The 59,062-nt window shown below is 39.6% G+C and overlaps 1 long non-coding RNA gene across 7 annotated transcripts; it reads left to right on the top strand.

Moving 5' to 3' along the window:
- The first annotated feature begins 6,575 nt into the window (after window positions 1-6,575).
- LOC109563805 (uncharacterized) lies at window positions 6,576-58,686 on the top strand. Of its 7 annotated transcripts, XR_011568433.1 has the most exons (12): window positions 6,576-8,527; window positions 10,957-11,041; window positions 16,450-16,561; window positions 17,223-17,274; window positions 40,131-40,384; window positions 40,896-40,995; window positions 43,371-44,134; window positions 47,873-48,100; window positions 48,222-48,354; window positions 51,675-51,746; window positions 51,951-55,767; window positions 55,848-58,686. It is a non-coding gene; the product is annotated as an uncharacterized lncRNA (long non-coding RNA). The 7 variants fall into 7 exon arrangements; XR_011568432.1 differs by lacking the exons at window positions 6,576-8,527; window positions 10,957-11,041; window positions 16,450-16,561; window positions 17,223-17,274 and adding exons at window positions 36,303-39,030; window positions 42,633-42,704; XR_011568430.1 differs by lacking the exons at window positions 6,576-8,527; window positions 10,957-11,041; window positions 16,450-16,561; window positions 17,223-17,274 and adding an exon at window positions 36,303-39,030 and having other exon boundaries at window positions 55,848-56,332; window positions 56,527-58,686.
- The last annotated feature ends 376 nt before the right edge of the window (window positions 58,687-59,062 follow it).

Here is a 59,062-nt window from a genome sequence, read left to right on the forward strand (position 1 = left end):
CTATTTTCTCAATTTTTCTCATTTCCGTATGGCATGGATGAAAGCTTCCAAATTCCACTAGTCAGATCAGATCAGTTGCTCAGCCGTGTCCGACTGTTTGCTACCGCATGAATTGCAGCACGCCAGGCCTCCCTGTCCATCACCAACTCCCGGAGTTCACTCAGACTCACGTCCATCGAGTCAGTGATGCCATCCAGCCATCTCATCCTCTGTCGTCCCCTTCTCCTCTTGCCCCCAATCCCTCCCAGCATCAGAGTCTTTTCCAATGAGTCAACTCTTCGCATGAGGTGGCCAAAGTACTGGAGTTTCAGCTTTAGCACCATTCCTTCCAAAGAAATCCCAGGGCTGATCTCCTTCAGAATGGACTAGTTGGATCTCCTTGCAGTCCAAGGGACTCTCAAGAGTCTTCTCCAGCACCACAGTTCAAAAGCATCAATTCTTCGGCACTCAGCCTTCTTCACAGTCCAACTCTCACATCCATATATGACCACAGGAAAAACCATAGCCTTGACTAGACGAACCTTTGTTGGCAAAGTAATGTCTCTGCTTTAGAATACGCTGTCTAGATTGGTCATAACTTTCCTTCCAAGGAGTAAGTGTCTTTTAATTTCATGGCTGCAGTCACCATCTGCAGTGATTTTGGAGCCCAGAAAAATAGTCTGACACTGTTTCCACTGTTTCCCCATCTATTTCCCGTGAAGTGATGGGACAAGATGCCATGATCTTTGTTTTCTGAATGTTGAGCTTTAAGCCAACTTTTTCACTCTCCTCTTTCACTTTCATCAAGAGGCTTTTTAGTTCCTCTTCACTTTCTGCCATAAGGGTGGTGTCATCTGCATATCTGAGGTTATTGATATTTCTCCCGGCAATCTTGATTCCAGCTTGTGTTTCTTCCAGTCCAACGTTTCTCATGATGTACTCTGCATAGAAGTTAAATAAACAGGGTGACAATATACAGCCTTGACATACTCCTTTTCCTATTTGGAACCAGTCTATTGTTCCATGTCCAGTTCTAACTGTTGCTTCCTGACCTGCATACAAATTTCTCAAGAGGCAGATCAGGTGGTCTGGTATTCCCGTGTCTTTTAGAATTTTCCACAGTTTATTGGGATCCACACAGTCAAAGGCTTTGACATAGTCAATAAAGCAGAAATAGATGTTTTTCTGGAACTCTCTTGCTTTTTCCATGATCCAGCGGATATTGGCAATTTGATCTCTGGTTCCTCTGCCTTTTCTAAAACCAGCTTGAACATCAGGAAGTTCACGGTTCACATATTGCTGAAGCCTGGCTTGGAGAATTTTGAGCATTACTTTACTAGCGTGTGAGATCAGTGCAATTGTGTGATAGTTTGATCATTCTTTGGCATTGCCTTTCTTTGGGATTGGAATGAAAACTGACCTTTTCCAGTCCTGTGGCCACTGCTGAGTTTTCCAAATGTGCTGGCATATTGAGTGAAGCACTTTCACAGCATCATCTTTCAGGATTTGGAATAGCTCAACTGGAATTCTATCACCTCCACTAGCTTTGTTCGTAGTGATGCTTTCTAAGGCCCACTTGACTTCACATTCCAGGATGTCTGGCTCTAGGTCAGTGATCACACCATCGTGATTATCTGGGTCGTGAAGATCTTTTTTGTACAGTTCTTCTGTGTATTCGTGCCACCTCTTCTTAATATCTTCTGCTTCTGTTAGGTCCATACCATTTCTGTCCTTTATTGAGCCCATCTTTGCATGAAATGTTCCTTTGGTATCTCTGATTTTCTTGAAAAGATCTCTAGTCTGTCCCATTCTGTTGTTTTCCTCTATTTCTTTGCATTGACTGCTGAAGAAGGCTTTCTTATCTCTTCTTGCTATTCTTTGGAACTCTGCATTCAGATGTTTGTATCTTTCCTTTTCTCCTTTTGCTTTTTGCTTCTCTTCGTTTCACAGCTATTTGTAAGGCCTCCCCAGACAGCCATTTTGCTTTTTTGTATTTCTTTTCTATGGGGATGGTCTTGATCCCTGTCTCCTGTACAATGTCAAACCTCAGTCCATAGTTCATCAGGCACTCTATCTATCAGATCTAGGCCCTTAAATCTATTTCTCACTTCCACTGTATAATCAAGGGATTTGATTTAGGTCATACCTGAATGGTCTAGTGGTTTTCCCTACATTCTTCAATTTAAGTCTGAATTTGGCAATAAGCAGTTCATGGTCTGAGCCACAGTCAGCTCCTGGTCTTGTTTTTGCTGACTGTATAGAGCTTCTCCATCTTTGGCTGCAAAGAATATAATCAATCTGATTTCAGTGTTAACCATCTGGTGATGTCCATGTATAAAGTCTTCTCTTGTGTTGTTGGAGGTAGTTAATAACTAATGCTACTAGCTTTCTGTCAATAGGAGATGCTTTGAAGTTCTTAGAGTGGAGTAATTTGCCTTCATCTTCTGATTGATGTGGCTTCAGTAAAATTACTACTGAAGCTTCTCTGATACCGGGATTCATAATGTTTCTTATTGTATTGTGATATAAATGACATGGATTTTCAAGGTTTTATGAGAAAACTTCAATTTGTATGCTATCACAAGTAATAATTTTTGATTGTTTAAGATCCTTTTTTCTTCACAATCTTGTGCAAGTTACTAACTTCTCTGTGTCTTAATTGCTTCTTAACTTAAAATGAGGAAAATAATAGTAGTCCTCACCTCATTAAGGCTGTTGAGGATTGAGTTGATACAGTTAATGCTGTTAACTACTACTGTTGTTATGTCAGGTAAACAGAGATAGATGGGACCAGAACTGTGAGGGAAGTCTTAAATCTTCAAGTGTTATTTAAACATCAAAAATTGCTTCTGAGCCTTGTGTTTGAGTTTGATGCCTACTAGTACCAAAATACTAGGCCATGGTGGATAGGGAAACAATCTTTTGAGAACTAGTTTCAGCAAGGAATCTGTTAACATTTGGTAAATTTAGGGGGATCTTAGTGTCCCTGCAGTTAATTCACTGAACAGTAATCTGTCAAGCAAAATGGTTGTGAATGGATTATGGAAAAAATTAAACTATTAAATTGTTGTTGTCTGTTTACATGAGTAGCAATATTAATGTGAAGTAATAATCCTCAGAAGGGTTACAATATAAAGAAGCCACTCAACAGTTGCTGCATTTTCTCCAACTTGCCACAAGATGGCAGATGTTCCATTGTTTAAATTTTTTTTTCTATTTTTTTGTGCATTTTCTCCTGTTGTCGCTTGATGGTCCATTGAACACGCTGAGTAACACTCATTGACAAGTTCTTTTGAATGCAGTGTTAAGACTCCATACCATTTGAATTAAGCTACAGTGTAGTTTACTGATTGGAATTTTTCTTTAGGTAGAACAATTAGAATACTAATTCCTGAGTTTTACATCCATAAAACAGTAGAGTGTATCTGGTAGTAAATGTTATTTGTGACTTTTCTAGTCAAAAGTAGAATGGAAATGAATATTAGAGCCAGAGTAGTTTTCTATTTTGGTTGGGAATGGAATCATTTAAGATACACAATAGAAGAGAAGGAATGAAATTTGATTCTAAAAAATGTAGTTCAGTATATAGTGAAGTTCATATGCAGGGATACTGGACTGCATATGAAATAGTTCCACAGCATTTGTTACTAAACGAAGTACCTAACCTCTTTGATCTTTGAAATTATGAAACTTTGAAGTATTATGATTAGGATATTAGTTAATCCTGGTGGAATAAATTATAAAGGAGAACTGAACTTGGTTAAGTTGTTATTTGCTCTTTACTTAAGAATGTTTACTCCAAATGTTGATAAAATATGTACATGTACATTTATTTCTAAAATAACATGAATAGTAAAATTCTGGATTGGTAAATTTTTTTTCCAGGACCACCTTGTAACCAATGGTATGTGTTTGAGAGTAAGTTCAACAAAGTAATGATTGAAATCTAAGACTAATCTCTCAAGTTATGAATTTTGGTTCTATTGGTAAATCAGAAGCTTCTGGCTTCTCTTCTGTATTCTTTAACTTAGTTATCTTTTTTGTTTCTTCAGAAATCAACATTTCAAGGGTGACCTTCCTATACAGTAATTGCCTGATATGCAGGAAAAGTTTTTCAGTAAACAAATACCAACAAAAGGTCACTGCATTCTGGCAACTAGTAAACTGAATGTTTGACTTAAGAGACAAGTGTTTCTCCTTTTGCCTTTTTTAATTGCATTTTTGCTGTGTCTCAGGTGAGAAACACTTCAAAAATCTCCTTATTCTGTAGTCTAGCTGGAAAGTTCAAACATGGGTCACCTTTGATTGAATTCTAGGTGGGACTGAGCTATTAAGGGCACCCTAGTGTGCTCCTTTGCTAGATAACAGCCTTCCAGGTACAAGAAAGGAAGACCTACATCTCATCAGCCTTTCAGAAGTGGTCTGAAATGGGCTGAATTCTAATTTCTGAAGGATCCACCTGATGTGGACATACTCTATCTTCCAGTAAAAGATTTTTCTCTACAATCTGAAGTTCAAACTGTTACTAGCTATCCTCTTCCCCGTTAATCAATGGCAAATCTCTTTTTGGTGAATTGTAAGAAGTATATTATTTTTAGACATATTTAGTTGTATAATGTTCACATGTACTAGGCTTAGGTGCAATTTCTGTGCTGTTCCTTTTAGATGGTGAGTACGTTTTGGAAATCTCAAATTAATCTCAAATTTGGAAATCTGAGATACCTTGAAGTAAATGGTAAAGCATTGGGGTTTCTTAATGACTCAATGCCATCGTATTTCTAGAGTTAGAAAACATTGTAAGTTCATTTTATCTCAGATCTATTTCTAAATATGATGGGCAATAAATCTGAACTTCCAGGTATGCACCACAGATCCTAAAAGTTATTTCATGGTGAACAGCCTCATCTCTAGCCTTTTTTGTGCTTCTTACTTGGCCTGTTCAAAGCACCAGCACCACTTAGAGCAGCAGCAGGTAAAGAGCAGTGCTCTAGAAATCACAAATGTGGAGTAGACCCCAGCTTTACATTATTTATTGAAATATTATTTACTTTATTGTTTTGGCCTCGTCATTTAAATTGCTATGCCTCGCTTTACTAATCTATGAAACTGGTCAGGTAACAGTTGACAAATACTTTGCTTTTCCATCATGTCTCTTCTTTTACTTGGGGTAGACATTACAAATTGATCTTTCTTTTCTGGCCTTAAAATCCTTCTCAACCCAGATAGCCATTACAGTTAATCAGAGATGGCATTAAATATGAAATGCTTTTGCCATCTCTGGCTGAAAGATCTTTCAAGTCCAAAATTAATAGTATGTCTTTTTGTTTTTTGTTTTTTTTTTTGAATGTGTAGGGAAATATTCTGGTTTTGTAGAGCCAGCACCACACCTGTGTTCACAGGGCAGCGCTGTCACTTAAAAGTTTAAGGATTCCCTGCTTTCCTAAAAAAGTTTCTCAAAGCCTGGTAATTATAGATATTATGTAAAAACAGCTGTGTTTGCTGCTGTCTGGTCTCATTCCAGTAGCGAATCAATGCGGATGATTTGTCAGTCTTCCCAATCTTTAGTAGCACTGAGGTGGGTTTGTGGTGCTGTTGCTGTTCCTTTGTGGGTTTTTTTGTTTGTTTTTTATTTTTTAATTTTTTTTTATTTTTTTTAACAATAATCAGTCCTAGCAATCATGTACACATACGAATACACAGTCTCACATCCCATAGCTATATATTCCTAAAATACAAACTTTTTAAACTTCAAAATAGAACAGAAGTCCTGATTAAAATTAGACATGATGTCTTTTTTATCAATGAGAAATCAAATATTAATATGTTTTCTTTTTATCTTTTTTTTTTTCTTTTTAACCCTCCTCCCTCCTCCCTCCCCATACCATCCCTCTGGGTCGTCCCAGTGCACCAGCCCCAAGCATCCAGCATCGTGCATTGAACCTGGACTGGCATCTCGTTTCATACATGACATTTCACATGTTTCAATGCCATTCTCCCAAATCTTCCCACCCTCTCCCTCTCCCACAGAGTCCATAAGCCTGTTCTATACATCAGTGTCTCTTTTGCTGTCTCGTATACAGGGTTATCGTTACCATCTTTCTAAATTCCATATATATGCGTTACTATACTGTATTGGTGTTTTTCCTTCTGGCTTACTTCACTCTGTATAATAGGCTCCAGTTTCATCCACCTCATTAGAACTGATTCAAATGTATTCTTTTTAATGGCTGAGTAATACTCCATTGTATATATGTACCACAGCTTTTTTATCCATTCATCTGCTGATGTACATCTAGGTTGCTTCCATGTCCTGGCTATTATAAACAGTGCTGCGATGAACACTGGGGTACACGTGTCTCTTTCCCTTCTGGTTTCCTCAGTGTGTATGCCCAGCAGTGGGATTGCTGGATCATAAGGCAGTTCTATTTCCAGTTTTTTAAGGAATCTCCACACTGTTCTCCATAGTGGCTGTACTAGTTTGCATTCCCACCAACAGTGTAAGAGGGTTCCCTTTTCTCCACACCCTCTCCAGCATTTATTATTTGTAGACTTTTGGATCGCAGCCATTCTGACTGGTGTGAAATGGTATCTCATAGTGGTTTTGATTTGCATTTCTCTGATAATGAGTGATGTTGAGCATCTTTTCATGTGTTTGTTAGCCATCTGTATCTTTTTGTTTTTTTAAATAATAGGTATGCAGTATATTTATTGGTTGTTGAATATAATATACTTACTATCAATTCTTTTTTAACAGCAGCCTTTCCCTCATACCTAAACATTTACCCATAGAGGTTAATTTTTAAATTTTTATATCAATTCATTATTCCAAAAATTGCTATTGGAAAAATATAAAAGTCGAAAAAACGGCTTCCCTGGTGGCTCAGTGGTAGAGAATCCGCCTGCCAATGCAGGAGACATGGGTTTGATCCCTGACCTGGGAAGATCCCATGTGCTTCGGAGCACAAGCCTGTGCACCACAACTATTGAGCCTATGATCTAGAGCCCAGGAGGTGCAACTGCTGAGCCCATGTGCCACAGTTACTGAAACCTGTGCACCCTAGAACCTGAGCTCCATAACAAAAGAAGCCACCTCAATGAGAAGCCCAAGCTCCACAGCTAGAGAGCAGCTCCCACTTGCCTCAACTAGAGAAAAGCCTGCGCAGCAATGAAGACCCAGCACAAACTAATTTTTTTTTTAAGTCACATACAATTTATGCCCCTCTCAAAAAAGTTACAGAGACCAAAGATTGCCTGTGCCAGAGTCTAATCATGAGAGAAAACCACAATGTGATTTGAACATGACAAGTTTTATATGCTATGCTATGCTATGCTAAGTCACTTCAGTCGTGTCCAACTGTGTGTGACCCCGTAGACGGCAGCCTACCAGGCACCCTGTCCCTGGGATTCTCCAGGCAAGAACACTGGAGTGGATTGCCATTTCCTTCTCCAATGCATGAAAGTGAAAAGTGAAAGTGAAGTCGCTCAGTCGTGTCCTACTCTTAGAGACCCCATGGACTGCAGCCTACCAGGCTCCTCTGTCCATGGGATTTTCCAGGCAAGAGTACTGGAGTGGGGTGCCATTGCCTTCTCCGAAGTTTTATATAATCATTAATTATAACAAAATTAGACTAATGAAGGATTCTCCACTGAAAACTAGGGAGACTTAAAAAAAAAGGTAAAAAAGAACAGATATAAGGAGAGGCCATTGGCCCTGAGAGTATCCCAAGATGAGCCCACCACCTGACCCAAGACTGAGACCCAGATTCTGGAGAGGACACATCTATGGCTCTCTGGCTGGCAGAGAAGTCACTGGGGATTGCATGGATGGAACTTGCTGGGAATCCACCCTCCAACAGTTGCTAGAAATTCTCCTAAGGTGGTAGGGAGATGCTGCTGCCCATTGTGTGATGGGTCCACGTGCCAGAGAACTGATTGGTGATGCAGGAGCCAGGTGCCAGAGAAGCCATTCACGCTGCAAGAACCTGCGGAGAAGAGCACACTGGAACCAGAGAAGCTCCTCCTCCAGCGCCTTTTATTGACACTTGGTATTGTGCCAGCTGGCAAAGTAGAAGTATTTAAAAATCAACTCTAGCATTGTGGTGCAGCCAATAAAGGATCTATTTGGAACTGAGAGGAAATAAACTCATAACTGGCCTGATCTTCTTCCCAAAGGACCCTGGCAAGAGCTATTCTTTGTAATGGAGTGGTAACAAAACTTGTTTTAGAACACTTGCTGAAGCCAGGTAACATTGGAGTAGCTGTAACTACTTAATGCTTAGTAAAGCTGTATAAGGTAGTATAAAGATCACTACTTACTGTTTTTTTGGCCTTGGACAAGTTTCCCAAGCTCTGAGCCTCAGTTTTCTCATTTATAAAATGGAAATAATATTAATTTCGGATAGATATAAAGGTTAAAGAGGAGATTGTCTCTGGTCCTTCTTAAAACCACTAATATATTTTTTTTGTTTCTCAGATTCTCAATCATGTCCCACTCTGCAAGCCCATGGACTGTAGCCTGCCTGGCTCCCCTGTCCTTGGGATTCAGCAAGTAAGAATACTGGAGTGGGGTGCCATTTCCTCCTCCAAGGGATCTTCCTGACTTAGGGATTGAACCCGCATCTCTTATATCTCCTGCGTTGGCAGGCAGATTCTTTATCACTAGCACCACCTGGAAAGCCCAATAAAATATAAAAAGGAGCAAAAACTAAGTCCAAAAGGAGAATGGAAGTGGATACCACAGCAAAAAGAGAAAAATGATCATTTTGAAAAGTTACAGAAAGTGGTGACTGGAACCAACTCCTACAAGGATGAAAGTCAGGAAGCAGTGAACTCCAGAAAGGCTTAGAATGGGAAGCATCACTGAAAGCTGCAGTGCTGAATGAGAATGAAAACGGGAAAACTGTGATGTCTTCAAGAGGATCAGCTTGATCTCCCTAGCCTGAGAAGCCCAACAGGCACCCCTGTCCTCCACCCCAACAGAAGAGGTTTGCCCTCTACAAAAGCTGGACCAGATTGGCTCTGGGCTCAGAAACAGAAGACCTGAGGTGACACCCTGAAAAAATGAAAGCCTTAATGCTAAACTGTGAGACCCGCTGTGTCTCAGTATAGATCTCCTCATGCTTATAATTCTTGGAGAGCATTGAGCTTATTAGATTTGTTTGTAGATTCATGTATTTCAGCAAATTTGAAAAGGCCAACAAAACTGACAGTTTTAACTCAGCTGACTAAGAGAAAGAGAATGCATAAATAATTAAAATCAGCAATGTAAGTGCAGACATTGCTAGCAAACTTACAGAAAAAAAAGAGGATTATAAGAGAATACTATGAAGAATCATATGCCAACAATTTAGTAAACTAGAAGGTAGGGATAAATTCCTAGAAATACACAAATTATCAAATCTGACTTAGAAAATCTCAATAGATATAGCAAATAAAGGGGATTGAATCAGTTCAACAACAACAACAACCCAACCTCCCTACAAAGAAAAGTCTAGGACCAGATGACTTCACTGGCGAATCCCACCAAACATTTAAAGAAGAATTAATGCCAATACCTCTCAAACTCTTCCAAAAAGTAGAAGAGGAAGGAGCACAGTATCTCATCCTTGAACCCAGTCTTTCTCTGATACCAAAGCCAGATGAAAATATAAGAAAAAACTACAAACAAATATATATATATATATATATATATAAGTGTGTGTGTGTGTTAGTTATATATATATTATATAATTATATATTAGTATTGTGTGTGTGTATATATATATATATATAGTGAAATGTTATAGGAATGCAGTACTAATACAATGTGGATGAACCCTGAAAACATTACAGTGAGTGAAAGAAGCCTGATACACAGGATCACAGATCATATGATTCCATTTATATGAAATATCAAGAATAGGTAAATTGTTAGATAATGCAAACTAGTGGTTACTAGGGTAGAGGGGGAATTTGGAAATAAGTGCTTAATGGGTATGAGATTTCCTTTGGAGGTGATGAAAATGTTCTAGAACTGGATAGAAGTGATGGTGGCACAACATTGCAAATGCACTAAATGCCACTAAATTGTTTGCTTTAAAATGCTCAATTCTATGTTATGTGAATTTTGCCTCAAAAAAAAAAAAAAATCTACATTTCTGTTAGACTCTCTTCTGAATATTTCTTATAGCGTTCACAGTACTGGCCCTAAATCTAATCTAATCTACCTTCTAGTCTCATGAAAGAGGCAGCATTAGATAAGCCAACAAGTAGACAATTATGTGGTTATGATTGTGGTCAGTGCTATATACAACAGAAAAAGGTGTGGCATAAGAAGAATATGAAGAAATTGAGTTAGATTGAGAAGTGAGGGATAGAGGCTGTCAGGAACGTCTATCTAAGAAAGTAACTTTTCAATTGAGAGCTAAAGAATGATTAAGAGGGTCTTACCTGGTGGTGAAGAATCTGCCTCCGAAGGCAGGGGAAGCAGGCTCAATCCCTAATCAGGGAACTAAGATGCCACATGCTGCAGGGCAATTAAGCCCTTGTACCACAACTAGAGAAGCCTGCATGCTGCAAAGAAGACCCAGAGCAGCCCCCACCCCCCAAAAAAGGAAGGAAGAAACAGCTTTGTAAATCAAATATACTTCAGTATAAAATGAAAATTAAATTGAATTTAAAAATAAAGAATGAATAGAAAGTGTCCTAGTGAGGAGTTAGGTATTACAGACTCCAGACAGAGAAGGCAGCATGCCTAGTGTCCTGCAGCAGAGAAGAGCTCGTACATGTGAGAAATGCAAAGAGTGGCCCAGCTCGGGCCCAGTGAGTGCCCTGAGTGACCTCAGTCAGTCCCTTGAGGGGCACAAGAGTTGCTCAGCGCTGTGTGGACACCCTTCAGTCTGCTCAGACTCTGACAATCCACTTCAAGTCTCCTGGAGGTGTGGGTAATTTCCTTGACTCTGCCCTGTCTAGTAAATTTTTCAAATCAATTTTTTTCAGAAAGAGAAGGTAAAGAAAAGAAAGAAGGGGAGCAAAAGATCAAAATTGGAGTCTTGTCTCTGCCACTATTAGTACTTAATTTAAGGTAAGTTATTTACTGTTGTTATTCCATAATTAATCAGTTCATTGGCTAATTAATTATCTTGTAGGGAGAAAAAGATGTCCTGTGGTCAGTAAATTAGAGAAATGTGTTGATTGGCTGAACACTTTCTGATCTTTGAATATATTCCTCTTTCCGTTTCCTATATTCAATCCGTTGGCCTTTGTTTCTTCCTTCATAATAACTTTCACTTGTGTCTATTTAAAAATCATATGTTAACATTATATACTAGGCATCTTAAAAACTATAATTTAGTCCTCACAAGAATTATATATGTTATTTCACATTCATTTTCTAAGCAGAGAAACTGAGATTTAGCGAGGTTGGATATTTTGCTTGGGGTCACAGAGCTCATACATGATTGAGCTCTGATTCAAAGCCAGTCCTTTTTAACTCTGAAGGCTGTGGTTTTCCCAGGAGCACAGGCTATTTTCTTTCCATTCTATTGCCGTAACTTCCTCATTTTCCCTATGAACAACAGCAACGGCCTCCTGGTTTGCCTTACTTCCCTCCATCCTCTCTGCTTCAATCCACACTGTCCCACACTCTACCCTGCCGCCAGGTTAATGTCTCTTAAACACATATACCCCCAAAATCAAGGTCCCAAAAAACTTCTGATTGAATCTGGCAGAGGAGAGAGCTGAGGTTCCACTGGATTCATAGAACTTTAGCTGAAGGGAAAATTTTTCTGCACCCATTAAGGTTTTCAGAGGAAAGAAAGATGATAAATTATTAGAAGAAAATGAGACAGTTAAAACCTTCCAGAGTACTTGAGGTCAGGTGGGATAGCCCTCAGGTCAGGTGGGATCTGGAGAGGCACAGGACGTGCTGAAGGGACGAGCCAGTGGTCTGCGTATCGGCCTGCTCTCTCCTCTGTACCCCACCCGACCAAGGGGAGGTGGGTCCCTCTCCATCACACAGGAGACCTGGTCTGGGAAACCTACCAACAATCCAGGATGGAAACTGCAAAAGGAAACTGATGTTTTGATTAAGCAAATATTTGAAATTATTTCATTCCAAAGAAAAATATCCCAATTAAAGTGCCAAGCATTGAGTATTCACAAACAGAAAACAGATGCAACATGTGTTCAGTTTGAAATCGACTTGGGAATAACTCTCCTGAAACTGAATGTGGACATATTTACACAATATAATTCATAACAGAGCTCTGGAAGGGTTTCTAAGAGGAGACAAAGGAGTACTATACACACATTTAGCTATCCCTGGAGTATGAGCATGTACCAAATGTAATAAATATATGTCCGCTATTTAGTTCTGCAATTTCCACATGTTTTTTAAGTGACTGCATTACTGATTACATAAGACACTAAAATCTTTTTAGAAATACGTATAATGGTAATGTTTTTAGAACCAAATTATAAGAATAATTAACAATTGGGAAATGTATTTTTTTCTACTTCTCAAGTTCATTGCTATCCTAAGAAAAAACTTCTTCCTGATTTGGAAAATGAACTTGGAGCCAAGATTTACTTTCTCTTAGGAAGGAAACTTCCATAAAGATTTTTCATCTTTTGATCCTCTTAGGAAAATGAGGTTTATCACTCTTTAGAAAACAAAATTCTTGATGTTTTCTTGCATTCCTTTTACACAAACATAGAAGTGTTTTTGAAGTGCAAAAACAGAATCATAGTTTTTTTAAATAGCTAACTTTTAGCCAACCTTCCATCCAAGTGAATCAAAAAGTTTTAAATCCATAAAATACTCCCACATGTTTCTAACTAGAAAGATGATGGTGGATACCAAATTGTAAACTTTTAGTCAATATTGTCTCAGTATTTTTGCATGTATTTTTTTGTTTTGTTATTTTTGCTTGTTTCAACAAACGACAGTTCTCACATTTTGAATGTGTGGTTTTAGCAACAGTTCTCACATTCAAAATAAATTTATATAGACTCTATTCAACAAATGTATATTGAGTATTCCCAAAGTATGAAAAATTATACTGTGCTGTTAGCTTTCCATCTGGATTAGACTTTTATATTGGTTCATATATGTGTTAATTTTATTGACTAATTCTTAATTTTTTAATTAAAAAAATTTAATGTGATATATTTTGCATTCAGTGAAATTTTAAATTATCAGTCCTATTAAAAAGGTAGAAGAAGATTAAAAGAAGATTAAATGTAAGTAAAATTAGAAATATATAGCATATAGTAAGCATATGGTGTCAGGGCTTCCATAATGGTTCAGACGGTAAAGAACTAGCCTGCAATGCGGGAGACCTGGGTTCGATCACTGGGTTGGGAAGATCCCCTGGAAGAGGTCAGGGCAACCCACTCTAGTATTCTTCCCTGGAGAATCCCCATGGACAGAGGAGCCTGGCGGGCTACAGTCCATGGGGTAGCAAAGAGTCGGACACGACTGAGCGACTAAGCGCATATGGTGTAAGACTTGCAGTATAAGCTTGTGTGGACATCTAAGATAGTATGTTATTGGCCCTCGTCGCTCCTCCCCCACTTGCTCTTCTCCATGTCCACACTTTGCTGGATCTCGTTTCCATTCTCTCCCACAGCAGGCATGCCTCTAACTGACTGACTTAGATTGAGTTCATTCTCTACCCTGGGCTTAGTCATTCGAATTGCTTTGGTTAATAGAAGGAAGCAGTCAGTACTTTGCTAGCTCCAAGACTAGGCCTCAAAAGATTTTTCCACTTTATCTCTTGTGCTCCTCCCATCCCTGGGTGCGACATGCCGGGGGCTAGCAACAGGTCCCAGAAGTAGGAATGTAGACATGGAGGGTGAGTTGCCCCAGGCAACTTGTCAAACACAGCCCAGAGCAGAGCTCCCAGTTCACTTGGACCCGGAGCCCAGCTCATATCTGCTATGTTACTTTTTAGGACTGTCACAACAAAGTACCACGGGCCAGGCTGTGTAAACAACGTAAATGTATTTTCCCAGAGTTCTAGGGGCTGGAAGTCTGCAATCAGGGCCTGGTAGGGTTGGTTTCTTCTGGTCTCTCTCCTGGTCTTTCAGATGAGTCTTCAAGATGACATAGTGTTCTCTCTCTATGTATGTCTATGTCCAAATTCTTCTTGTTAGAACACCAATGGAATTGGAATAGGGCCTGCCATAATGACCTAATTTTAACTTGATTAATTCTTTAAAGGCACTGTCTCCAAATACAGTCACATTCTGAGGTACTAGGGATTAGGATTTCAAACTATGAAGTTTTGGAGGACATGATTCAACCCATAATGTTGGCCAAACTTAATCTAGATCAAGCAGCCCAACAGACTCAGGAGCTATAATAATAAATTAGCATTTTAAGGCACTAAATTTTTAAGTAGTTTATAATAAAACTAACTAACCAATACAAATGATATAAAAAGGTATTTACATAGTTACAGGTGATGAGATTTTGAGTAATTTAAAAATATTTTCTTTAAGAGCGACACTACATATTCTTTTAAACTAGTGTTTTTGACTATAAAGTAATACTTTTCCATCATTTTAAAAACAGAAGATATAGTAATATATAAAATATCAAAACAAATATCCAGGGACTTCCATGGGACTTCCGTGGAGGTCCAGTGGTCAAGACTCTATGCTGCCAATGGAGGAGGCACAGGTTGGACCCTGGTTGGGGAACTGAGATCCTACATGCTATGCAGATCAGCCAAATATATATACATATCTGCCAACCTGAGAGGAAATTATCTTCCTATTTACAAACATACATTCATACATATTTTTCCACTAACAGTCATACATATTTTTACCAAAACAGGTATTCTATCATACATACTTTAAACTGCTTTTTTTTAATAAAAATTTTTTCCAAGGAGAGCATTGTTAGTAAGTATAGAGCTCTCTCGTAATTTTAATGACCACATAGTATGCCATTTTATCAATTTCCATAATTTATTTGCTAACTTCTTGTTGGCTATTATATAAATTGTACTTGGAGAAGGAAACAACAACCCACTCCAGTATTCTTGCCTAGAGAATCCCATGGACAGAGGAGCCTGGCAGGCTATAGTCCATGGGGCTGCAAGAGTCGGGCACAACTTGGTGACTAAACCACCACAGAAATTGTACTCATTTTTCATGATTTTTATTTTTCCACTAAACAGAAAAAAATGTAACATATCCTTCTAAAATCTCTGGGACCTGGGATTGAAAACACAAGATACATGTAGAGACTATTCTTGCTAACTGTAGCTTATTGTAAGATTTAGTTTCTCCCAGTCTTACATAGATTTCTGCCAGTTTTACCTTGGTGTAAAGGTAAGTGGATTGAAATGAAAATTATGATAACAAAAAGAGAGAGGATATATGAAGACACATAACGGGCTCACTTTGCTGTGCAGCAGAAAGTAGCACAACATTGTAAAGCAGCCATGCCCCTGCTGCTGCTGCTCACTCACTCAGTCATGTTCAACTCTCTGTGATCCAATGGACTGCAGCCTGCCAGGCTTCTCTGTCCATGGGCTTTCCCAGGCAAGAATACTAGAGTGGGTTGCCATTTCCTCCTCCAACTATACTCCAATAAAAATTAACTTTAAAAAAGAATGATGGTTTCTTTTAAGCAGAGCTGATGGTTTCATTTTATGAAGCATGAATCCAATCAGAATCTCCTCAGTTATCTAGAAAGTGTGTGATGCTGGCCTATGCACTCCAGAAGTGAAGCAGACACAAATGTGGCTTCAACTATCTTCCTCCCGAGCAGGGGGAACAGACAGGGAGGTGTACAGTTGACCCTGAGGAATCGCCACCTTAAGTCCACAAGGTTGCATACGGAATGAGGAAGTAAGTTAGGAAGTAAGTTCAATGTAAATTTGGGAAAGAAGTATGTTTTCTAATGTTTCAATTGATAAACTATACTTCTTCTTAAGAACACTGCTTTTCTTTCTTCAAAAAAGTTTTTTTTAGTTATTTGGCTGTGCTGGGTCTTAGTTGCAGCACTCAAGATCTTTGATCTTTATTGCAGCATTTGAACTCTTGGCTGTGGCATGTGGGATCTAGTTCCCCGACCAGGGATCCAACCTGGGCCCCCTGCACTGGGAGTGCAGGCTTAGCCACTGGACCACGAGGCAAGTCCCTCCTTTTCTTCTTGGTTGTTCTTTCTGAATAAGAGAAAAATAAAATTAGTTTCCCTCACATCTGGATAAATTTAACAACCCTCTATCTCTCTAAGGAAGAACCTCCCAGGTGATTATTTTCTTTGAAGTTCTAGGGTGGTTACTTTGTCCCTGGAGGTTTGGCCAGCCACATGTTAGTTGCGGTTCTGGTTTCTTTCCTGCCTCCTCCCAGTCCCTCTCAGTCAGCCTGGCCACAACAGGAGGTCAGCACTGATCTGACAAGAAGCCTACCACTTCTGACCCCTCAAAGGTGCCCGGTTGTGCTAAACTGTTGGTGCCATTTGTTCCCCAGTTTGGACACCCCTCCTTGGTGGTGACTGGGCACCAGAGAATCTTTACTTCTGGAGAATGTGGTGGTGATGTGCTTGCAGCGTTTCTCCTCCAGGAAGCAAGGTGCTCATTGTGTAAGTAATGTTCCACATAGAAGTGTTTTTCTCTGCAAAGTCAGGAGCTTCCTTGGAGGGAACAATATTTTTATCTAAACACACTGTTTGAATTTAGGTTAGTGTGATACAGAAATTGTACAAAAGCCATGCCAACCTACTTTCTTCACTTCTGTCAGTAAATTTAGAAAGCACAGATTAGTGTAGCTATATTGAGCTTCATTTCATTTAATGCTTTTAGCAATGCTGTATGTTTTTAATATTAGGATTCTAGGGGAAAATATGCCATCTGATAATGTAAACGACAAATGTATTTACTGTGAACTTACTTGCTTTGGATACACTTGGTCAAAGGTCTGGGATTGCATAATGATGAGACTGGGGACCGACAGGTGTACATATATTCAATCAACATGAAAAGGTCTGGGTCAAGGAAGAGATTAGATTTTATACTAAAGGATTCGTTAACAGAGGAAATATTAGAAGTGGAAGATAAGGCTAGAGTCATTATAACAACAACAACAATAATAGCAACATTAATGATAATTACAACAACTATAGTTAACTGAAAGGTTCCTATTGCCAAGCATCAGCCTTAGCATGTCATATACTTACATTGTTTCTTCTCCACAGCATTATAGAGATAAATATTAATATTATCATTATTATGTCCATTTTTCAGATCAGGAGATTGAGGTACAAAGTGATTAAGTGACTTGATCATCACCTTAAAGGTAAGAAGCTACAGAACTGAGATTTTTACCAATCTTGGGCTCTGAATTACAGCAGTATACAGCTTATGATCATCTTTCACCGTTCTGTACTGTGCAAGTTATTATTATCCATACTTTTGTAATAACTATAAACACGGGAGCGGAGAGAAAATTGCTCAAGTCTTCTTGAGAAACACTGTTGCAGGGAGCTAAGACCCAGGCCTCCCTCGCAATGGGCTGCATTATACCTACTGTAGTCATTGCCAAATATCCTTGTCTAGATCTTTCTAAACACAAGATAAAATAGTACTTTTCAGGAATTGCTTTGGGACCTTTGCACAAAGTTTCCTACTGACAAATGCACTGTTCTTGTGGAGGGCACCCTCCAGAGCGTAGGTCCTGGGTTGTCCTGGGTGGTCGGCTTGCAGTAGTTTCTCTCTGGCTGCCTCTCAGAATCATTAATAATGACTTTACCATCCATACTTTCTACACAAATGAACCCCACCCTTCCTCCTAGACCCACTCCTCAAGCCCTGTTTCCTCCTTAGTCACCTCCTTAGTCACCTCCATCCACTTCATTCCAAGGAAGTCCCCGGGCCCAGCCTCCTGGAGAACAGTGCCACTGTCAGTCCACGGATGGCCCAGGCGGTGATCCTGGCAGCCAGGTTGCTAAGGGGGAGAGGGAAAAAGAGGCACTGCCCCTCTCTCACGTGCTCTTCAAGGTCAGCAGAAGCTGCCTTCTCGGGAGCACAGCAAGATTCCCGACCAGTCGTGAGAGAGGGGTCGTTTCTTTACAGATTTAACAAAACTTCAGAGTGATGAATAGCTTCAACATGTCTTACTGATGTCATGTCCAACAGGTATCTATATCCACATTGACTCTTACAAGCTGTGAATCTAACAGCATTTGGGGTAGGCGTTGCACGGCCCAGTAATTAAGTTCATCTCAGGCCTCCTTGTTAAGGCCATTGAGGTCTATGACATCTTGCGTTTTCATTGACTGCAGAGAAGTCTTTGAAATTTTATTGTAATTTGTCCTGTGAATCTGGGCAGCAATCAACACTAAGTACAAAAAAGGAACAAACTGCTGATACACACAGACAACATGGATAAACCTCAACACCTTTATTCTAATTAAAAGACGGTATATGGTTCTACTTATGAAATTCTAGAAATGGCAAAACTATAGCAATAAAAAGACCAGAGGTTGCCTTTGGCCAGAGTTTGGAGGAGGGGGCTGACTTCAAAGGAAGGACACAAGAAAAATTTCCAGGATGGCAGACATGTTTTTATATTAATATCTTATGGTGGTGACTATAAGACTGTACAATTTCAACATTCATCAACTATACATATAACAAGGGTGAATTTTATTATGTGTAAAGTATACCTTAATACAAGTGGAGGAAAACAAAGTAGCTTTAAAGACAATGTGAGAGGAATAAGCATTATGAAAATTGAGAGGAAGGGGTCTGTTCAGACGACTTTAAATGAAGATTGGTTTGAACACCCAGACACGTCATAGAGGCGTCTCCTAGTTTAGCTCCGCAGGTCTCCCACTGCAGGGTTTGTGAAATTCACTGTACTGGGTTGTATATACAAAACCATGTTTCTGTGGATCACTTCTTGGATAATTTAAGGTATTTTCAAGAGTAACTTTGACTACACACGTTTGTGTTTCCTGTTCACTTCAGGTCCCATCGGGCTAGAAGACGCAGGTCCACAGTCATAGTGCTGGGATGGGGCAGCTGGGTTGGATTTTAAGGTCAGGATCTAAGGCTGGACAAACAGCCTTCGAAAGAGAAAGCCGCCCTCTCCACCCATTCCCAAGGCTCACTCCCAAAGCGAGCCGTATTGCGTTCATCATAACTGGCTACCACATCACTTCGGGTGTTCACACTGTTGCTTCAGACACACAACTGCAGCAGTTGTTAGCTTCCAAGAGGGAGGTGTTTGCAGAGCTGGCCTCGTAATTACTTATGTTGGCGTCAGCTTCTCCTGGCATCACCTTGATCAGGGCTGTCACGTTCCCCCAATACATAAGGCGGAGGTGAACAGCTAGCAGCTATGCAATCACCCAGGCCTCACTTTTATCTTGGCAGGATTCTGTGTTAACTTCTCTGGTGTCGACTTGGTCTCTTGACAATGGAATGTTAACCATTCACCCTTCCCTAAGTGTCAGCCAACACGCATTAACGCTCTCTTCTGACTCCATCCAGGCCTTTGCACATACTGTCCCCTCTGCCAGGCCAACTCCTCAGCATTCTTAAAGACTCCACTTATATCCCCTGCTCTTCAAGGCAACTCTCCCTGCTGCTTGCCACCCTCCTCCTCTGCAGTTGGGCTGAAGAGCCCCTCCTGGGGGTTTCCCAGTGCCTGGGTTTCCACCTGCCCAGTGAGGACACTCATCTGCGTCCTTATTGGTCTCCCCACTTGGCTCTGTGTACCCTAACCCAGAGATGCAAAGAAGATGGCTACTTTTCTTCTAAGCCTTATTATGACTTGTAAGAGTCTGGAAAATTTGTGTTAAATAGTAGAGGAACCGAATATCATCCCTCTAGGGCTTCAAATGAGATAGTGGATGTAAAGCATAAAACCTAACACCTGACGCACAGTAGACACAGTAGACAGTATTAGTCTTGCGTTCACTCCCCTAACTCCTCCAAATCCCGCTTTTGTCTGACTCTGTCCCGAGGGGAGAAGTGATTCAATGGAATCCACTCAGAGTGATCCCTCACTGCAAGGAATGATGGGATTTGGTTAGGAAATGTATATTTTTGGAATAGTTTCAAACTGAACTAGTTTTAAGAGGATATAGGTTCATTGATGAGGACATTTTATAGAGTGACAAATGATGACCTCACTTCTTGGGGATATATCTAGGAAATTAGCTTGTACATTAATTAAGTGATAATTGCATTTGGTGTGATCTGAAACTCAATAAACACGTTATTGAAAACTGATAATTACAAATCATAACAATAATAGTAGATGTTTAAATTTACTGTGAATATTATTGAGCATATTCAGAACATGGCAAAGAAATATTTTAAAGTACAAATTCAGTTCTAGAAGTTAAACTTTTTTACCATTAAAATTAGTTAAATATGAATAGGTGGCACAGATTTGATCAGGTGATAAGGACTATTTTGGCCACTAGAGGGAGCTCATACTTTAAAAAATATTTGTAGGGACCACACTGTGCCACCAGCTGCCAATGTGGGTTTTAAAATTAGTAATAACGGTGCCCTGAATTTTTTTTTTTTTTTTTTTGCAGCTTCTTTCATTATTAACGTTCCAAAGGGATGGATAAGTGACAAAAATTGTAAATCAATATGAATATATTAGAAATGTTTTCTAGCAATGTTCAAAAGGGTAATCTCTGATGGCACATACAGTTACAGATATAAATTACTTTCTCTTTTTTTCTAGAACATAAACTGTTTTTTTAAAGGTACTTTCTTTTAAATACAACATTTATTCAAAAGTAAAAGTTTTAGAATTATTTGTTTTCATTTTTTTCACGGATGGGAGAATTGGTATCATAATTTTACTATTTCACATACAATACGTGTGTGAAATATATAGTGTTCAGGGTCATATGAACCTCTGGAATGTCTCCTAAATCTAGTTTTACCCTCTTCTTACTGCCACACCAAGTGCAAGAGCTTGTTCTCCCCAGATGGTAGTAACACTTTTTTATTGGCCTCCTCTCCGTCATAGACGACTCCTGCCTACTGTCTCCCAAATGCAATTGACTGTATTTATACACTGCTCTCAGACTAGTTTTCCTGAAAAAAGTTTTTTATCACACACCTTTCTGCTCAGAAACCCATAGTAATTCCCTATTTCTATAAAACAAAGCCACAAATTCCTTCTTGGCATTTAAGATCCAATTCGATATCACCTCCTCTTCAGGCCCACGAGCTTCGGGCTGGATTAATCCTCTATTTTCCTCAAGTTCTTTTTTTTTTTCCCCCCAAGTTCTCATGGTACTTTTTCTCTGTGAAAGTGGAAGTGTTAGTCGATTAGTCATGTCCACCTCTTTGAAACCCCATGGATTGTAGGCTGCCAAGCTACTCTGTCTATAGAATTCTCCATGCAAAAATACTGGAGTGGGTATCCATTCTCTTCTCCAGGGGATCTTCCCAACCCTGGGATCAAGCCCAGGTCTCCTGCATTATAGGCGGATTCTTTACCATCTGTGCCACCAGGGAAGTATTGACCTTTATTTTATGGTTCCTTGTGAGCATGTCTCAGAGAAGGCGATGGCACCCCACTCCAGTACTCTTGCTTGGAAAACCCCATGGACGGAGGAGCCTGGTAGGCTGCAGTCCATGGGGTCTCTAAGAGTTGGACATGAGTGAGCGACTTCACTTTCACTCTTCACTTTCATGCATTGGAGAAGGAAATGGCAGTGTTCTTGCCTGGAGAATCCCAGGGACGGGGGAACCTGGTGGGCTGCCGTCTATGGGGTCGCACAGAGTCGGACACGACTGAAGCGACTTAGCAGCAGCAGTGAGCATGTCTAGTGTAATATCCAAGAGCAACTTCTCTAAATGTATGAGTCCTTCCTCTGACCAGACAGCAAGATTTGCCTAAGCAAATATTTGAAGCCAAAGTTCTGCCTAAGAGGACCAGACTGGGGAGACATTCAGAGGCGGCATGGATAGAACCTGGTGTTCTATTGCTGTCAAGCCATCACACAATTATTGGTTTAAAGTAACAATTTGATATTATCTCTCAAGATTCTGGGGATTGTCTAGACCCAGCTGGATCATTCTTGCTTGATGTCTCAAGTGTGTTTGCAGTCAGATCGTGGCTGGGCTGGAGTCATTTGAATGCTCAACCAGGCTGGACGTCCAAGATGGCTTCTTCACTTATGCATCTGCCATCCAGGCTGAGAGGGCAGAAATCTCTAGGGGCTCACCAAGCATTTTGTTCTCTTCATGCAGTTCTTCCATGTGAACCACATAGGATTCCTCACAGCATGGTGGTCTCAGATTAGACTTCTTACATGGCAGCTGACTTTCCCCTGAACGGCCATTTCAAAAGACCCTAGTATGAGCAGCAAGGCTTCTTGGACGTCACATGGGATCACCTCCTCCACAGTGCCGGTCCAGACTCAGTGTGGGAGGGGACTGCACAGGAGCCCTGTACTGGGAGGAGTGGTTGTTAAGGGGCCATCTTTGGAGACCAGCTCCCTCACCTGCCAACATTTTCAATATGGAAATCACCTGAAGATAGACCAGTCAGAAGAACTGAGAAGATCAGGGTGATGAAAACTTAATTGCAAGACAAAAGGGAGGGTCAGTCAATATTGTTTAGTATGTCCATAGATCCTTTTGCATTCTCCCCATCGAGAGATGGGGGTTGTTTCCTCCCTCCAAAACTGGACTGGCTTTTCTGACTGTGATGCTATGTAACTTCCAAGGAAAGTTCAAAAAAGGCAGTCACGATATTTCTAACTTGCCTATTGGAATACAAGCTCTTGTTACCTTCAACTTCTATATAAGCAACCTACCTTCCTGAGGCTGCCATGTTGTGAGGAAGCCCAATACAGTTCACATGGGATATTGTACATACGGTCATTATTTAGATGTCATATAAAGTGCAGGCTGGGAATTCCTGATATCCTCTCTCTGGAGGGATGTTTAAATTCTCAGATGCTTAGGAGAGGGTCACGGGATTTGGATAGAGAAATGATTTTGTAACCCTAAAGACCTTCTTAAGACAAAATTGAAGGCTGAATTAGGACTTGGCATGGGCAAGAATAAAGTTACAGAAGGAAGGATACAGAATATCCATCAAATAACTTTGGACCAGCTGCTTTTTCCCTCCTATTTTAGGCTAAGTGTTTAGTGTACTGTTCTTTCCTTTAGTTCACCCTTTGAAACTCTTTTCTCTTTTCTTTTCTTTTTTTTTGTGTGTGTGTTTTTGAACTTTTGTATTGAGGTATAGCTGGTTAACAATGTTGTGATAGTTTCAGTTGAACAGTGAAGGGACCCAGCCATACATATACATGATCCATTCTTCCCCTAAACCCCATTCCCATCCAGGCTGCTACATAACATTAAGCACAGTTCCATGTGCTATACAAAATGTCCTTGTTGATTATCCATTTTAAATATAGCAGTGTGTACATGATCATCCCAAATGCCCTCATTATCCCTTCCCTCTGGCAACCATAAGTTCATATTCTAAGTCTGTGAGTCTCTTTCCATTTTGTAAGTTTATTTGTATCATTTCTTTTTATATTCTACATATAAGTGATGTCATGGATTATTTCTTCTTCTCTGTCTGACTGACTTCTATCAGTATGACATTCTCTAGGTCCGTCTGTGTTACTTCTAATGGCATTATTTCATTCTTTTTAATGGCTGAGTAATATTCTTTCGTATATGTGAACCACATCTTTTTTATCCATTCCTCTGTCGATGGACATTAAGTTGCTTCCATGTCTTGGCTATTGTAAACAGTGCTGCCCGAACATTGGGGTGCATCTATCCTTTCAGATATTCTCTGGATATATATCCAGGAGTGGGATTGCAGGGTCATATGGTAGCTCTACTTTTAGCTTTTTAAGGAACCTCCATACTGTTCTCCATAATGGCTGTAGGAATTTACATTCCCACCAATAGTATAGGAAGGTTCCCTTCTCTCCACACCCTCTCCAGAATTTGTTTGTGGATTTTTTTGATGATAGCTATTCTTGCTGGTATGAAGTGATATCTCTTTGTAGTTTTTATTTGCATTTCTTGATTAATTAGTGAAGTTGAAGATCTTTTTATGTGCCCATTGGCCATCTGTGTGTCTTCTTTGGAGAAATGTCTATTTAGGTCTGCTGCCCTTTTTTTGAGTGGGTTATTTGTTTTGATGCTGTTAAGCATCATAAGCTGTTTGTATATTTTAGAAGCTAATCCCTTATCGGTCACATCGTTTGCAAATATTTCCTCCCAATCTGTGGGTTGTGCTTTCATTCTATTTATTGTTTCCGTTGCTGAGCAAAAACTTCTGAGTTTGAGTAGGTCTTATTTGTTTATTTTTGTTTTTATTTCCAATTTCCTGGGAGATGGATCAAAAAAGATGTTGCCGTGATTTCTGACAGAGTGTTCTGCCTATGATTTCCTCTAGGAGATTTATAGTGTCCAGTCTCACATTTAGGTCTTTAATCCATTTTGTGAAACTCTTTATTTCTTTAAAGATCATTTCACTTAAAAGTTAAAGACTTGCCATGGGCGCTGTAGGTGTGAAAAGCCTGGAAGGAAACCGTTTGGGCATGTTTGGGGAAGTTATGATTGGAGGGGCACTGGCGCCGGGGTCCCACACCGACGCCTTTAGTCCTGCTGCTCTGCTGCTTGTGTCTCTGCAGCTCAGTCGAACATTCCCAGAAAAGTAGTAACAAACAAGCATCCAGTTAAGGAAAGAGGATGACATCGTTAGAGAAAAGAAAACGGGAAGACTTCTGGTCAAGAAGAAGAGATAGTTAGGGGGAAAAAAAAGTCTCGAACCACTGGTCACTCTTTCAGGCTTCCCAGTGGAAACTTGGTGCTTCAGATAAACAAAGGCATTGGCAGGAAGGAAGCTGAAGCTCAGAGGAGGGGGCTGGCAGGCCCACGCAACTAGCAGGGACAACTGGAAGAGAAGCCTAGGCTGGCAATCCCTGGGTCTCTTCTTCAACAACTTTTGGGTCCCTCTTTCAGAAAGAAGGCTCCTGGGGACACCCTCTGGCCTGAGGGACGTGGGAGACTCTGAAGCTGCCCAGAGAGCAATAAATACAGGTTTTTGCGCTTGTAACTGGAAAGAAGTGGGCAGCACTAGAAGCAATAGGGTTGAGGGTATGAGGGACCTTCTTGCCAAACCCATTCCCAGACTTCCTAACTCTCTAGGAACAGAAGAGAGAATGCCATGGCCAGTTTCCTGTCATTCAATCAGTGGAGTCGGGGCCCCCACAAGTGTTCACTCTGAGAAAACAAACGCACAAGAGAAAAGGACGAAAAGCCAGCTAGGCAACTCCAAAGGAATCAGTGGCTAAGCTCATGGGCAACCCGCTTCAGTGCAGGAAATAAGAAGATCCGAGTGAGGTCATTTATTTTGGGGTGGGGGGGGAGGGGCAATAGTGCATACCTGCGCAATTAAGTCAGAGCTCCAGATTTGGGGCGCAGGGAGGAGCAGCCTGCCCGCACGCATTGTAGAGCAACCAGCCTGCTTGCAGAGCAGTCGCCAAGTCCCTTAGGGTCATTAAGAAACTAACCGAAGTTCAACACCAAGAGTTGCTTTCCTGGGAAGTTGCCCCAGGGAGGAGGGGTGGGGGCACTGGAAGGTAATGAGAGTTCCTAGGAGAACTTTTGTGATCCACTCAGAGTATGTTTGCAAATTCCTAGATGCATTCAAAGAGTTACCTTTTCATGAAAATGCCTTTCCCTCAATAGATCGTACTGACGTTTTGGAGTCACTTCTTCAGTGACTTCTTCAGTGATGCGCTTTTCCTTTATGGCCTTTGATCGTCAACTCCCTGCGTGATGTTACTTTGGGGTGAACAATAGATAATAACTTTCTCATGGACTGTTTTGCTCAGCATGTGTTTCTAAAGACAGCTTGAGGAGCTTTGGGGTGTGAAAGAGTATCAGCATGGCCTATCACACAGTATTCTGTACCAAAAAATGAATGAGTTTAGGTATTACAAAGAAAAGAAGGCATAGGTCAAGAATCCAGAAAGGTCAGTAGCTCACCGTCTTTCAACAAATAGAGATTCCTTCACTCTTGGGTGGTACTTCCCACTCTTTTACAAAAGGTGGTACCTTTCTTTTGACTTAACTCATTCTGTTCATATTTTTCAGAACTCCAAATAGGCAGAATTGATTAACTTAATAGTGGGGGTGGGGAGAGCAAATGCTCAGATAAAAAAAAAATCTCTCCTAAGGACTTTTAAGTGGATCCGGCTGCTTTCACCTGATAACTGCTATCTTTTCTGACACTTTCTACTCTCGGTTATGACAAGTCACACCAGCCTTGTGAGCTCACAAGTCACATAGAGGGAAAGGTGGGGACACCTTGGTGCAACAATGGACCCAGAATGGGAAAGCAAAGGGAATGGGCAGCTGGCCACATTAATCAGATGATTTTGTATCCCAGGGAAATGTACAGGCTGCTTCTGGGTCTAAGATGCAACAAGACATTTCTTTGCAGGCTCCTCGCACATGCCACAGAGAGGGCCCTGACCTGGGCCTGCTGGTCTTAACATTTTCCTTTACATTTTTTTTTTTTCCACTTAAACTTTTTCTCTGGAAACAATCACCTGGTGAAGATTCACCCTAGATGTCAGTGAGGCGTCACTAGACACAGCTGGGTTCTCACACCGGTAGAAATGTGTATTTTATTTTATTCTACAGCAGCATGCAGCTCGAGGGATCTTCATTCCCCCACCAGGGATCGAACCTGCCGTCTCTGCAGTGCAAGTGTGGAGCCCTAACGCCTGAACCACCAGGGAAGTCCCAGGAATGTGTCTCAAATGGAATGCCCTGGAATGATTCATGGGGAATCCAGTGAACTGTTTGTGGTACAGGCCTCTGTTGCATAGATGTTGGTCCAGGCAGTGCTTTTTCAAAATGGTAGAAGTTACAACTGAAATTTAATACAGTTAAATATATCTACATATATATTCGTATCTAAGACAGCTGCATAAGAAAGATGCAGTTTTAATGTATCAAATGGGACTGGTTTTCCCTCCCCAACGTAATAATAAAACTTTCCTCTTTCTCTCCTGCAACTTTTCTATGTTTGATTGTGTGCTTAAAGCAGATAGTCTAAAGAAGTTGTAACTATTGCCCTGTGATTGGCTTACAAGAAGCTGAGAAATGAAGAGTTCACTGTTGTGATTATTTAAGTATAACAGCTGCAACAATAAAAATGCCTATATTTGACTGCATTGGAATCTCATAAAATGTCCATTTAAGTTACCCAAATTCAACCACCATTAGTAATAAGGGCTGATAACTGCCTTCTGGTTGTCTCAGTAGCAGATTATTTGGACTGAGCTTCCAACAGGAGACTGACTCTTCACCTGGGCTCAGCCAACAGTGTTGTGTTCTAATGTCGTACGAAAAGGTCACTTCATGTGACATACGTAGAGCTTGTACGGTGGAAGATTTTGAGATCTGTTTTGACTCTTCACTGTTTCTATCATACATATGGATGATGTGTTTCCACCTGGATACATGATGGTGTTCCAGTGAGGACTAATGGAGACAGGCAACCACGAGACATTCCTCTCCATGTGCTCTCACTCTTGATGCTTTGACCTGGAAATTAGAATTAGGAACATTAATATCAGGGAAATGGAAGTCAGTTACCCTGACATTCTCATATTATTGGAGAAAAATCTAAGTATAGAGCTTTATTATTAAAATCAAGCAATTTTATTAGAAACAAAAATATTTTCCTGCTTTTTTATTTCAAGTAGAATATTTGTCTGAAAACTGAGATTTTCTGCAGCCATCTTGCTGGGGTTCAGATGTGAGAAGGGATTTTTGCTCTCAGTTGAAACCCTCTACATCCCAATGCCACTCTTGTGCTCAGAGACAAATAAGTGACTGAGCTTGGTTTGGTTTTAAATCGTAGTTAGGATGGAGTGTTTGGTAGGGGTGTTTGAGCAGGGACTGGGCCTAAGGTTGCTTGGCTCATGAGGCCTGATGTTTTTCCTGACTGAGGTGCTATGATTGAATTTATATGTTTTTATGACTGCAGGCTTATTTCCTGGTTTTTCAGATTTAAAGAAACTATTTGAAATAATAAACTTCCTTTTTCTCTTGTGATTGAATCTATGCTGGTAATAAAAAAAATAAGGAACAGCTGTGCAGAGGGGTAACCATGACTCCAAAACTTCTTGCCAACTTTAGTTAACAACAAAGGCCTGAAATGCAAAAAGTGAAAATCTTTTTGGGAGCCAGCATTCTGGTCAGCTTCATCCTAACCCTTGTGGTATTCTTGATGTTGCATGCTTGGGAGAAAGCGGTGAATCACGGGGTTTTAATCCTGGAGATTTGGGAGCTGGGGGAAGCATTATGGTAGAATTTCCTTTTTGCTACCTGGTCTCATTTATTGGTAAATCTGAACCCCACCATCAATCCCTCTTTTCCTCTCTCCAGGTATATATACCTACTCAACTCCCTAATGAAAATAAACTCTTCAACAGCAGACCTCATCCTAGACAAAAGCAGAAGGGAGCTGAACACGGACTTAAGGAAAGTGTATAGATTCCTTATCCTCTACAGGGAGAGAGAAAGTACAGAAAAATAAACATTTTTATTATCTAATATACACAGTTTGACCTATGTTTAGTGCTGTGCATTATTATTATACTGGAACCTGAGTCTCAAGAACAAGCTTCTGGAATGCAATTCTGGTCTGCATGTTTGATTCTGTCAAAGGTGTTTGGGAATTGAAATTCTGTCTTATTTCCCCACTAAACTCACAGTGATTATACATGATTTTCTGAAACTGAGCAGAGCCAATTTCTCATGTCTACAAATGGTTCATATTGACACAAGGTGGTGAGGAGATTGCTGAAATGGCTGTATCTTGGGAAAACTTTATAAGAAAGATGGTGTATGAGAAATGTTTGATGAAGGAAAAGGACAGACAGGTGGAGAAGAGAAGCCAGGGGGAGTTTGGAAGGGGGCAAAGAGCTTGGTATTGCAGGAGTGGGTGTCATGTGATGGGGTGGGATGAGTGGAACCGATTGGCTAGAACTGAGACCTCTGTCGAGTTAAGCAAAGGGTTGCAATGGAAGTGGTGTTTGGCATGAACCTTAAACTAATGGTTATGATCTCTAATTTAAAGAAGTAGGTTAGCAACTTAGATTCATGAAATGATTGAATGTTAGCTGTTGGTAAATTTCTCAGTGAGGTGCTATAGTTAAAACGGATAACCGAGGACCTACTGTGTAGCACATGGAACTCAGCTCGATGTTATGTGGCAGCCTGGATGGGAGGGGAGTTTGGAGGAGAATAGGTGCATGTATATGTATGTTTTAGTCCCTTCACTGTCCATCTAAAACTATCACAACATTTTTTGTTAATTGGCTATACCCCAATACAAAATAAAAAATTAAAAAATTCTGAGTGAGGGATAATGTCATGAAAAAGAGGCATGAGAAAGATTATTCTTAATCCCTATGGGAGAATCTAGAGGAATGAACTGTAGAAAAGGTTGAATAATCTACAGTGGGGCCTAAAGGGCCATGACTTGAGTCAGGTGTGTAGCAAGAGAACAGATCAAAGTATTGTACGTGAAGGAAAGAATTACTGTGAGAGAGTGACTCCAGGATTAGAGAAGAGGCTAAGAAACACTGTGGTTGAAGGGAAACCCAAGGTAAAGTAATGCCACCAATGACAATGGAGGAAGTGGAAAGAAAGAGGAACTGCTGCAGTAAAAAGAATGATCAGTAGGTGTAGAGTATGGCACGTAACAACTTCTTGAGAGGTAAAGTTAGCAGAAAGTTGTGGTACATAAAACATTTTGTTGATGTCTAAATGGCCATGTTTAAATTTTATGTTGTTATTATTGCTGTTCAGTTACCCAGTCATGTCTGAATCTTTGAGACCCCATTGACTGCAGCACGCCAGGCCTCCCTAACCCTACCCATCTCCCTAACTTTGCCCAAGTTCATGTTCATTGCATTGGTGATGCCATCCAGCCATCTCTTTCTCAGCCTTCTTCTCCTTCTGCCCTCAGTCTTTCCCAGCATCAGGGATTTTTCCAATGAGTCAGCTGTTCGTATCAGGTGACCAAAATACTGGAGTTTCAGTTTCAGCATCAGTTCTTAAGATTGACTGGTTTGACTTCCTTGCTATTCAAGGGACTTTCAGGAGTCTTCTCCAGCACCACAGCTTGAAGGCATCAATTCTTTGGTGTTCTGCCTTCTTTATGGTCCAGCTCTCACAACTGTATGTGACCATGGGGAACACCATAGCCTTGACTATACACACCTTTGTCAGCAGAGTAATGTCTCTGCTTTTCAACACACTGTCTAGGTTTGTCATCACTTTCCTGCCAAGAAGCAATCATCTTCTGATTTTGTGGCTGCAGTCACCACCCACAGTGATTTTGGAGCCCAAGAAGAGGAAATCTGTCACTGCTTCTACCTTTTCTCCTTCCTCCTTTGCCCATTTGCCATGCAGTAATGGGGCCAGATGTCATGATCTTAGTTTTTTTTAATATTTAGTTTTAAGCTGGCTCTTTCACTCTCCTCCTTCACCCTCATCAAGAGGCTCTTTAGTTCCTCTTCACTTTCTGCCATTAGCGTGGTATCATCTGCATATGTGAGATCATTGGTGTTTCTCCCTCCTGTCTTGATTCCAGCTTGTAACTTGTCCAGCTGGGCATTTCTCATAATGTGCTCAGCGTCTAGGTTAAACAAACAGGGTGACAGCAGACAGCCCTGTTGTACTCCTTTCTCAGTCCTGAACCAATCATTGTTCCATGCAGGGTTTTAACTGTTGCTTCTTAACCCACATATAGGTTTCTCAGGAGACAGGTAAGATGGTCTGGTATTCCCATCTCCTTAAGAGCTTTCCAAAGTTTGTCATGATCCACACAGTCAAAGGCCTTAGCTTAGTCAATGAAACAGAGGTAGGTGTTTTTTTGGAATTCCCTTGCTTTCTTTATGATCCAGCAAATGCTGGCAATTTGATCTATGGTTCCTTTGCCTTTTCTAAAACCAGTTGATGTCTACAAGTTCTTGCTTCACATAATGCTGAAGCCTAGCATTCAAGATTATAAGTGTGACCTTACTAGCATGGGAGATGAGTGCAATTGTCTGATGATTAGCACATTCTTTGGTACTACCTTTCTTGGGGATTGGGATGAGGATTGACCTTTACTAGTCCTGTGGCCACTGCTGGGTCTTACAGATTTGTGGACATATTGAGTGCAACACTTTGATATCATCATCCTTTTGGAGAAGGCAATGGCACCCCACTCCAGTACTCTTGCCTGGAAAATCCCATGGATGGAGGAGCCGGGAAGGCTGCAGTCCATGGGGTCCCTGAGGGTCGGACATGACTGAGCAAATTCACTTTCACTTTTCACTTTCATGCATTGGAGAAGGAAATGGCAACCCACTCCAGTGTTCTTGCCTGGAGAATCCCAGGGATGGGGGAGCTTGGTGGGCATCATCCTTTAGGGTTTTGAATAGTTCTACTGGAATTCCATCACATCCACTAGTTTTATTAACAGCAGTGCTTCTTAAGGCGCACTTGACTTCACACTCCAGAATATCTAGCTCTGGGTGACTGAGCACACCATCGTAGTTATTTGATTCATTAAGATTACGTAGATAATGTAAAAGACTTCTCAGAAAGATGTTTATTTTGATCTTTACCTTAGTGACAGCAGTTTGACTCACAAATGTGTCTTTTAGCAGCTGGTAATTTCTTCCAAAGAATCACTTCCTTGGCTCTGGGAAGGCACACTTTAAGAAGTGCAAGAGCTGGGATATGAGGGCACAAGAAGCAAAGTAGATGAACAGTGACATGGGGAGATTAAAACAAAAACAGAGTGAATGTAGGTACCATGTCAGGAGGTCTTGCTTGTGCTTAATGGGTTCTGGAAAATCACTGATGGTTTTTTAAGCCAGAGGGTGACATGGTCAAGTGCATGTTAGAAAAACCCAACTGGCAGCAGTTAGGACTGGAGATTAAAGAAGAGGGGATCTTACAAGTGAGACTGCTGCCTGCAAGGGAATTATTTAAAGAATGAATAGAAATCCCATTTGCTAGAAAATATTAGTTATGAAGATTCTGATATTGGGACAACTAAATCACTTGGGCTAAATTTCCATTATTTTTAGACTTAACAGTATGAACAGGGTATATTAGAGCTATACTACAGAAGGTCATTGGATAGTTAAAGGTTGAAAAGGAGAAGAGGAGACTTGCATGGTGGTTCAGTGGTTAAGAATCTGCCTTGCAATGCAGGGGATGTGGGTTTGATCCCTGGTTGGAAACTAAACTGCCACATGCCACGGAGCAGCTACTGAAGCCACGTGAGCCACAACTAGAGAGTCTGTGCGACACAAAGAAAGGAATCACATGACACAGCAAATATCCCAAGGGCAGCAACTAAGACCTGAGGCGGCCAAAGAAATAAAAATTAAAAAAGAAAAAAGGAGAAGGTATATAGAATATTCTTAGGATATGTGTGTATACAGAAAGAGAATTGGTTTACTCAGCTGTGGGGGCTAACTAAACAAGCCCAGGTCCACAGGATAAGCAGTTAGGAAGGGAAAGTAACTAGCCAGCTCAAGTTCATGGATTTCCAATTCATTATTCTGAGAGAAAATTATACCAAACTGTTGCCTCCACTTTTGATAGGAAGAAACTGGTGACAATTTCTATTTTCAACTTTTTTATTGTCAACTGTTTTTAAATAAGAAAATGAATGTAAGGTCTCCTCTGGTGGCTCAGTGGTGAGAAGTCTGCCTGCCAATGCAGGAGGCACGGATTCTATCCCTGATCCAGAAGGATCCCATGTGCCACAGAGCAGCTAAGCCCATGCACTACAACTGTTGAGCCTGTGCTCTGCAACAAGAGAAGCCACTGCAACGAGAAGCCTGCACACTGCAACTAGAGGGTAGCCCCCACTCTCCACAACTAGGGAAAGTTCTCATCAGCAACAAAAACCTGGCACAGTCAAAAATAAAGAAATAAAATTTTTTTAAAAAAGAAAATGAATGTGAAATACCAAGTCAGGCAATACATTAAAGATTTCAAAGAGTAAGACAATGTAAATGAGGAGCTAGATCATATGAAATTGCTGGAAGAAAAAAGAGGAGAGAATAAAGAGAAAGGAGGAAAAAAGAGAGGAAGGCGTCTAGGCTGGCATTTGCTGGAGTAGACACCCACTTAGACCTAGCAATACTGCCACCCTCCAGTGGTTTGGACTTTTTATTAAAGAGTTTCAACTATGCCGTGCAATCCTTAACTTACATTGCTAAAGTAATTTATTCTTTCAATAGGTATCTACTGAGCCTCTACTACATGCCAGACATATGGCATATGTAAGAGCTAGGTAAACAGCAGTAAGCCAAGGAAGGCTTGTTGTGGCTGTTTCGTTTACCGCATCTTTTCTCAAGCCTGTGCATAATGAAGTAGGAATACATATAGGGAATGTAAGATATATTTTCATCCTAAGATAAAATCAGAAGATTAAAGAAATTCTAATCTGATGTTTAAATATTTCTCTGATGCTTCTATGTTTTTATTTTCATAGAAGGAAGTCATGATTATTACCCCTGTTTAGACACTTCCAGTCAGACATTACATGGTTTGTCCAAAATGATGCTTGTCCAATTTTTTTGAAACTTAATATAGATAATGAACAAAAAAAATCCAGAAAAACTGTGATTTTCCCAATGTTAAAATTTGATCATCAATAATTTCCCTTTGGTCTTCAGGAATTAAATTTGTTTAAAGGTTTTAAATTATCTTATAAGAGGCCTTGTCTTTTAAAGTATTTACATATCAAATAATGTGACGCTTAGAATTTTCTTCAAAATAATCTGGAGAAGAGAAAGTACATGAATGTATGGATGAAATAGGATTATGGAGTTGACAATTATGTTGAAATAGGAATTGGAGTTGATAATTATGAAAGCTAGGTGACAAGTACATTGTTGTTGCTATTCAGTTGCTCAGTTGTGTCCGACTCTTTGAGACCCCATGGACTGCAGCATGCCGGGCTTCCCTGTCCTTCACTATCTCCCGAGTTTGCTCAAACTCATGCCCATTGAGTCAATGATGCCATCCAACCATCATCATCCTCTGTGGCATTCCTTATACTATTTTGTCCACTTTATATATACTTGACACTTTCCATAATAAAACACTTTTTAAACTATCATATGATATATAGAATAATATATCTAAATATATATGTATATATGGCATGTAATATATAATATATTTTATATAAAATATATAAACTATTATATGACTTTCTGGTGTGCTTAGAATCAGAATGTGAATGACAGATGAATTCAACCCACAGAATAAGAATTCTGCCACAACAGTCCTTCAACAGTGTTTTCAACCCTCTGAATGAAATGCCAATGTGATTTAATGAGTCAATTCAATGGTCTTTATAACAATATTTTATGTGTACTATCCTTGAGGGTCATGTTCTTGAAAAGAATTAGATAACTAAGAGAAGGAAAGAAAAACTTGTAACATCTCAGTTGTTTAACTAATTTGGAAGGAAAATAAACAAAAGTGTTTTTAGAGCCAACTTGAACATTTGGTGTCCATGGAGAAATGAAAACACTCTGAACTGAGATTGTAGATACAAGGCAAACAATACTACTTACCGACTGGAGAACCACGGCTGAGCAGTCACGTGGCGGGTGCTGTAAGTGGGCTCGCCTGGTATGCACACAAGCCATGTGTTTAATACAAGTATTTATGTTGAGTGATTCCATAAACACAGAGTTTATGAAGAACTGGGGCTTATGAGAGTGTTTACATAATAACAAATACCTGATGGAAAGTTTAACTTATAATAATCAATTTTAGTGTTCCTGAACATCTGAACTTTGAGTACTTTGCAGTACTTCTAGTGTTTACTGGATACTTATACTGCTCCAGGCCCCACTCCAGGAACCGGAAAACCCAGAAGCAAAATGAGCAAGTTCTTGCCTTCATGAAGCTTATATTCTAATGGAAAAAATGATCAACATAATAGAGATGAATGTGTTGAGGAACAAAGTAAACAGGGCTGAGCAGGAAGTACAGGAGTGGGCGGGTAGATGGAGGAACAGTTGTCATTTTATAAAGAGAGCTTGGAAAAGGGGCCTGGCTAAGGACACTTATGATTCTGTCAACACGCAGACATTCGGGGACAGAATGCCACGCAGAGAACAGTGAGTCCCAGGCACTGAGATAACAGCATCCCTGAGGTGCTAGAGGACACCAAGGGGGCCATGGATCAGGAGCAGAGAGAGCAGGGGAAAGAGATGGAAGCAAAGTGGTCAGACCAGGAAAGAGGTCTGAAAGGTCTCTCCACCCCCACTGGGAGCTCGGCAGCAGCAAAGACTGCTTGTTAAAGTGGTCGGGGTGAGTGGAAAATGATCAAGTCCCTGGCCACCGCCTTAGTCCCTGATGGGACCACTGAGAAGAGTCTAGAAGGCTGAGATGGAGCCTGTCAGCTCAGCAGTGAGAGGCTGTCCAGGCAGCCTACTCCCCACAGCTGAGCTTGAGGTCTTTCTGGAAGCTCACATAGAGACACAAGCAGAGCCTCCTTTCAATAAGTAAAATATCCAGGTTTCTCATGGACATGGGAAGAGAAAGAAAGAGGAAAAGAAAAAAAAAAATCCTGGCTTTTTCTTTTTATTTATTCATTGGAAGGACTGATGCTGAAGCTGAAGCTCCAATACTTTGGCCACCGGATGCAAAGAGTCAACTCATTGGAAAAGACTCTGACGCTGGGAAAGACTGTAGGTAGGAGGGGAAGGGGACGACAGAAGATGAGATGGTTGGATGGCATCACTGATTCAACGGACATGAGTTTGAGCAAACTCCAGGAGATAGTGAAGGACAGGAAAGCCTGGCATGGTATAGTCCCTGGGATCACAAAGAGTGAGACACGGCTTAGTGACTGAACAACAATGACAGTTCACACTTAGGGTTTTACCCCTCCTTTGGCTAAGTCCTGCTGTAAACTTAGAAGCCTCCAGGGAATGAGGTGGGCAAGCCTAGCTGGCTTTTCTCTCCTTAGCACCCCCTCCATCAGTTACTGAGTGTAGCCTGAAGGGAGAAGGGATTAGAAGGAGGAAGTTCCCATCCAGTGAGGAGTAGGGGCCTCCCCTCCCGGTTATTGTCTCAGAGGCGGGGCTGATAATTTACAGTCAAGGATGTATTCATGGCCTCCGAGGAGAGAATTTCAATCCAGGGCCAGAGACAAGGCTTGATCGCTCAGAGCTTTTGTGTAGCAGAGTCTTGCTGCTGCTGCTGCTGCTGCTGCTAAGTCACTTCTGTAGGACCCCATAGACAGCAGCCCACCAGGCTCCCCCGTCCCTGGGATTCTCCAGGCAAGAACACTGGAGTGGGCTGCCATTTCCTTCTCCAATGCATGAAAGTGAAAAGTGAAAGTGAAGTCGCTCAGTTGTGTCTGACTCTTAGTGACCCCATGGATTGCAGCCTACCAGGCTCCTACGTACATGGGATTTGCCAGGCAAGAGTATTGGAGTGGGGTGCCATTGCCTTCTCCAGTGAAAAAAGGAATAGAGAAAGCCTCTGACATAGACACCAGAAGGGGGCAGAGAGTGCCCCACTCACTAGTTTGGGTGGGGCTTTATATACTTTTTCAACTGGTTACTAACAATAGAAAGGTCTTACCAGACCCACTCCCACAGCTTGAGTCTTAAGATAACAAGATTGGTCAGAAGGTTCCTTCCTGTTAAGGAGAAGCGGGTCCTGTTGTTATATAATCATTAGTATAGAGCTTAAGGTAAAACATACCCTGGAGCTAGATGGGTGAGGAGAAGGAGGCACTCCCCTCTGCACGAAATTTAATGAGGCACCCCTAAAGTGCAGTAATCAGAATAAAAGTAATATCTTAGTGGAATTCTATAAAACAGAAATTAATGCAAAAAACCTTGATGAATGAGCTATCCCATCCTTCACAGCTGGTCTAGGACAGGGGTTATAGGCACCTGCGGCTTTGCTCTGCAGCTTTGAACCGTTGAGGCAACAGGGAGCTCCACTGACCAGCACGCTCTCGGACCATGTGTGCGCCTGCAGCCCACAGATCCACCAGACCTGCCATTCAGCACCTCTGTGACCAAGTCCTTCCTCACCTTGCCAACCTGGTGTGCCTCTCACTCCTCCAGATCCAACTCAAGGATCCTCTGCTTCATGAAACCTTGTGGACAGAGTGTTTGTGTCCCTCCAAAATTCCTATGTTGAAATCCTAACTCCTGAGGAGGTGGAATCTTTGACAGGTGATTAGGTCATGAGAGTAGAGCCCTCACGAATGAGATTAGCACTTCTATAAGAAGAGACGCCAGCAAGCTTTCTTCTTCCCCTCCACCAAGTGAGGAAACCATTAAGGAGGCTCTCACCAGAACCCAGTCCACTGGTGCTTTGACTTCTCAGCCTGCAGAACCAAGAAAATATCAATTTGTTTAAGTCATACAGTCTATGGTATTTTTGTTATGGCAGCTTGAACTGACTAAGACAGTGACCCAGCCTTTTCCCTTTTCCCAGAAGTTACTAATTCCATTGCATCACCCTCATATCTCACTCACCCTGATTTTGCATCTCTCCAGTAAACCATGACATCCTCTAGATCACAAAAACCTTTCTTCCACTTCTTCAGATCCTGCAGAATATCTGGAGCATAGTAGATACCTGGAATTTTCTCTCAACAATGTATTTTGGACATTATTATGTTTTTTTTCAACCATCTAATCTATTTTGTTTTACTGATGTACCATAGTTTGTTAAACAGTCTCCTAGAGGTGTTTAAGTTTTTCTGATATTTTGCTAGAAAATTCATGCTGCAATGACTTTTGTTATGTTGACATCACTTTGCACATGAATAGAGTATTTGATCAACAATTCAGAGACAAGGAAGAATCACATTTGAGATTCTGTTCAAGTTTTATGTTTTGCTGAAACATCATAAACTTTTAAATTCTCACTATGTAGCACACCTTTTAGCATTTTTCTTTCTTCTTCTGCATATGTCTGACTCATAGAACTAATTATTTAAATCCTAAAATAGCTTTGATACATACAAACAAGTTGAACGTCAGTGGCATCTGTCCCTTCATCCAGTTTTTTTGGTGAGGACACACAGTGAAGCTCAGCATAAAATTAATGAAGAAAGAAAAGAAGAGAAAACAAAAAGCCATGACTCTAATGCATTTACTGTTGAGTGGCTCTTGTGGGACTGATCAACTACATAGAGCTTTCTGAGTATTACTTTGCAGATTTAAGAAATAGAAGCACATGAAAACAATTACACAGGAAAAAATCAAGGAAAGTTAAGAGAATTTTTAGGTTAACTAAATGAAGCAAAAACATAGGTTTAGAAACATCTTTGAAATTCAAACTAGATTTCTTGAATTATTTTGGAATAGCTGAGGACTGATGCGAAGAACCACACACTTCAGACACAAATCTGCCTTCCAATTCACTGCCATTTTGTAAGAGATAGTTTGTGTGTGTGTGTGGGTGTGGGTGTGGGTGTGGGTGTATAAAATACAATGTTAAAAAAAAAAAAATCAGGCCAACCATTTATAAACAAATCTTCCTAAATTCCAAGAATTTTCTGACAAAGTATGTCAACTCAGAATGTCAAAGACCAAGTTAATTAGCTGAAGGCTGACCTCAGAGGATACTCATTAGGCCAAGTGTTTCCAACTGCACATTGCAAAGTGATGGAAATGGACGCCTGAACACCCGAGTTCTGCACTCCTCCGGGTGTTCACCCTCAGCAGGCTCCTCAAAAATGCAACTGTAGCGGATATAACCTCTCATTTAGGGGTTGTTATAAACCTTTCTCCAGTCTCAGGCCACAGATGGTCTACTGAGTTCCACCGAGAAGAAAAATTTCTGCAGCGCTTGCTCTCCTGGCCCTCAGGTGAATGAACATGGTCCAGTAGGCTCACACCACCCTGCTGACCTTGGGCCTTCACTGTGAGCCATGTGACGCATGTTTAGGGTGCCTAAGACATGTAATGCCTCAGCTTGGGCTAAGGCGGGAGCCTCTCTGCAGGTAAGCACATCCATCAGTCACTTCCTGACACCCCTGGGCTGGGACCCTTTCCCTGGATAGAAACAAAAGAGATTCCTGCCTTCTTCCTGTTATCCTTTTCATTTTCCTCTTTCACTTTGTTTTTCTGTGATCTCTAACTCCAGCCCTCTCCTGTCTGATACACTAAGGCACATGCCACCCTGGGAATGTTATGTCATTGCTGGAAGGGTTAGTTCCTATCATCTTTCTTCCCATCCTAAACCAAAAGAAGCTCATGCTGTTGCAAAAAAAAAAAAAAAAAAAATCTAAAGCTTTCATATTCATAAAGAGTCTAAAAGGACATATGAGGCACTTAAGTAGAGATTACCTATTGGATGGGTGTAGAAACTGGACAATTTGGGGAAAAAGATGGGAAGGATACCTTTTGTTGCATATATTTTTGAACTGCTAGTTTTTGAGCCATGTACATTATCTAGTCAATGAAAGTATAATACAAAAATAAATAAGAAATATATCTAGAAAAAAATTACTTATTGCTACTCAGATCTCACTTTTCCATAGAGAAAATAATATAATAGGTCTATTTTGTTTTAAGTATATTAGTTTTGACAAATAAGTTTTTCTTTTTACTGAAATGGCCATAAATATGAATTATACTGTATCTGCATTATAGTATAAGGCAATAGATTTTTTAAAATGTCACTTCAACTTTCCTTTCTTATTCCATCCAGTGTGTAATAAAAATTTCTTGAGTGAAATGTTAACATTTGCAAAGTGCTTTCAAGTTTGCAGAGTCCTTCACATGCTCTGCCTAATTACGACGTTCACAGAAGCAGCCTGGCACAATTCTTTACTTTGCAGCTGAGGAAATGAGTTCTGACTTGTTCAAGGCCACAGAGCAAGCCAGTGGCAGAACTAGGATTTGAATCCAGTTCTCTTGGCTCTGAATGGTGCCTTAATGTTTTCTCTAATTTCAGGGTAAAATTCATATATGAAAAATTTAAATTCGGCTTGGAAGACTAGAAAGGAAAATGAAAAACTTAAAAACTACCCTACTGACACCACCATCATAACTCAAACATGTATTTTGCACTTCACTGTTTCCGTTTCTCTACTCCTAGGTCTCCAGTGTGCTGCCCAGGAATGCTCATCACCATCTCAGAATCCAAAGTGGACATATTTATAGTGTCTCCTGACTTTGAAAGGACTTAAGAGCAGAGAGCAGAAAATAGTTGGTCTGAATGGGAAATGAAAATCAAATATTCTCTTATTCTAAAGGGTGCTGTGAACAAGAATTAATAATGTAAGATGCAAGACATGCTATATAGCACTCTGAAAAAATATGATGCCTACGTATTTAGATTAAGGCAAAATGGTAAGTTGGATTTTTACATGTGTAACATATTATGAAAAAATGTGAAGAAAGGAGAATTTCACTGATGTTGAAATTTATGGGTTTTTTTTCACTCCCACAAGCAATTACCATTTTAGCAGAAACTGGAGAAAACCAAACATTTATTTATATCATTTAAGTGTTCCATTTTGTCTTGTCATCATCTTTTGGTTGAATACAAGTGAGTTTTTAATTGAGAAAATCTTAACAATCTAACTGCAGGGATTAAACACACGCATACATGTGCTGTCATTCCTTAGCGTAGTTGTTTAAGGATTCTGGAATCAGGGTGCCTTGCTCAAGCTCTGTCCTCATCCTTCCTACCTGGGAGACTTTGGGCAACTAACTCAAACTCTCTGAAGACTCACTTCCTACCTTAGAATTATATGACAATCAAGTAAGATTATGAATTTAAAGCGAAAGTATACTTCTTGAAACACTGCACTGATTTGTTCACGCATACATTCAACTAATACTTACCTGTTATGTGCAGGCCTCGAACCCAGCCCCGGAGAGACAGCAGTGAACAGAACAGCAACCCCAGCCCCAGGGAGTTTACCTTCTCTGAAGGGAGACAGGAAATAACAGATAAGGTAAGTGCTACTGAAAAAAATCAATGGAGAGAGAGAGGAGAATGTCTGGGGCACAATTTTAAGTACATTGACTAGGGAAGACGATGCTAAGAAAGAATGGCTTTCCTAAATATTAGTTGTTATTATTATCATAATCTATTATTCTACATTCACTTACCCCATTTGCAAGTCTTTGTGAGTAGATGGACGAATTTGACACGGTTGGTGGCAAACAGAAGATTATCAGACACACACCGTCACCACAACCACGCTCATCCCACTTCTCTGCAAATAATTTAATATCCTAGAATTGTTCTCTGGCCCCCCTGTGATTAAACACCTGTTTTATGTGCAATTTTATAATACATCTGGTGTCAAGGTTATAATAATGTTATGATATAAACTTGATATGATATATGATATGAACTTGTCAAAATAAATGTATAGAGTATATCTGTCTCTTTTTTAAAAAAAATGCTCTCTGCCATGTGGCCTGTCCATTTTGATTTTCCTCAACTTGGCAAAGTCACTTGCTCTGAGTCTAAGCCTCTCTTTGAAGCAGTTGTCGCATCTGGAGCAAACAGGCCCCAGCATCTGGGGTCAAAACATAGGGAATAGGTGTTTTATTAATTTGCAGGAAAAAACAGAATCCTTATCCAGATCCCTTTTATTATGATGACTTAGTTTTTCCCTTTCGTTTCTCACTTTCTTATACTTTTCTTTCTACCTTTTCCCTTCTTCACTACCTTTCTTCTCTCAGAGTCCAGCTTTTCATCCTCTCTTCTTTCCTGTTTTAGCCCTCTTCTCACTGTGAACCATTTAAAGTCTAGAGAGCAGTTTGCCATGGAGTGAGAACTTCTTAGGCTCTAATGCAGGACAGGAATCCCCCCAGTTCCCAGGCCTCCGTTACCCTGGGCAGTTTGAGTCATCTGTAGGCTTTGCCCAAATCTCTCATAACAGGGAAAGAGAAATGGTGCCATGCACCAGCTGTGTGGTCCCAGGGAACTCAACCTCTGCAAGTCTCAGTTTCTTCAACTAACACAACTATACTTTCTGGTTAAAGCTTGTTTTGTAAGTTAGAAATAATATTTGAAAAGTACTTGGTCCCTTGGCATTGCAATGCAACTGCTGAGTGACGTACATGAATGAAGTTTTGAAGGATTGTGGTCTGCTCATTTCAATTCCAGTAAGTATATTAAGAACATTTTTAAGGGCCTGGCATAGTCTAGGCACTAAATAATGAGTTATTATTACCTTACTAGGCACCATCCTCAGTAGTTTTCTCTTTGAGCCTGATCCTTCCTTTCTGTTCTTTCTGGTATGTCTGTTCTTCTCTAAGATGGGCTTTATTTTTCTCAGTTTCTTTGCATGTTCCTGAACCACAGGTCCTTTCTTTTCAAGTCTAAAGACCCGGGCTTAGGCCTGGGCACGTGTCAGCCGAGCATTGTCTTTCACAGTGAGGCGTTGGCAGTGCCAGGGCAGGAACGGGGGGCTCCTTGACTGCGGGAGTGGGGCCCTTCCCTCACTGCACCATATGGCCTCTGAGAACCACATTTGATTTTCATTTAATTGAAATTCTTGTAGTAAACCACAACAATAGCATTAGCAGTAACCAGCTCTTTTAATTGTCAGAAGAATCCTTGTCTGTTTTTGTGCAGATGTTGTCTTGTGCCCAGGGCAGCTGTGAGTGTGTGAACGCCTCATCAGCGATTGCGGACACTGCCCAAATGGTGATCAGCACAGAAACCTTATAAAATTACCAACAGACTACCACTTCTGTCTGCCAGCACTTTCAATGCCAGCCAGCCTTGGGGCTTGTTTTGTTTGTTTTTTTGTTTTTTTTTTTCTATTGGAGTAGGTTGTGATTTAGAATGAGTGTTTGTGGACCGTAAATGAAAATATAGGCTCACACCCAATTAACTAGTTTTGACGAATCAGAAGGGACATACATGGTTTATTTGCAAGAATGAACAACAACCTAGAAAACTAGGGATCTTTTTCTCCCTTCCTTTCCCTTAATAACCTAGGACAAATGTAATCAAACTCTCTTTCCCGCTCTGTCTTCATATGCTATATGTTGTGAGGAATACCAAAGAAGTGAGTTATACTTCCTGTCCTTCAAGGGCAAATATAAGAAGGTTGAATCACAATGACTGTGGTTTGAATCATTTACCAGGATATAAAAATATTAAGCTGAAAGTATCTATTTACATGTGATTCTATCTCTTTTGACGTCCAAAAGATGTGAGTGACATAACATCTCAGTTAGATGCAATTCCCCCAGTACCGAAGTGAACGTCTTTGTCTTATTCTTGCTTGGGTTACATAGTCATCCAATTTCCCCCAATGCCTCCTGCAACTCTCCCTCAATGACTTCTCTTATTTGTACTTTACAGGATCTCCAGAGACTCTGCTTCTGTGAGGCCACCTAAACTATGATCCCATAAAATTAAAATGATGAGATGGAAAACCACAGAAAGCACCACACACCTGGCAGCTGAGCGGAACTTTGTGTTGCCAAAGGGGCCCAGGCCTGGGCTTCTGCCATGTGATTCCCTGCCCACCTTCTACCCAGAGGGGACTGCTAATTTTTAAAAATAGGTTTAATACAGTTGTACACTCTAATGTACTCTGTACTATCTTCTTCCTGTGGGTGCACTTTTCAACTGTTACAAGAAGTTCAGTCCCTTGTGAAGCATGAGTTTGTAAAGATTTATATCAGTTTTGTTGTCTCTGTTAATTTTAACCAAGTGGTGTATCCTGATATATTATATGAATTTAGAGTTAGTAGATCTCATTTCTGGAGAAGGAAATGGCAACCCACTCCAGTGTTCTTGCCTGGAGAATCCCAGGGATGGGGGAGCCTGGTGGGCTGCCGTTTATGGGGTCGCACAGAGTCAGACACGACTGAAGTGACTTAGCAGCAGCAGCAGCAGCAGATCTCGTTTCAACACTCTAGAGTTTGGAAAGTGTCCCAGAAGCCAGTAAGAAACCAAGCTTCTGCAGAACTGTGGGCAGATGCTTTCACCTCTGTTTTCTCATCTGTCACCAGGGCACTACTATGGCCATACAAGTCTGTATACAAGTGTCATACAATTTCAAGGAGACTGTTCACATCGTAACTGAACAACAAAGCGGTCTGTCTGTAACAGGAAGATAGGTGAGCAAATTAAATCATCTTTCAATCCCTTTGAGCTAAAATTTAATCATTATGACAAGGTGGTATTCCAACTTTTCTCTAGATTTTCTTCACATTTACTTTTTAAAATATCATTTTTTTTTTAAACCAATGCTTTCAAACATATGTTCTGGACTAAATTTGGTTTAGAAAATAGTTTTAAGTTTTGTACTATTTTCTGTAAAAGAATGAAATAGTAAATATTAAAAATTTTAGTGTTTTAAAACTTTACAGATTTCACAAAACCCAAAAATACATAATAAAAATAGCTTGCCACGGAGGTCTTCTACACAATGATTTAAACTGAGATTGCTAACAAATTAAATGGATTATTAGGTGTTTAACACTGTTGCTTTCCACTGTAATTTGAATGGAATACAGTTGGGCCTTAAACATCACTATAGACACTTTGCTCTAAAGCAAACCTATCTTTATCATTGGTCTTGGAATCTAATCAAGGGAGCTTAGGTGCTGAATTGCTGATAGAACTCCCTTGATGAACTGATTCTCCCTGTTAAGCAGCCCTAATAGTGTCAGAATCCAGTTCTTTTCCTATAGATAGTAATATGTTTATGTCAAATCGCTACACTCCATATCCAATTAGAAGGACACAGAGAAGCTTCAAAGTTTATTAATACCTTGTTAAATGACATCAGGTAGCTTTGCTTTGTAATTTCCAATTCAGCAAGATCTTACAGTTCAATGTGCAGGAAGTCTACAAACTTGAAGCCTAGCGTTTCCCGCTATAAATTAAACCTGTTTCCTTACTGGTATAAGCAAAATACTTAATGATGACTCTCCTCTTTCAATATCCTTTCACAGCATTAAAGATTCTTTGGTCTTATTTTTTTCACCTCTAGAAAAGGATATTTAAAAAAAAAAAAAACTTTCACCATTTTAAGGACTCTCCTGGAAACCAAACCTAACTTAAAAACTGAGTAGAGAATTCCCCATGATATCTCAGTGCTTGCTCCGTACCAGGCACTGTTTGTGATATTGTTCTATTACATATGTTATTACCTCATTTAATCCTCACAACAACCCTAAGAGGTAATTCCATTATTGTTATTTTATAGGTGAAAAACCTGAAGAGGCTAAGTAGGTTACCCAAGGTCACATCATTAGAATTCAGCAGAGCAGAACCTTGCTCTTTACCACCAGTCCCCACTCCCCATCCCCGCTTTGAGCTTACTTATTTGGTAGCCAAATTTCTAAACACTGACGATGCATGTAACTTATTGCCTTCGGAACACTTCTGGTAAGCAATATTATTACAGGTTTATTATAGTGTTATTACAAGCTTGCTAACAGTACACACTCATCAGTGAAAAAAATGATGCTCTAAGCGTGCCTAGCCTGGCGCTGGCTCCTCCCAGACTTCTTCCACCTGTTTTTTTTTTTTTTTTTTGATTGTCTGTTTTGCAGATGGTGCCTTTGATATTCCTTTTTCGTGTTGAATACATTGAATTTCACTTTAACTCTGAGATATTGTCCGTGCAGAATTTTTAAGGGAACTAAAATATAGAGATTGCATAGAAAACAGACTAGAATTGGTAGTCGAAAAGTAAAAAAGAAAGTCGATAAAATTACAATATAAACAAAATATAGTATTCTGAATTTTTCATACGATAGGCTAAAAAACTTCCTCAGAAACAATTTTCTATACCTCATTCTTATTCAACCATTACATGGGACAAATGTATATTTTCAGATAATTGGGGCGAAGCTAATGACTTCAAAATGATAAAAGCCTGAACAAACGGGAGCCATAGTTTGAAAGCTAAAACCCTATTTTCAGTAAGTCTAACTGTTAGTGTTTAAACTGCCCAGGAGTGTCTTTGCCCTTTGAATTGAAAGTCACTGCACACCAGTGGCCTCTTTGTGTCACTGTTGAGCTTTCCTAGGCCCCATTCTTGAACGTGTTTCCACTTAAGTGCCACAGACTTTCTTGCAAAGGCCACTGGAGATCATGGCTTTTATCACAGACAATCTTTTCCCAAGACATATAGGATTCAGGATGAAAAGAACTCTCCTGGCTAATTTATGTTGCTTAGAAAGCTGAAACAGATAAAGGAATCGCCTCTAAAAATCACCACCACACTGTAATATAATCAGGAACTGGGTGAACTCAACAATAGAAGGAAGTTGAATAGGCTGACCTTTCCCAACTTGTTTTTAAACTGACATGTGAGTGGAAGTTACTGGTGTGGTTTAGTTGCAGCTTCTGTTTTCCTAAGAAATTTGGAATTTGATCAGGGAAGTAGCCTTGTTCTTTAGACATAGAACAAGAAAGAATACACCCATCTTTCTGGGGTGTGGGGAGAGTAGTGGGTATTATTGTAGCTGGGATCCATTTCCCCAAAAGATACAAATAAAATTACCAACCAGTAACTTAAACAAGAAGTACTATTTATCTCTTACTACTGACCCATATAGTTCTACACATTGGTAGAGCTTGAGGGGAGCAAGGTTTCAAAAGGAGTATCAGAGTACACTGAGTTAATAAAAGGGTCTCTTCTCTCAAGAAGTTTTTACAGTTTAACTCAAAATTTTGCATTTTAAACATGTTTGAAAGTGCTTAGCTTTCTTCCATCATCATTTGTCAACTTTAAAAGTTATATCTGTAGTGTCTACATAAATTATGATTCCCAGGTTTTCTAACATGGTGCCAGAATACTGTGTAGGTAGTATATTATGCTGTCTTTTCATGTAAATATACTAACAAGTCGCCAAAAAGTAGGAGCTGTTGTTAAACCATGTGTTTAGAGTTGAATATAAAAAATACAGTCATTTGAGCCATGCCTGAGTGTTATGAGTGGACTTACCCAATTTACGCTTATCAGTCAAATAAAACCTCGGCAATACATTTCTAATAACCAACACTAGAAGCCGAACCCCAGTCAGTCATTCCTTGGATTGTACCTGCACCCAGAATCATCCTGTGTTTGAAATCTTTGACTTCAAACCAAGAATCAAGTTGTCTTCTCCTTGTCTAACTTCCCTGCCCTTATTCCCATTCTGGGTCCTCTCCATCTGCTCATTTCTCATTGTCTCCCATTTCTACTGAATTCCTGTCTAGGATTGCAGGATTTTATACCCCTCATACTAGGGTCCTTCCACATTCTTTTAACTTCCTCCCATACCTGTCCTGTCCATTGTCAACTGTGGATCAGTTCATTATTTGTTTTCTCTGTATCTGAGTCAGTGGAGAAAAATCTCATTGCTGTTGATGGCAGGATTGCAAGCGCAGATATTTTTTGACCTGGCTCGTCTTCTTGTTCTTGCTTCTCTTACTCATTTCCTATAGAAATGCTGCCAAACTTTTTCATTCTGTCTAAGCCTTCCCTCTTATCCTGAAAAACTCATATTCAAGGGATGACCTTGCCTCCTCTTTCACATAAAAAACAGAAACCATTAGGATTGACCCATCTCGATTTCTTCTCACTATAATTTACCAATATTTTCAGGCTTTTCACCCTTCAAGCCCTAGCATAAAAGCTACTCTGAATCATTCTCTCTCAGTACAAATTGTCAGTTCTGTTTTCTGAGCTCCAATAATGTTATGAATATAAATCCTATAAAAATGATGGATTTTTAGGAATATATCTTAAATTTCCTACTGTCTATTAAATATACCTAATGAGATAACAATTCATATTTTAAGGCAAGACAGGAAAAGTTGAAACATCTGGCCCTTTGGACCTCCTTCCTCCCTTCTAGGATGCATCATCTCAGTCACTCAGTAGTGTCTGACTCTTTGTGACCCCATGGACTGTATCCAACCAGGCTCCTCTGTCCATGGGATTCTTCAGGCAAGAATGCTGGACTGGGTTGCCATCGGGCATCTGTATTATGCATAACCTGGATCTGTCCAATGGCAGAGATGCTTGCTCAACCATGAAGATCAAATTTTCTCCTCCTGGTGCCAGCCCTGCCACTCCTTAAAAGGTGACCTTCTTTTCTCAATCCTATAAAGGGTCATAATGACCTACTACTTGCCTTGTGTATGCACATGCATGCGTGTATGCTAAGTCACTTCAGTCGTGTCCTACTCTTTGCCACCCCATAGATTGCAGCCCACCAGGCTCCTCTGTCCATGGGATTCTCCAGGCAAGAATACTGGAATGGTTGCCATGCCCTCCTCCAGGAGGTATTCCTGACCCAGGGATCAGACCCACGTCTCATATCTCCTGCATTGGCAGGTGGGTTCTTTACCACTAGTATCACCTGGGAAGCCCGTGCATGTAGATACTTTTGGTGAATTTTATGTACAATGCCAAAATATTATTTTGCTTAAAGATAGCAACTGCTAGAGAATAGACTAGGTCAGATGACCTGGGGAGATATTAGGCCTTACCTAACAGAAGTTCTTAGCTTAACCTATTACTTATATCCTTATTGTTACTTGCTATATTACTTATATTCTGCTTATTTATGAAATTATTGTTTCTTGTACTACCAGATGTGTGACTGAGCTGCTGATAAAATTAATGATGATTAGATGACTTGAAATGATTGACCAAATGTATAATTTTATGAAATCAATGGCTGTGTTAGTAAAACTTGAGATATGGGAAGAAGCAACAAAAGAGAAACATTTCCTGAACCATAACAGACATAATAAGTTAAGACAAATAGTCCAAAGGCTTTTGGCTACTGTTAACAAGACCTAGTTCAGTAATAGCACATTACCTGTCAGTGAACCCCTTAGCTGACCTGGGAATGAGCAACGTGGGACAAGTTGGTCATGAAATGCTTCCCAAATCCTCATTTAAGTTAAGGCTGAAAAGGGGGGATTATAAGAATTTTGCCCACTATCAAGTTCTATAAGAATCAAGTCATTATCCACTACAGATGCTGACATATAATACACCCGGAAATGAATTCAGGGTGAAGATCTGAGCACGTTGTGCTCTGGGAAAACTGACAGAACCGGCCCTCAGATAGTCAGAGGTTTGCAGGAGAAAACTTCGTGAACTCAGTGTCTTGCATCTTCCTGTATGTAGAAAAACTCTAAAGTTATTAACTAAGATACCTATTCCTCACAAGGAGCAAGATGTGTGATTGATTACGTACATGTGCCCCTTCTCTAAAATCACGAACATACTGGCCTCTCCCCTTACCTTTTTGGAATAGTCCTTTGAGCTATCAGAAAGACTGTTTCCTGGGTTATAATCCTCAGGTTGGCTTAAGTAAAATTTTCCATTTCTTTCCGAATTGACTATTGATTGTTTCATCACGTATCTTTAGGAAATGTAGCCTGTAATAATTACTATGTTATCATTTTTATAGTTTAACATTTTAAAATAAATACTACCTTCATATTATGAAACATTCAAAAGGTAAAAAGAGAAATCACTGAACATTCTTCCTCTGGGTCTAGCTACCCAGTTTCTTGTGTATTCTCTAAAGACGCTCCTGGGTGCATGTAAACAATTAAGTATTCTCCTCATCCACACTTTTTGTATTGACAGTACTATCATATTATATACACAGTTATATACCCATTAATTAACAGTGCATACCGGAAATTATCAGATCAGTATATAAAGTATTACGTTTTTTCTTTTTGGTAGATTAAAGATGGCCACAAGTTCTTTGCCATACTTTTACTTAAGAGAAAGAGTCTATTTCCCTTGCTTTGAATCTGGCCTGGCCTTATCACTCGTTTTGTCAATAGAATGAGTTAGAAGTGATAATTTCTAAGGCTGACCCTTAAAGAGAGCTACAGCTTTATGCTCTGGCCACACTCCCTCTTGGAAGTGAGCCATCTTGCTGGAAGAAGCCCAAGCCATAAGGAGAGGACACATGGAGAAGAGCTAATGCTAATACACTATGATCAACAGTCTCAGCTTACTTTCAGCCCAACAACCAGCACCAACTGCCAGCCATCTGAATGAGCCATTTTGGACAATACAGCCTCATTGAGTCTCCAGATGACTGCAACCCCAGCTCATATCACATAGAACAGAACTTCCCCAGCTAAGCATAGTCACCCGTCGAATTTTGAGAAGAAATCAATAATTATTATTGTTTTAAGCCACTATGTTTTAGGGTGGTTTGTGAATAGCAATAAATAACCCCAAAGCCAAGTATTCCATCATATATATATACCCCTACTTTACTCAACTTTTACTGATGGACATTCAGGTTGTTTCTACTCTTGTTACCTTTTTGCTACTACAAACAATGCTGCAATTAATAATAATGTATATGTGTCATTTTACATGTATGGATATAATTGTGGGATGAATTTCTAGAAGTAGAATTTCTGGATACAAGGAAGTATATGTGTATAGTTTTGATGGATATTATAAATTGTTATCAGAGATTTTGCTGACTTACACTACTATCAAAAATGTAATAGTAAAGAAACTTTGTATTCTGTTACAAGTTAATCACTAAGGGGATGCTGCCGTTAAGCTCAAATTATACTACATGGTGACCCTTCTTTGGGAAACCTGCCCCTCTAATAATGAACATTAAGCTAAAATGCCTTTGTGTAGCTCACAACAAATATCCTGACTGGCTGTTGTAAAGATGAAACTAGCGTATCCCCTCCAGAGTCTGACCAGAACCAGGACTTTGCCTACTCCCTTTGGCTCAGATGGTAAAGAATCTGCCTACAGTGTGGGAGACCCAGGATTGATCCTTGGGTTGGGAAGATCCCCTGGAGAAGGGAATGGCAAACCACTCCAGTATTCTTGCCTGGAGAATTCTGTGGACAGAGCAGATTGGTGGGCTACAGTCCATGGGGTGGCAAACAGTTGGACATGACTGAGCAACTAAAACTTTCACTTTTAGTATAAAAGAAGCCTGAACTCTACTTCTGGGAAGAAAGTTCTTTGGAATTCTTGTCTACCATCTTCTCAGTCTGCTGGCTTCTAAATAAAGTCATTATTCCTTGCTCCAGCAACCTGTCTCTCGATTGATTAGCCTGTCATGCAGCAAGTAGTACAAGCTTGGACTCGGTAGCAATAATACTTGAAAATTCTCCCATAACTCTCAATAACACTGTGTTATCAGATTTTTTGATTTTTGCTAATCTAATAGATAGGAAATGATATCATTTTAATTTGTAGTTCTAAGTGAAGTTGAATATATTTTAATATATTTCAGAGCCATTATATTTTCTGTTAAGTGAAAGGTCCATGTCCTTTGCTCAGATTATATTAGGATTTTTTTTAATTTATAAAAACTCTTCAGGGAATTTAATCCTTTATTTATAATATAAGCTGTAAATATTTTCTCCCCAATTTGTCCTCTTTCTTTTGACTTTGCTTAGAGTACCTCTTGCTATGTATAGCTTTTTGTTTTTATGGGTCAAATCATCAGAATGGGGTCTTTCCCATTCTAAGAGTTTGAAATTGTACCTTGGATTCCTCTTCATATTTTCGTTTTAATTGTTTATTTCATTTAAATCTTTTCTAAAGCATGAATCTAAATTTGTTTTCCAGTTGGCTTTCTGTTGTATTTCCTAATCTATTTACAAGTCTTCCTTATACCTCTTGATCTCCTCAAGGGCAAGAACCTTGACTCTTTATGGACATGTCCTAAATGCCTAGCACAATGGCTCATCTATAAGAGACTGTTGGTAAGTACTGATAACCATATGAAAGAAATTTTCATCCAGCCCTAGTTCCACAGATAAAACCACTCTTGTTGACATTATCTGGGCAGAGTTTGTTGAGAGAGAACAAATATGCTACTTAAAAGAAAATTATTTTAAACAATGCATTTTTTTTAAAGAATTTATTGAATTTGTTACAATATTGCTTCTGTTGTTTATGGCCCTGAGGCATGTGGCATCTTAGCTCCCCAACAAAGGATTGTGCCTGCACGCCCTGCATTGGAAAGTCAAGTCTTAACCACTGGACTGCCAAGGACGTACCTGGATGCTATGTTGTTTTTTTTTTTTTTAATTTTTATTTTATTTTTAAACTTTACATAATTGTATTAGTTTTGCCAAATATCAAAATGAATCCGCCACAGGTATACATGTGTTCCCCATCCTGAACCCTCCTCCCTCCTCCCTCCCAATACCATCCCTCTGGGTCGTCCCAGTGCACTAGCCCCAAGCATCCAGTATCATGCATCGAACCTGGACTGGCAACTCGTTTCATACATGATATTTTACATGTTTCAATGCCATTCTCCCAAATCTTCCCACCCTCTCCCTCTCCCGTAGAGTCCATAAGACTGTTAACAAGCACACTGGAAACTCTAGGACTCAAGTCTCAGTGATGTAGGAATACTTCAGTCTCATTTTTATCTGGATATACAGTGTTGCTCCATGTCCTTTGTGATAGGTTCCAGGACCACTGAAGAAACCAAAATCCCTCAGATCCTTAAGTCGCTTATATAAAATGGCACAATATTGGCCTATAACTTACTCACATCCTCCCATATACTTATCTCTATGTTACTTATGTAATGTAAACACTACGTAAATAGTTGACTATAAGGCCAATTCGAGTTTTGCCTTTTGTAACTTCCTGGAATTTTTTTCTGAGTATTTTCTCTCTGTGGTTGGTTGAATCTGAGGATATGAAACCCACAGATACAGGAGGGCTGACTGTATTTCCTATCTATTAGGTATAACTGCTCTTTCTCTTAATGCTGATTATTAACTCAATGCCTCAAATGCCAAAGTCTTATTACCTTGCACACAGACCTCTTTTAAAAAAAAATATTTATTTAGATTTATGTATTTTTGGCAGCACTAGGTCTTCATTGCTTTGCACGGGTTGTCTCTAGTTGTGGCGAGCAGGGGCTACTCTCTAGTTGTGGTGCATGGGCTGCTCATTGCCGAGGCTTCTTTTGTTGCAGAGCACAGGCTCTAGGTACATGGGCTCAATAGTTGTGGCTCATAGGCTGTAAAGCAAGGGCTCAGTAATTGTGGTGCACGGGCTTAGTTGCTCGGTAGCGTGTGGGATCTTCCCAGATCATGTACTGAACCTGTGTCCCATGAATTGGCAGGTGGATTCTTATCCACTGCACCACCAGGCAAGTCCAGATACAGACCTCTAATAGAAGTCTGGAAATCACCTTCAAATTTACCTAATTATCAAAACTTTTTACCACCTGGTCTCCACTCTAGACTTCCAAGTGATTAACATTTTTAATGGTTCCTTGTAATTGCTCTGATATGATAATGTATGCAAGCACATGTGCATTCAAAAATATTCTTTCTTCTTTCTTTTCATTCCTGTGTGTTTTGGTCAGAAGAGGAAATGTTTTAGGAATGAAGATATAATGAGGAATTTGAGAAACCACTGATATCACTGTGATGAGCTGTGGTTGAGGGGAACCCAAAAAGATAACAAGAGTAGTTCTTTCTTTCCAAGTATGGCCAAATAATGATGAATGCATTTACTTAATTCCCCTTAAATGAATCAAGTACCTCTCTTCCATGGGTAAACTGTGTTATATACTGTCTTTTCCTTGTGTTTCTCAAAAGACTACAATAAAAACATTCTCCTTAGAGGTTTACTTTATTATTATTATTTTTGCTGCTTTTTGTGTTAGTTGTACATACTTCACATAGTGGTTGAACATGTAATAAAGATATATCTTTATCTTTGATGACTTGATGACATGGCTATCCCTATAGCAGATTGTATTTATTCAGAAGGGCTTCCCAGGTGGCTCAGTGATAAAGAATCTGCCTGCAATGCAGGAGACTCCCTGAGTGCAGGAGACATGGATTCCATCCTTGGGTCTGGAAAATCAACCTGGAGAAGGAAATGACAACCCAGTGAAGTTTTCTTGCTTGAGAAATCCCATGGACAGAGGAGCCTGGGCGGTGGGCTGCAGTCCACGGGGTCCTGAAGAGTCAGACATGATTTAGTGACTAAACAACAATAATTTATTCAGAAACTATGAAGTTGCCTATTTGAAATTATTTCCAGTAAAGTTTGTTAAAATACAACAGATCCGTTTGTCAAGCTTCGATACTCCCCACCCCTCACCCTCCACCTCTGTCTGAGCCAAGTGAAAAAAAAAGTGGAATTCTTATGAAGTTTAGTAGATTCCCAATAGGGTAATGCCCTAGGAAAATAACAAATGTTAGGCTGCAAAAATAATTGTGGTTTTGGTGAACTTTGACGTTTGATATTGGAATACATTCTTAAATATATTTTAATGTGCATTTCTCTATTTTTTTTTTTTTGCTAATGACTTATTACTTGCTGTGTATTTTATATTTATTTTAGTCTAGGGAAATAATATTAGACAAAAAGCAAATTCAAGCAATTTTCTTATTTGAGTTCAAAATGGGTCATAAAGCAGTGGAGACAACTCGCAACATCAACAACACATTTGGCCCAGGAACTGCTAATGAATGTACAATGCAGTAATGGTTTAAGAAGTTTTGCAAAGGAGATGAGAGCCTTGAAGATGAGAAGCATAGTAGCTGACCATAGGAAGCTGACAACGATCAACTGAGAGGCTCATTGAAGCTGATCCTCTTAGAACTACATGAGAAATTGCCGAAGAACTCAACCTCAACCATTCTATGGTTATTCAGCATTTGAAGCAAAGTGGAAAGGTGAAAAAGCTCGATAAGTGGGTGCATCATGAGCTGACAAAAATTTTAAAAATCATCATTTTGAAGTGTCATTTTCTCTTATTCTATGCAATAGCAACAAACCATTTCTTGATTGTTTTATGACATACAATGAAAAGTGGATTTTATATTCAACCACCAACAACCAGCTCAGTGGTTAGACAGAGAAGAAGCCTCAAAGCACTTCCCAAAACCAAACTTGCATCAAAAAATTCTTCAAGGATCTCAATAACTTTTTGCAAGGAAAATGCTTCCACAACCGGCAGGAGGCAGAAAATGTTTAGAGTTTGTCGAATCCCGAAGTACAGAATTTTACACTACAAGAATAAACCAACCCATTTCTCATGGGCAAAAAAATGTGTTGATTATAATGGTTCCTATTTTGATTAATAAAGACGTGTTTGAGCCTAGTTATAATGATTTAAAACTCACGTTCTGAAATCACAATTACATTTGCACCAACCTAATAGAATCTGATGTATCTATTTCAGATGGTGTTACTGAATTATGTCCTGCTGATTTTGGAATCTTGATCATTGATGTGGCTAATATATCAATAAAAGTGGGGAAAATGTTAGTCACTCAGTTGTGTCTGACTCTGTGACCCCATGGACTGTAGCCCACCAGGCTTCTCTGTCTGTGGAAGTCTCCAGGCAAGAATACTGGAGTGGACTGACATTCCCTCCTCCAGAGGATCGTCCCCACCCAGGGACTGAACCTGGGTTATAACTAATTAAATGTGGCTAATTATATCATTAATTAATGTGGCTAAAATATATCATTAAATGGTATAATTTTCTATAATATACAGTAATGGTGCTTACTATATGACTTTTGTGTTTATATCCATTTATAATATATCAAGGCATAACTCCAGGTTCTTTGAAGGACACTGCTTAATAAAGAGCAGTGAAAACTGAGGAGTTGATGGAAATTCTGACATTACTTCCACCTTCTTCCCCTACCACTGCTCTTACCATCCACAAGAAATTGTTCATGACCTCAATTTGGAGTCATCTTTTACTCAGGAATATCGCATCTGTAACAGGTATTTAGTGCTTTAAGATGGCTAAAATTGCTTTGACACTCCTCCCACTAAGAAGTTGTGTCCATGTCCTTCTTTCCTAGAGTCGGGATACACTCTGTGACTCTTTTAACCGAAACAGAATAGCAGAAGTGAGTTGTGCCAGTTTCTGAGACAAGGCTGTAAAAGACTGGCCGCTTTTACACCCTGTCTCTTGGATCGTATCTTGAATCTTCACCTCAGGGAGGAGTTAGCTGCTGTGCGTGAAGCCTGACTATACTGACACAGCCATGGGTGAAGACTACGTGCTAAGTCTTTGCTGGCCCAGCCATCCCAACCTGGGCACCAAGACCAGTAGTCAAGGAGCCATGTTAGGCCTCCTAATCCCAGCAAACATGCCAAGAAGAAAAATGAAGATCCCAGACATATGGCCTCAGTCTAGCCATCCCAGCAGCTCCCAGCTATTCAAGCAACCCCAGCTGTGGCCACAAACGTCATGTATCAGACTCTCAAGCTGTCCCTGCTGTGCTGTCTCTAATCCCTGACCCACAGAATCATAGGCATCATGGACATAGTAAGAGTTTCACAGGTGTGTATATGTTTGTGTATATAAAATTTTGCTCTTTAAAAATAGATGGTTTATTATTTATCCATTATATAGCAAAAAAGCTATTGGAAAAGAAAAAATTTAGATTATTGTTGCTATATACCACTGAGTTTTCAGGTGGTTTATGATCTGATAATAGATAAATGAACATGCATCTTCTATATTTTATGTTTGAGGTTTCCCTGGTGACTCAGTTGGTAGAGTCTGCCTGCAGTGCGGGAGACCTGGCTTCAATCACTGGGTCGGGAAGATCCCCTGGAGAAGGAAATGGCAACCCACTCCAGCATTCTTGTCTGGAGAATTCCCCATACAGAGGAGTCTGGTGGGCTATAGTTCATGGGGTCACAAAGAGTCAGACACAAGTGAGTGACAAATGCTTTTATTTAGTAAAATTAAAAATATAAACATAGACAACATATAAACTTAAAAGATATATCAAATAGTTTTTTAAATAATATTCAATTTGTTTTAATGTCTATGTGATTAAGACTATAAGGTCATTGAATGTTTGACTTAGGAGAAATCATATTATGGATTGGTAGTAGTAGTGTTGGTATTGTTTTTAAGATGAGTGACTTTCCCACCAGAACAGATTTGAAGCATGCAGTATATTCACTCATATGTTCCCAGATCCCAGTCCTTTCACTAGACCACAGTAGGTGTTTAACAAATGTTTACTAAAATAAGAAATGAAGTATGAGATAAATACTTAAGTAGAAAACTCTCCTTTTGTTTTAATATCTTTATCTTGGACATCCTAAAACATGTTGCAAAGAGTTGCAGTGCACCAGCAGAGTGCATCTGAGGTATTCAATATTAAACCAAAAATTCAGATATATAATAACAGTGGACACTGATGAATGCCTCCTAAATGCCAGACATTAGAGTTGATGCATTCCTTCCTACTAACTGACATTCTTTTTATTCTCAATTTTACACACAAGAACAGTGAGGCTCAGAAAAATAATATACCTGATATTGTAAAAAGTTTTCATGTGACTTCAGCACCTAAGTGCCTAATACTGCTTCATCCTTAGACTTTTTTACACAATAACATTATTTACTAAACAAATTAATATAAAATATCAATAAATTAACTTTATTTTCTAAATAAAATAACACAATTTGACCACATTGACCATGAAGAATAGGACCTAAAGAACACAAAAGTAAGAAAAGTCAGTAATCTTTATTCTGCCCATTTCTTCTTTATTGTGGGCCACATTTGTATGATGGTTATTATACCTGCCTGTTATAAAAGACTAATCAGTGGTTAAAACCAAATTAAAGATTCTCATACAAAGAATTTTCAGAGAAATCAACTTCTGATCCAAAAAAAACTTCCTTTAACCAAATCTTAAACCTCATTCCATCATTGTTTTCTACTCTATAATTTTAAGGATTCAGAAGATATGATAGTATATTCCAAAGACTTCAGGTAGCAAATGAAAGAGGTGAAAAATTAAAACTAGAGGGGAAATTTTTAAAAAAATTTTTAATATTAATAGTAGTGAGCACATTCAGATTTATGCCTGATTTTATATATATATATAGAGAGAGAGAGAGAGATTTATAAAATATTTGTATGCTTGCTATATTAATTTAGTATACATACATAAATTTCTGTATTAATTATATATATATAACTTGTAAATATAGTTTTGATAACAAAATTGGTATACAGGTCAATAAGAAATTAGGGAGGAAGCATGCTTTATGAGGAAGCATGCTTTTTGGAGTAGAATGTGGCAACCCACTCCAATATTCTTGCCTGGACAGAGGACCCTGGTGGGCTACAGTCTGTGGGGCCGCAAAGAGTTGGACATGACTAAGTAACAGAGCACATGCTTTACAAATGGCTAGTTTTAATGAGTCTTCTTGATCTAAACAGAAAAGTATCAAAACTCTTCATTTTCTCATTACATATGTTTATTCTGTGTTTTAACTTATGGCAGAAATGTTTCATAGGAACTATTCACTTTCTATTACTGTGACTGTATTTTTTAAATTAATTGTACTGGTTCTTTGCCCACTAAACATTAATAAGCATGAAGAATCATTATGTTCTATATAAGAATGTTGAAAAATGTAGATTTTCTCAAGAGAGATGAATAACAACTTTCACTATAGTCTTGAAAATAAAACAAATGCTAGTATATTTTTTGTTTATTTTAATGTCTTTTTTTTTTGGCCACATGGTACAGTATGTGGGATCTTAAGTTCCCCAATCAGGGCTCAAACTCACACCCCCTGTACAAGAAGTGCTGAGCCTTAACCACTGGACCACCAGAGAAGTTCCGTGTTTGTTTTAAATAAATACATCATTGGAGTGCTCATACATTTCATTTTTGGATCAAATGGAATTTTAAATTTAGAAGGTATGTACCAATATAGTTTTTAAAATTCTAATTAAAAATTTTTTATTCTCATTCCAAAATATCTACCAATAGTTTACGTTTTTAAAATATTGAGACATATACAATAAAAAGAAAATCAGACATTTATTTGTACTAGTGTATTTCAATACTAGAACTATATAGTGTCCCAGAGATGGAAGGAAAATAACATTGTTAAGATAATTAATTTTTCTAGTTAAAAATCAATATTTTATAACATGACCTGACCAAGTCCATATACTTTTTTTCTTTATCGTTTCACTGTGTTCTCTAATCTATAAAAATGTTATATATTTTAAATTATCTATTGCCTCTT

The sequence above is a fragment of the Bos indicus genome, chromosome 9 (genome assembly GCF_029378745.1).
Source record: "Bos indicus isolate NIAB-ARS_2022 breed Sahiwal x Tharparkar chromosome 9, NIAB-ARS_B.indTharparkar_mat_pri_1.0, whole genome shotgun sequence".
NCBI classification, from domain to species: Eukaryota; Metazoa; Chordata; class Mammalia; order Artiodactyla; family Bovidae; genus Bos; species Bos indicus.